The sequence below is a fragment of the Salvelinus namaycush genome, chromosome 39, assembly GCF_016432855.1.
Source record: "Salvelinus namaycush isolate Seneca chromosome 39, SaNama_1.0, whole genome shotgun sequence".
NCBI lineage: Eukaryota > Metazoa > Chordata > Actinopteri > Salmoniformes > Salmonidae > Salvelinus > Salvelinus namaycush.
In genome coordinates this window covers 4,024,338-4,096,426 of record NC_052345.1, presented here as the reverse complement: position 1 = coordinate 4,096,426, position 72,089 = coordinate 4,024,338, and the positions used below count along the sequence as shown (strand labels likewise).

Below are 72,089 nucleotides of genomic sequence, written 5' to 3'. Positions count from 1 at the left end.
AGACTATGGGCAACATTTTCCTTTCGCTAAACCTCACGCAAAGATTTAAAGAAATACTGCTTAATGATGAGTTTGGTATTGTCTTGTTCCCTTTCAGACATACAAAGTAAAGATTTTAGCCACAGCTCAGTCTCAAGCCATGAGCCATGTAGAAATAGGCCAAGATCCTATATTATACTATATTAAACTCTATATTAAACCCTATAGTATACTATATTAAACTTTATAGTAGACCCTATAGTATACTATATTAAACCCTATAGTATACCATATTAAACCCTATAGTATACTATATTAAACCCTATAGTATACCCTATAGTATACTATACTAAACCATATAGTATACTATATTAAACCCTATGGTAGACCCTATATTTAGTAATAAAAAGTAAAACATGTCTAAAAAGTGTCTTCTGCTGACAATGCAGTTTTTCAAGAATTTTCCTGATGTTTGCAGAGATCATATTTGTGGTAAATGCTGCGGATGTTGGCTTAAATCAACTTTAAAATTCAAGTGCAGTATGCGTGTCGACTATGTGCGTTCGATTGAATCCCAAGCAGAGTCATCTTGTGTTCAGCACTTCTTGTTGTGTTCAGGTCTCCTTTCATTCAGGTCATCTTGCTTCCGGGTGTGTTGACAGTGCTATAAACCACAGAGAGGTCTTCCTGTGAGAGAGGTCTGATGAGAAAGGAGATGCAACATGTCATCATCAATCCTCACTTCTGGGATCTCATTTAAAGTCATTGTTTAAAGTTTCAAGTTTTATTAGTCGTATGTACAGGATACACATGGTATACACCGTCCAACTAAATGCTTACTGGCAGGTTCCTTCTCAATAATGCAACAACAATAAGACATAATAACAGATAACAATACGAACATAAAGTAAATGTCTCAGAAAAATAGAACAAAGATTTTAGCATAGGTATAATACAGGAAGAAAAATAAACTAAAGTAAAAAAATTTTTTTTTTTAAAAACTATAAAAATAACAATAACGAGGCTATACGGGGGTACAGGTTAGTCGAGGTAATTGAGGTAATATGTACATGTACTGTAGGTAGGGGTAAAGTGCAAATAGTCCGGGTAACCATTTGTTTAATTGTTCAACAGTCTTATGGCTTGGGGGTAGAAGCTGTTAAGGAGCCTTTTGGTCTTAGACTTGGCGCTTCGGTACCGCTTGCCATGCAGTAGCAGAGACAACAGTCAATGACTTGGTTGGCTGGAGTCTTTGACAATGTTTTGGGGCCTTCCTCTGACAGCGCCTAGTATAGTCCTGGATGACAGGAAGCTTGGCCCCAGTGATGTACTGGGCTGTACGCACTACCCTCTTTAGCCCCTTACGGTCAGATGCCAAGCAGTTGCCATACCAGGCAGTAGTGCAACCGGTCAAGATGCGCTCAATGGTGCAGCTGTAGAACTTTTTGAGGATCTGGGGACCCATGCTAAATCTTGTTAGTCTCCTGAGGGGGAATAGGCATGGTCGTGCCCTCTTCACAACTGTCTTGGTGTGGTTGGACCATGATAGTTTGTTGGTGATGTGGACACCAAGGAACTTGAAGCTTTCGACACACTCAACTACAGCCCTGTCCATATGAATGGGGGCGTGTTCGGCCGTCCTTTTCCTGTAGTCCACAATCAGCTCCTTTGTCTCGCTCACGTTGAGGGAGAGGTTGTTGTCCTCGCACCACACTGCCAGGTCTCTGACCTCCTCCCCATAGGCTGTCTCAGCGTTGTCGGTGATCAGGCCTACCGCTGTTGTGTCATCGGCAAACTTAATGATGGTGTTGGAGTCATGCTTGGCCATGCATTCGTGGGTTAACAGGGAGTACACGAGGGGACTAATCACGCACCCTTGAGGGGCCCAGTATTGAGGATCAGTGTGGTAGATGTGTTGTTGCCTACCCTTACCTCCTGGGGGCAGCCCGTTAGGAAGTCCAGGATCCAGTTGCAGAGGGAGGTGTTTTGTCCCAGGGTCCTTAGCTTAGTGATGAGCTTTGTGGACACTATGGTGTTGAACTCTGAGCTGTATTCTCACATAGGAGTACCTTTTGTCCAGGTGGGAAAGGGCAGTGTGGAGTGCAATTGAGATTGTGTCATCTGTGGATCTGTTGGGGGGGTATGCAAATTGGAGTGGGTCTAGGGTTTTTGGGATGATGGTGTTCATGTGAGCCATGACCAGCCTTTAAAAGCACTTCATGGCTACAGAGCGATTGTCATTTAGACAGGTTACCTTGGCGTTCTTGGGCACAGGGACTATGGTGGTCTACTTGAAACATGTAGGTAAAACAGAGAGGTTGAAAATGTCAGTGAAGACACTTGCCAGTTGGTCCGCGCATGCTGTGAGTACACGTCCTGGCAATCCGTCTGGCCCCGTGGTCTTGTGAATGTTGACCTGTTTAAAGGTCTTGCTCACATCTGCTACAGAGAGCGTGATCACACAGTCGTCCAGAACAGCTGGTGCTCTCATGCAAGCTTCGGTGTTGCTTGCCTCGAAACGAGCATAAAAGGCATTTAGCCTGCCTGGGTAGTCCGTGTCTGTGTTTCCCTTTGTAGTCTAATAATTTGCAAGCCCTGCCACATCCAATGATCGTCAGAGCCGCTTTGCCTGTTTGATGGTTCGAAGGCATAAAGGGATTTCTTTTAAGCGTCTGGATTAGTTTCCCGCTCCTTGATAGTGGCAGCTCTAGCCTTTAGCTCAGTGCGGATGTTGCCTGTAATGCATGGATTCTGGTTGGGATATGTACATACAGTCACTGTGGGGATGACGTCATCAATGCACAGCCAGTGGCTGAGGTGGTATACTCCTCAATGCCATCGGATGAATCCGGGAACATATTCCAGTCTGTGCTATTTAAACAGTTCTGTAGCTTAGCATCCATGTTATCTGACCACCTCTGTATTGAGCGACTCACTGGTACTTCCTGCTTTAGTTTTTGCTTGTAAGCAAATCATCATCAAATCAAATGTATTTATATAGCCCTTCTTACATCAGCTGATGTCACAAAGTGCTGTACAGTAACCCAGCCTAAAACCCCAAACAGCAAGCAATGCAGGTGTGGATGCACGGTGGCTGGGAAAAACTCCCTAGAAAGGCCAGAACCTAGGAAGAAACCTAGAGAGGAACCAGGCTATGAGGGGTGGCCAGTCCTCTTCTGGCTGTGCTGGGTGGAGATTATAACATGGCTAAGATGTTCAAATGTTCATAGATGACCAGCAGGGTCAAATAATAATAATCACAGTGCAGGAACGAGGAGGATAGAATTAGGCTCAGATTTGCCAAATGGAGGGCGAGAGAGAGCTTTGTACGCATCTCTGTGTGGAGTAAAGGTGGTCAACAGTTTTTTTCCCCTTCTGGTTGCACATGTGACATGCTGGTAGAAATTAGGTAAAAACTGATTTAAGTTTTGCTGTATTAAAGTCCCCGGCCACTAGGCGCGCCGCTTCTGGATGAGGATGTTCTTTTTTGCTCATGGCCTTACGCAGCTCGCTGAGTGTGTTATTAGTGCCAGCATAGGTTTGTGGTGGTAAATAGACAGCTATGAAAAATATAGACGAAGATTCTTGGTAGATAGGGTGGTCTACAGCTTATACCCCACACTACAGTACCCTACATTACTCATCTCATATGTATATACTGTACTCTATACCATCTACTGCATCTTGCCTATGCCGTTCTGTACCATCACTCATTCATACATCTTTATGTACATATTCTTTATCCCTTTACACTTGTGTGTATAAGGTAGTAGTTGTGGAATTGTTAGGTTAGATTACTTGTTGGTTATTACTGCATTGTCGGAACTAGAAGCACAAGCATTTCGCTACACTCGCATTAACATCTGCTAACCATGTGTATGTGACAAATAAAATTTGATTTGATCATAAGGTACTCTACCTCAGGTGAGCAAAACCTTGAGACTTCTTTAATATTAGACATCCCGCACCAGCTGTTATTGACAAATAGACACAGACCACCACCCCTCGCCTTACCGGAGGTAATTCCTAACTGTCAAGTACAAGTACCATTTAATTATGAGATTATCTGATTTGTTGTAATGGCTGAACTTGCTCACCGGGTGGCAGCCCTGGGGCGATCGAATTTCACAACATCGTACAGGACATCCTCTTTCTGGGGTCGAGGCAGTTGGATGGTCGAGTACAGAGGCACTTCATGGTTATTGGAGCCAGAGAAGTAGATGCTGGCATAGTGAACATCATCCTGGTTGTCTGTGTCTGCTCTCTGTGCTGCAGTAGGGGTCATGGCCATGCCTGAGACGTTGTCATGAACAAGGCTTGAGTTTACCTGATGGGGAAAGAAGACAGACAGAATTCCATTTGTTCCATTGTGCTAGAGAAGCCTAATCAAGCGTAGTATCTGAAAGAAAACAAAAAAATACTATGCTTAACTCACCTGCCCATTGTCTGCTGTGTCCCTCTTGACAGAGGTGGATGTGGAGGCCTTCTTCCTGTTTTGCACATGAACGTGTGAATAATTGACAGAATGAATGAATCAACAACAACTAAGCTAGTAACATATCAGAATGATGAAGTGAAATGACAAGATGCTCACCTGAACCACATGAAGCCAGAGAGACAGAGGCTGAGAACCACAACGACCACTGTGATACCTGTTCCTGTATTCTTCACAGACGTTTCTTTCCCTAAACCAACATGGACAACATGAATACACGTGTATCATATAGCGTAGCCAGAAATATTTGAATGATTAAACCATATTTGACCTGCTATAATTATCAATTGAGATGTAGAATTCTGGGCTCCAACTTCATTCACTGCCTCACAGTAATATTCTCCTCTGTCCTCAGAGCTGATGTTAGTGATGCTGTAACTCTGTCCTGATGCTTTTGGTGAGGTTACGTTCTTCTTGTACCAGGTGTATTTGTCCACAGGTGGGTTGGCATCACTGCTGCAGGTCAGAGTCACTGAACTGCCCTCCACTATTTCACCAGAGGGACTGACTGACACTGAGGTGTTCTTTGGGGCATCTGGTGTTGACGAAGACAGAGGGGTAAGAGTACACAGTCAACATCATGCTGCCACTTCAACAATAGGTTCTGACGTAACCCCACCAAGACAGTCGTGAAGAGGGCACGACAACACTTTTTCCCCCTCAGGAGACTGAAAAGATTTGGCATGGGTCCCCAGATCCTCAAAAAGTTCTACAGCTGCACCATCGAGAGCATCCTGACCGGTGGCATCACCGCCTGGTATGGCAACTGCTCGGCATCCGACCATAAGGCGCTACAGAGGGTAGTGCGTAAGGCCCAATACATCACTGTGGCCAAGCTTCCTGCCATCCAGAAACGATATACTAGGCCGTGTCAGAGGAAGGCCCCAAAAATTGTCAAAGACTCCAGTCACCCAAGTCATAGACTGTTTTCTCTATTTCTGAAGGGTTAAAGTTGATTTTTGGGGTCTTCTAAAGACCCCCACCACTGATTATGTTGTTATTAATTTGCTTACGTGCCATTGTACTTATGCTCACTGTCTAGCTGAATATTGAGGCCTCTGTCTGTGTCTAGCTCTCTGCCAAAACCCACAACCTGGCGTCTGTGAGAAAAGGGACTGTGTGTGATCGCGACACAGAGAGACAGCGTCTGTTTTTCTCTGAAACAAGGGTGGATTTGCATACCACTGAGACAGGTTCTCAGAAACTTTGTGTTAAGAATAACTCGTTATTTTAGCTGCACATGCAGGTTTTGACATTGGCGATAAGGTGTGATCTCGGGTATATAAGATCCTGTCTTTCTTTTGTTCGGGGCAGAACTCAGGAGAGACATCAGTTGTATGTTTGATGTTTGACTTCTGTCTACAGCTGTATTTTGATTAAAATTGTTATGATTTATAAGTGCACATTTTGAGTATTCCTTATTTGTTAAGTAAATAACGGAGCCCAGAAAAGTGGAACCAACACTACAGCACGGCAAGCGGTACCGGAGAGCCAAGTCTAGGTCCAAAAGGCTCCTTAAAAGCTTCTTCCCCCAAGCTATAAGACTGCTGAACAATTAATCAAATGGTCACCTGGACTATTTACAGCTCCTCGCTGTTTATTACCTATGCATTGTCACTTTAGCCCTACCTACACGTACAATTTACCTTGACTAACCTGTACCCCCGCACATTGACTCGGTGTAACGGCAGCCTTCCTCCTCTTCGTCTGAAGAGGAGGTGTAGCAGGGATCAGACCAAGACGCAGCGTAGCTCGTGTTCAACATGACGAAACTGTGAACACTTACAACTAATAAAATAACAAACGTGGCAAACCGAAACAGCCCTATCTGGTGCAGAGAAAACACAGAGACAGGAAACAACCACCCACAAACCCCAACACAAAACAAGCCACCTATATATGATTCCCAATCAGAGACAACACAAAACATCTGCCTCTGATTGAGAACCATATTAGGCCAAACATAGAAACAGACAAACTAGACACACAACATAGAATGCCCACCCAGCTCACGTCCTGACCAACACTAAAACAAGCAAAACACACAAGAACTATGGTCAGAACGTGACAGTACCCCCCTCCTGAGGTGCGGACTCCGAACGCACCCCCTAAAACTCTAGGGGAGGGTCTGGGTGGGCATCTGTCCGCGGTGGCGGCTCCGGCGCTGGACGAGGACACCACTCCACCATTGTCTTTGTCCCCCTCCTTAGCGTCCTTTGAGTGGCGACCCTCGCCACCGACCTTGGCCTAGGAACCCTCACAAAAGGCCCCATCAGACTGAGGAGACAGCTCCGAACCGAGAGGTAGCTTAGGACAGAGAGGTAGCTCAAAACAGAGAGGTAGCTCCGGACGAATGGCAGCTCCGGACTGAATGGCGGCTCCGGACTGAATGGCGGCTCCGGACTGAAGGGCGGCTCCGGACTGAAGGGCGGCTCCGGACTGGAGGGCGGCTCATGACTGGAGGGCGGCTCATGACTGGAGGGCGGCTCTGGCGGCTCCTGACTGGCTGGCGGCTCTGGCGGCTCCTGACTGGCTGGCGGCTCTGGCGGCTCCTGACTGGCTGGCGGCTCTGGCGGCTCCTGACTGGCTGGCGGCTCTGGCGGCTCCTGACTGGCTGGCGGCTCTGGCGGCTCCTGACTGGCTGGCGGCTCTGGCGGCTCCTGACTGACGGACGGCTCTGGCGGCTCCTGACTGACGGACGGCTCTGGCGGCTCCTGACTGACGGACGGCTCTGGCGGCTCGGGACAGACGGGCGGCTCTGGCGGCTCGGGACAGACGGGCGGCTCTGGCGGCTCGGGACAGACGGGCGGCTCTGGCGGCTCGGGACAGACGGGCGGCTCTGGCGGCTCGGGACAGACGGGCGGCTCTGGCGGCTCGGGACAGACGGGCGGCTCTGGCGGCTCGGGACAGACGGGCGGCTCTGACGGCTCGGGACAGACGGGCGGCTCTGACGGCTCGGGACAGACGGGCGGCTCTGACGGCTCGGGACAGACGGGCGGCTCTGACGGCTCGGGACAGACGGGCGGCTCTGACGGCTCGGGACAGACGGGCGGCTCTGACGGCGCTGGGCAGGCGGGCAGCTCAGACGGCGCTGGGCAGGCGGGCATCTCAGACGGCGCTGGGCAGGCGGGCAGCTCAGACGGCGCTGGGCAGGCAGGCAGCTCAGACGGCGCTGGGCAGGCAGGCAGCTCAGACGGCGCTGGGCAGGCAGGCAGCTCAGACGGCGCTGAGCAGGTAGGCAGCTCAGATGGCACTGAGCAGGCAGGCAGCTCAGACCTGCTGAGGCGCACAGTAGGCCTGGTGCGTGGTGCCAGAACTGGTGGTACTGGACTGGAGACACGCACCACTAGGCGAGTGCGGGGAGCAGGAACAGTGCGTACAGGGCTCTGGATACGCACAGTAGGCTTGGTGCGTGGTGCCGGATCTGGAGGTACTGGGCTGGAGACACGCACCACAGGGAGAGTGCGTGGAGGAAGAACAGGGCTCTGGAGAAGCACTGGAAGCCTGGTGCGTGGTGTAGGCACTGGTGTTACTGGGCTGGGGCGGGGAGGTGGCGCCGGATAGACCGGACCGTGAAGGCGTACAGGAGCTCTTAAGCACCGAGCCTGGCCAACCTTACCTGGTTTAATGCTCCCCGTAGCCCGACCAGTGCGGGGAGGTGGAATAACCCGCACTGGGCTGTGTTGGCGAACCGGGGACACCATGCGTAAGGCTGGTGCCATGTATGCCGGCCCGAGGAGACGCACTGGAGACCAGACGTGTTGAGCCGGCTTCATGGCACCTGGCTCGATGCCCACTCTAGCCCGGCCGATACGTGGAGCTGGAATGTACCGCACCGGGCTAAGCACACGTACAGGAGACATCGTGCGCTTTTCCGCATAACACGGTGTCTGCCCGTACTCCCGCTCTCCACGGTAAGCACAGGAAGTGGGCGCAGGTTTCCTACCTGACTTCGCCACACTCCTCTTTAGCACCCCCCCCCCCAAGAAATTTTTGGGGTTTCTTCTCGGGCTTCCAGCCACACTTCCGTGCTGCCTCCTCATACCACCGCTCCTGGGCTTTAGCTGCCTCCATCTCTTCACGAGAGCGGCGATATTCTCCAATGTTAGCCCAGTGTCCTTTTCCCTCCAGAATTTCCTCCCATGTCCAGTAGTCCTGTGTAATGGGCCGCTGCTGCTGCTGCCCGTTGCTACGCTGCTTGGTCCGAGATTGGTGGGTGGTTCTGTAACGGCAGCCTTCCTCCTCTTCGTCTGAAGAGGAGGTGTAGCAGGGATCAGACCAAGACGCAGCGTAGCTCGTGTTCAACATGACTTTAATAAACAAGACGAAACTGTGAACACTTACAACTAACAAAATAACAAACGTGGCAAACCGAAACAGCCCTATCTGGTGCAGAGAAAACACAGAGACAGGAAACAACCACCCACAAACCCCAACACAAAACAAGCCACCTATATATGATTCCCAATCAGAGACAACACAAAACATCTGCCTCTGATTGAGAACCATATTAGGCCAAACATAGAAACAGACAAACTAGACACACAACATAGAATGCCCACCCAGCTCACGTCCTGACCAACACTAAAACAAGCAAAACACACAAGAACTATGGTCAGAATGTGACACTCGGTACCGGTACACCCTGTATTGAGCCTCGTTATTGTTATGTAATTTTATGTGTTACCTTTTATTTTTTACTTCGTTTATTTAGTAAATATTTTCTTAACTCTATTTCTTGAACTCCATTGTTGGGTAAGGTTGTATTTGGTGCATGTGACAAATTAAATTTGATTAGATTTGATGAGACTAGATCTCTGGTCCTCTTTCTTGCAAACACGTGACATTGAGCTATTAACCATCTGCGGCACCAAAAAGCGAGCAAATTCATTGTGCGGTTTGGGTGTATTTCAAGTTTAGGAGTTTAAAAGAACTCAACTCAATACAAGAGCACAAAGTACAAGTGAAGTTTAAAACTGTCATTTATTTACAAATACTTACTAATGACAGTGAGAGTCTCGTCAGCAGAGTGGAGATTCTCGTATCCTTTTGCAATACAGGAGTAGCTGCCTGCATCCTCTCTGCTGACTGGGTCTAGGAACAGGTAGTTATCTTGGGTGTTCACGAGTTGTCCGTTCCTGTACCAGATGTAGGTGGGGTTGGGGTTGTCAGTCAGAGTACAGGTGGTTCTACAGGTCAGTATCACCGCCTTTCCTTCTGTCACCATGGCAGAAGACGCCTTCACCTGCAGACCTGGGATTAAAAATACAGTATTACATTCCTTGACAACAATTCTAATCATATAAAGCAAAACATTCATATTATACAGACTGTCATTCCCACTAAGGTCAAAATACTTGAATGTAACTGATTAGGCATCACATAATGGTGTACCTGTGACAGACAGCCTGACACACATCTCTCTTTGAAGGAAATTATCCCAATCGAGTTGCGTCTGAGTCTTGAATGTGAACCAGTACTCAGTTGAGTCACTCTCTCTCAGGTCTGTGATTCTCAGGGTGCAGTCTTTCTCTTTAGTCCCAAGGTACTCAGCACGACCTGCAAACTCTGGCACCGAGCTCAGCATTTTAGGCGTCTCATTATATTTCTCTTGGATATACCAGTTTGGTTCTGAGACTACACGATTACTTGGATGTTGATATGTGCAGGGCAGTTCCACTGTTGACCCCTTCAAGGCACAGATACTCACGTTGAAACAGGTCTTACCCAGAACACCTAAAATACCAAAGTAACCCATCAGAGTTGCATCAATCAGTCAATTATCTTTAAATCAGTTCATTCAGGACTGAACAATAACACTTTAGTGATAGTAAGAATCGTGGTAAGATGCAAACTTTAAAAATATGAATAATCCTAATAATCTTTTGCAAAAAAATACTGTAGTTACAGACTCACACACTGCAGGAGAGTGCAGATCCTCGTGGCCTTTTACAGCACAGGAGTAACTGTGTGTAAAATAACTGATAACAGAGTATTGTTGAATGGTGGGTTCATCTAGACGTTGTCCATTCCTGTACCAGATGTAGGTGGGGTTGGGGTTGTCACTCAGAGGACAGGTGGTTCTACAGGTCAGTGTTACCCTCTGTCCCCACACTGCGTTGGTGGGAGACACCAGAACTTGGCTTTTTTGTCCACACTTTGTTGCCGTAGTTGCTGATTTGAGCGTCATTAGAATCCATAGAGAAGTGTCACTCAGTGAGGTGTGAAAGACTTATCCTTAATTGTTTTATGACATTTTTGAATTGTGTATGTAGGTCTATGGTAAAGCTAGCTTGCCTTGGTTAGTCTAGTGTACTGTAGGTAGATAAATACAGTGCCTTCAGAAAGTATTCATACCCCTTGACTTATTCCACATTTTGTTGTTTTACAGCCTAAATTGTACATGGATTAACTAGATATTTTTTTCTCACCCATCTACACACAATACCCCCATAATGAGTGAAAACATGTTTTTAGAAATATTTGCACATTTATTTTTAAATGACATAGAGAAATATCTCATCTACATAAGTATTCACACCCCTGAGTCATTACTTTGTTGCAGAACCTTTGCCAGTGATTACAGCTGTGAGTCTTTCTGGGTAAGTCTAAGAGCTTAGCACACCTGGATTGTACAATTTGATCATTATATATCTTTTTTAATCTTCAAGCTCTGCCAAATTGTTTGTTAATCATTACTAGACAACAAGTTTCTCTCAGATCAGCCTTGGGAGGTTGAGTAACAAACAGAGCTGTGTCCCTGTTGCCTAACACATTTAACCTCACCACAGTACTTAGTAGTAATGGCACCATTCCTAATAGTATAGGGTGAAAAGTTACAAATAACCCACTGTAAGCAGCCCCTCAGATTGTTTAATATCATTTTTATTTCACCTTTATTTAACCAGGTAGGTCAGTTGAGAACAAGTTCTCATTTACAACTGCGGCCTGGCCAAGATAAAGCCATGCGACAAAAACAATAACACCGTGTGATGTCTATCACTCTGGCTGGTAACTAGCTAACATCACTCTGGCTGGTAACTAGCTAACATCACTCTGGCTGGTAACTAGCTAACATCACTCAGGCTGGTAACTAGCTAACATCACTCTGGCTGGTAACTAGTGTAATAAATATCATTTATTATAACACAAGCATATTTGCTAATACATTGTTATAACTAACTTCTTTCCAAACAGGGTTACTCACAAACTCATAGCAGATACGGAAACCCACACACACCCAGAGACAGATGGCTGACACAGGCCTTTTTCATAAAGACTGATAAGAAAAGTGGTGCCTGGTACTGCATATCACGAGAAACTGAGACACACACATACCCAAGGACAGAGGGCTGACGTAAACCTTTCATAAACACAGATAAGACAGGAACATCTACGCACACACAAAAACTCCTTTTCAGTCTGAACATTTTACAGAGACACACAGAAATGTCAAAATAGGAACATCTACGCACACACCTAATCTCCTGTTTTAGCTGAACATTTCTGAAGACAAAGAACTCTACTCAGAGCCAATGGGACAGTGATACTGGCCTGAAGGAGACCTCGCCCAACTCATCAGAACCAACCAGAGGACCAGAACTTCCAGACTCAACCTACTTTCTGTACTGTATAAAATGTATATGCACTCTGTTATCTGGGCTTTTTTCAGAGAGTTCCATTTGAGCTTGATGAAAGGGTCCGTGCACGATATTTCAGATATTTTTACCTCTGAATAAATTGCTTTTAATTAAACCTAATCCACCCTGTCCAGAGTCTCTACTTCGTCTCAGTTCTCCAGTAAACTTGTTTTATCAACAAATTGGTAGCAGAGGATGGTTTTCTTCTCTGAATTCGGTCCATAAAAAGTTGATAGAGAAAAGAGACAAGTGAGAGACGGATCAGAAAGGAAGGGTGACCTGTCGAAGGAGCAGCCGGGAATCCAGCTCACCTCAGGAAAACTGATCTATAAGGCCTACAAAACAAAGGTAAGCAGAAACCGGTTAAATCAAAAATCTGCATATTGTATATTAGGAAAATCCAAATTAAAGATCAGAAGTACTGAGGTTGAGTATGGGTTACTGTCAAATTTATGATAAATGTCTATTGTAAATGTAAAAGTAAACATGTAAAGATATCTGAGATATAGAGAGTCACATAGTCGGGTAGAAGCCGTGAGACTCAGATTCATATAGACGGGTAGAAGCTGTGAGAATCTAAGTAAATGGGTGTTGTGATAAATCCACATAGTCGGGTAGAAGCCGTGAGAATCCAATGTATTGTGTTATAATTGTAACTGACTTGATAAAAAGATTCAGACAGTCGGGTTGAGTGAGAATACCGTGAGAATCCAAGTCTAGAAAAGGTTCCCCAGACTTAACAACATTTGATTGGTTAAAACACTTGGAAGTTACCTAGGGGGAATCAACAAAATAAAACAAAAATACAAGTTCAGATAGTCGGGCAAATGGTTGACTTGGCACTTAACTAGATGCACTGTGAAGAACTTAACCTGCGATCAATGTATTAGTGTTGTTATGTAATAAAACTAAATGTGGATTTGAAATGTTGTGTAAGATTGGCCTTTTCACGAGACTCACTAGTTGATAACTTTTGGGAGGACAGCTGAGTTTTCTTTTGGCCCGTGGTGCAGCCGCCGAGCTGAAAACTGACTTGTATTTTTCCTCTATTGTGATGTTGGTATTTCCATAATTCCTACAGTTGAATTGATAATTATTTTAGCAGCGCTTGAGTTCGTGTATATATTGTTCCCGAAGGGCGATTCTGATACCTTCTGGGAAAATATATAACAACTCGAAAAACTGAAATGCGCTGATAACTTTTGCAAAGTGATTCCTACAGTTGAATTGATAATTATTTTAGCAGCGCTTGAGTTCGTGTATATATTGTTCCCGAAGGGCGATTCTGATACCTTCTGGGAAAATATATAACAACTCGAAAAACTGAAATGCGCTGATAACTTTTGCAAAATAATTCCTACAATTGAATTGATAATCATTTTAGCAGCGCTTGAGTTCGTAGATATATTGTTCCCGAAGGGCGATTCTGATACCTTCTGGGAAAATATATAACAACTCGAAAAACTGAAAAACGCTGATAACTTTTGCAGAGTGATTCCTACAGTTGAATTGATAATCATTTTAGCAGCGCTTGAGTTCGTAGATATATTGTTCCCGAAGGGCGATTCTGATACCTTCTGGGAAAATATATAACAACTCGAAAAACTGAAAAACGCTGATAACTTTTGCAAAATAATTCATATAATTGAATTGATAATTATTTTAGCAGCGCTTGAGTTCGTAGATATATTGTTCCAGAAGGGCGATTCTGATACCTTCTGGGAAAATATATAACAACTCGATTAACAAAATCTGTTTAACAGTAATAACTGCTGTAAATAATTCTTTGTGTACGAGTGTGGGGCACCAGAGATAAGTCGGTGTCAGCACCGAGAATACATTGCTGGCCTCGGCCAGTGACGGGCTAAGTGCACTAAGATAGTCAAACCTGATCCTGAAATTTACCATGGCAGCCGCTAATGGCCCAAAACTAGAGTTCTATGAATACCTAGAACAAAAAATACAGGACAGGGCAGGGGGAAAGGAACAATATAAATGTACAGGTCCCAATCTCAAGACCTCGTGGGAGGGCCAATCAGACTTTGAAGGCTAAGATAGATGTGTGGTACACCAAGAGAGGGAGGTCATATGCCCGCTCTTGATGTACAACAAATCACAAGGTCCAATGGCAGGGTATAAAGTATTTACATGTGAAGGCACTTGTGTAAAGATATCTGCCATTTATTCTGATATATCTTAGAAACGGGGCTAGTTGCAACTAGGAGTATCCGTAAGATAAGTGAGAAGTAATGACACATCTTAGAAATGGGGCTAGTTGCTAGAACTAGGAGTATCCATAAGATTGAAGTGTCTGTTCAAGTTTGTATCAGTGTCCGGGACTAGAAGTTAGTGTAAGTTGAAGATGTAAGTTGTTGGCAACCTCGTACACGCCTCGGACACCCTTCTAGGTAGCATCGGAATTAAACTGAGCTTGATCATTCGGGAGCTCGTGCTGAATTGGCAAATCCGGGTCAGGTTAATAACTATTTTTTAACTGGTCGCCGCTCGGTACCTAAGTCCAAGCCTGAGCTTTAATGTGGTGAGGACTTAATCCTCTTGGCCATGTTTTAAATTCTTGTGACAGGTATAACTATGTAATTATGTTTTGTTTGTAGTAAACGTTTGGGTTAAGGGGATTTACATGTTCCCAGAGACAAGGTATCTTAAAGGGGCACACTCATATATGGAATATTCAGAGTTTTATTTTCTGAGTTTTACTTAGACAAGGAAATGTTTAATTTTTAAAGATAAGGGGTTCTTTAATAGGTCTAGACATGGTATGGAACACGAATGTAAGGGGGTGTTGTAACCTTTGACCTGCATCATGGCTGTCTCTTGAAGTCTGATCAGCTTCAGGGGATGGTCATGTAGATAAAGCATTTGTGGTCATTTGGTATACTGGTTTTGAGGTAAATTAATATGTAAGGACTCTAGAAATTGCCACCATAGACATGTTTTTCTAAAAATCCATGAGTTTAGATGAAGCCAAACAGTGAGACATTTAGTTAAAATTTGGAAACAAAACAGTTGTTACAGACAGATAAGGGAAAGGGCAGACAGACAGGCCCTCCCTACACTGCTGAGACCTTGAAGGTTTGAGAGCAGAGAGGGGAGTTTCGGAAGGGGCGCCAGGACATGGATATCAGAATGGGTAGATAACAGTTACTGAATGGAGACATGAAAGGGGCGCTCCTACATGATAATGTAGAACATAAGAATATTTTACTATTCTTACCTAAGTCATTATTTAGAATAGGTAAGGTTGTTACCTGGCTAGAGCCAGGTATCAAGAGGGGGATGGGTACATTGTGGTCTAGGATAGGATGGGGCCTATTGGATAATAAACTAATTATAAAAATAAAATAAAAATAAAAATAATAATAATTATAGCTAACAAATAGGTATAGAAGTTAAATATATAATCAGATAAAACAAATGAGAAACTGGTGGTTAACCAAACCTGTATGTCCAGGATTTTATGCGTTACAGATGAATTAAAGGAGAAGGTGATTCACTCGACCTGGGGGCATATCGCACTTGGAGGGTGAGACACACTGACACTGCCGAATGATCACAGAGTTAAGGAGAAGAACTGATGCTAATAAAGCTCAGGGGTCAACTCCTTAATGAAGAATTCCCTGACCCCGACCTTTCCTCACTGTGTACGTTCATAGAAGTGAAAGTGTTGCTTGGTCTCTAGCTGATGATGTGTTCTCTGGGAAAGGATGGGGTTTTACAGGACTGCTTGTGGTCCTGAGCTGTCTGTTTAGGATACGATGGGGATGTTACCATCACAGTGCTGCCAGAACCACCACCAGTTCCAACGGACCAGGGATTCAGCCGGCCTCCTCCACCACTTCAAGACCAAGTCCCACACCACCACCTAAGCTCTCCAATCTGGGACAGGTAATAAATGTAAAAGACATCTCAGATAGTGAACAATTGGGGACTGAAACTGGTTATGAGGAAAGGGAGAATATGTGGTTGGCCTGCAAAACAATAAATAGAAAGGACTGTGTCGTATGTGGACATGCCAGACCTATTCTGGCTGCTCACCCATTTGCCCTAAGTAATGGGGAAGGTTGGATGTGTATATTGGAAAGTTTAAGCCAAATTCAACCCTGTGTAAAACTCTGAGTCTTGTGTTCCCAGAAGTCCCTCCCCAGAAGACACCATGGGGGGTTAAGGCATATGGGGGATATTACAGCTGTAACACTGGTACAGGTAGGGGTATAGACTATGGGAGGCTCCCTACTGCTACCTGCATCACCAATGCCACTATTAACTGGAGGTGTTGCTGATGTATGGTGGATGTGTGGACCTGCCAGGCGATTGACCCCATTTTGAAAGTAGATTGTCAGGGCACATGTGCTTTGGCCAGTCTGATAACACCATTGCCTATTATTGAGGTTACAGCTGACCAACTTCTGAGAGCTGCACATGACACAGAGGCTCGGAACCAACCCAGGAGATGGCAGAGCCGTGACGCTCCTTGGTCCGAGGGTACAGATAACATCCACACCAACCTGTTGGGGGTCCCAATAGGGGTCCCCCCACGAATTCCAGGCATTAAACAGAAATGATGGTCTGTGGCATTTGATGCCCACCATTGGCCCAGCTATTGGTGATACTAAACAAAATGCCTGGATCAATTATCTTTAATATAATCAACAATGATTTGTCAACTACACCCACACTGCACTTAGGGGGATGGCTGAACAATTGGATGCCACCTCTCGAACTGCTAGACAGAATAGGCTAGCACTAGACATGATACTGGCCAACCAGGGAGGTGTATGTAAAATGATTGGAGAACAGTGTTGCACGTTTGTCCCTAACAATACTAGTCCGGATGGGAGCATTTCAAAAAGCTCTGAGTGGGTTGGCAAGGTTATCGGTGGGGATGGAGGGTCTTGCAGGTGTGGAGGAGAGTGGACTGTTCCCCTGGCTGGGTGGTTGGTTTGGTAAGTGCACTACAATGATGGATACTGGCACTACAATGATGGTTACTGGATTTCTGACTCTAGTTGTTGTTTTTCTTATGCTCATGTGCTGTGCTACCTGTATCATACCTTGTTTGAAGAAGTCTGTTACAGATGGGGCAAGGACCTCTGGTATGATGCCGTTGCTTGATGCTCCAGTTGGAGAGGCTGATACGGAATCAAGCTTTCGCAGGAGAGTGGGCCTGACAGAGGAGGACCCTTGGTTTGCTGTAGTAGAGGTTGTCGAATGAATAAAAAGTGATGTTTGTCCTCCCTGTTGTGAAGGTTTGAAGTTCCCGGGTGGCGACGAGCCCACCTGGTACAGGTTGTATAGAGGGATGGACCTGAGGGTTTAACATTTTCTCGTTTTTTGGTTAAAAAAATTAGGTAATTGGACTCAACAAGGTTTCGAGGCGGTCCATGGACAATTGGCAGCTACATCCCTGATGGCATTCCAAAATAGAATCGCGGTGGATATGTTGTTGGCTGAACGCGGAGGTGTTTGTGCCATGTTCGGGGAGCAATGTTGTACTTTCATTCCCAATAACACAGCAACTGATGGTAGTCTTACTGTTGCCTTAGAGGGTCTTCGTACACTTAATGAGAAGATGAAGCACCACTCCGGGGTTGACACCTCTATGTGGGACTCTTGGATGGATGCGTTTGGGAAATATAAGATGCTTGTTTCCTCCATACTGGTATCTATATCTGTCTTCACTGCGATACTGGTGCTTTGTGGATGCTGCTGCATTCCATGTATTCGAACGCTGACCACTAGGATCATAACTACTGCTATTGATCCCAACCAGGCAGAGAAGGGACAGATGTTTCCTATGCTTGCCCTGGAGGATGCTGAGCCAGGCTATTGGACTGATGACTAATTAAACGCCATTCATAGCTTTTGTCACGTCTCTTGTGAGACGTGAAGAGGGGGAATCAAAACTTTCTCTCTGAGAAAGTTTCCCTGGTTGTTTACTTTTGCTTTTCTTACTTTTACCTAGTTTATGTCACGTCTCTTGTGAGACGTGAAGAGAGGGAATCAAAACTTTCTCTCTGAGAAAGTTTCCCTGGTTGTTTACTTTTGCTTTTCTTACTTTTACCTAGTTTATGTCACGTCTCTTGTGAGACGTGAAGAGGGGGAATAAAACTTTCTCTCTGAGAAAGTTTCCCTGTTTGTTTACTTTTGCTTTTCTTACTTTTACCTAGTTTATGTCACGTCTCTTTGGAGACGTGAAGAGAGGGATTTGTAATAAATATCATTTATTATAACACAAGCATATTTGCTAATACATTGTTATAACTAACTTCTTTCCAAACAGGGTTACTCACAAACTCATAGCAGATACGGAAACCCACACACACCCAGAGACAGATGGCTGACACAGGCCTTTTTCATAAAGACTGATAAGAAAAGTGGTGCCTGGTACTGCATATCACGAGAAACTGAGACACACACATACCCAAGGACAGAGGGCTGACGTAAACCTTTCATAAACACAGATAAGACAGGAACATCTACGCACACACAAAAACTCCTTTTCAGTCTGAACATTTTACAGAGACACACAGAAATGTCAAAATAGGAACATCTACGCACACACCTAATCTCCTGTTTTAGCTGAACATTTCTGAAGACAAAGAACTCTACTCAGAGCCAATGGGACAGTGATACTGGCCTGAAGGAGACCTCGCCCAACTCATCAGAACCAACCAGAGGACCAGAACTTCCAGACTCAACCTACTTTCTGTACTGTATAAAATGTATATGCACTCTGTTATCTGGGCTTTTTTCAGAGAGTTCCATTTGAGCTTGATGAAAGGGTCCGTGCACGATATTTCAGATATTTTTACCTCTGAATAAATTGCTTTTAATTAAACCTAATCCACCCTGTCCAGAGTCTCTACTTCGTCTCAGTTCTCCAGTAAACTTGTTTTATCAACACTAGCTAACATCACTCTGGCTGGTAACTAGCTAACATCACTCTGGCTGGTAACTAGCTAACATCACTCTGGCTGGTAACTAGCTAACATCACTCTGGCTGGTAACTAGCTAACATCACTCTGGCTGGTAACTAGCTAACATCACTCTGGCTGGTAACTTTAGTGGTAGCTACCTCCATCGATTGAATTTACGTTAAACCCGAAGGCGGAAATGGCAGTCATTCTGGGGTATGGAACAATCCTCTTCCAGATATAGTACGTCCTCTTACTCCAATTTATGTTACCTTCTGAATTCGGCTCCTCTCTACTCGTTATCGTTCACTTCCTTCTGCAACACACCCGCCTACTCGCGCCACCTTTCCCCAGGTCCTTTCAGCCGGCCGTGACGTCACCGGGCTCATAGTGGTCACTGAACAAATCGAAGTATATCACTTCGAAGTATATTGTCAGGAGTAGCAGATCAGAGCACAGAGCCGCACGTGTGCACATTTGTTGATATTCTTTACTAGTTAGCGAGTTATTAGCCCAGTTATAGATAAGTATAGGTCAGCAATGTTACTGCTTGCTACAAGAGCACAAAACGTGTAGGCTACACTTCAAGAGGTCTTTAAAACCTATTTTATTTCAATTTTCACCTAAAATGACATACCAAATCTAACTGCCTGTAGCTCAGGACCTGAAGCAAGGATATGCATATTCTTGATACTTTTTGAAAGGAAACACTTTGAAGTTTGTGGGAATGTGAAATTAATGTAGGAGAATATAACACATTAGATCTGGTAAAAGATCATTCAAAGACAAAAACATGCATTTATGGGGGGGGGGGGGGGGGGGCTTGTATAATTTGGGCAGTCTTGTAAGGTGTAAGGTCCCTTAGGGGTCCCTTAGGTCCCTTAGGCTAGCTAGGACTGTATGGATTAGGGACAGAACAGGCAACTGTAACCTCACCTTGATAAACTTCACAATGTGGTCACTGGCGTGTCTGGCTGAGATTTTTCCTGGTCTCTTGCGGCCATGAGGTGATGGTGGCAGAAGGTGGACAAGGACCAGAATGGAGGACATGTCACTGTCCCATCCTGAAAGCACACATTTTCACTGAAAGTTACATCGTTCCATTTTGCTTTCAAAAACAATGCTCTCTTCCATTAGTATAATACTTTTATTCCAGCATACCATTTTCCACTTCTGTTGTGGATTCAGCATTTTGAACCAGGTCTTGCAGGTCGCCTGTCTGTGAGGCCACGGCTTTGGTCAATGACTTCCTGCTTGTAGAGAGTAAACCACTTCTCCTGGAACTTTGCAGAGGTTGCGTCACCAAACATCAAACTAAAACCTTGCTCAATCTGCAGACAAGATGGAATCGGTCAAGACAGAACAGTAAACATTATGGTGTAGCACTATCGTCATGTAATATATCACAGTCCTAATCAGACTGTTGTAGAACAGAAAACAATTGTCCTGACAGTTTCAAGGCAAGGCAGTCAAAGATCCACATACCATTCCTGCTACGTCTTGGAATCGCTGTAAATATTTCAGAGGACTTCACTGGGTCATGAACCATCTTTTGGCGATAGGCGAACATCTGCTACATCTTCTCCTTTACAATTGCTTCATCGGCTGTATGCTTCATCAGTGCAATGGCCTCACAACACAGGCTTTCTGTTGTTGAACAGTTTTCCTCTCTGAAGGGGTCTCTATCAGCTGTTGGACCACCTGTAACATGGTGAAACTTTTACAGATTACTGGGTTTGTCTGCTCTATACAAGTATACAATATTATGTCATAAGAGATAAAAAACAAGGCTCAGAAACTCATGCATGCAGTTATGTCACCAGATGAAAAGTAGGATTTATTTGACTCAGAAACAGAATTAATACTAAGAAATACTAAAAGAGTAAGAGACTAAGAAACACTTGCTTATACAGATGTTCACATACAATTATTCTCTGGTCATGTGTCATGAATGAGACTAACTACAATCAAAATCACTTACACATCAGCGACTGACGCATGGTCTTCTGTCGTCCCTCTGATGCTTCCCTTTGAACAAATTTCAGTCTCCATGCTAGATATCCACTCCCATCTTCTGCATTGTAATAGTGCTGCTAAAGCAAAGTATAAAAACATCACCCAACAGTAAAACAATTTAAATATTGACATTCTGGAAAACAATGTAAGGTGTAAGAGTCCCAGAGAGTTAAGGTTAGACTTCGTTTTTAATGTACTTCCATAACCAAACCTGCTCCTAGGATCGGCCAGGTATGGGAACAAGGTAATGATGCCCTTTGCGTAGTCCTCTTTAACACGCCTTGAAGGACTTGTCCTAGACACACACACTTTACTGTTGGAGATCCAAACAAAAGTATTGATGTGTAAATCTCAACTTCTGCTAAAAAATTGTGTTAGGTGGTAAGGTATGTAATAAGTATATGACATATACCCATGTTCACTTGTCATTTGTGCAACCAATATCTTGACCATATCGCGTCTTCTGCTATTTGTTAGGCTTTTTTGTCCGAGCATACTCATTCACGATCCTCTCTCCTCCAGGTATGTTCTTCAGAATTTCTTCAATCATCGAAGTTGGAGTAATTTAAAAAAGGAACACACTAACACTTTTAAAAGAGCAATGAAACATCTATTGATGTCATTTATCACTCATAGGACATCATGTTACACAATACATGTATGTTTTGTTCGATAAAGTGCATATTTATATCCAAAAATCTCAGTTTACATTGGCGCGTTACGTTCAGTAATGTTTTGCTTCCAAAACATCCGGTGATTTTGCAGAGAGCCACATCAATTTCCAGAAATACTCATAATAAAAATTGATAAAAGATACAAGTGTTATTCACAGATTTAAAGATAGACTTCTCCTTAATGCAACCGCTGTGTCAGATTTCAAAAAAACTTTACGAAAAAAGCACACCAGCTAAAAGAAATATCCGCCATGTTGGAGTCAACATTAGTCAGAAATAGCATTATAAATATTCACTTACCTTTGATGATCTTCATCAGAATGCACTCCCAGGAATCCCAGTTCCACAATAAATGTTTGATTTGTTTGATAAAGTTAATAATTTATGTCCAAATTCCTCCTTGTTGTTAGCGCGTTCAGCCCAGTAATCCATCTTCATGAGGCGCGAGCACTAGGTCCAGACAAAGTCCAAAAGTTCCGTTACAGTCCGTAGAAACATGTCAAACGATGTATAGAATCAATCTTTAGGATGTTTTTAACATAAATCATCAATAATGTTCCAACCGGAGAATTTCATTGTCTGTAGAAAAGCAATGGAACGAGAACTACCTCTCACATGAACGAGCGTCACGAGCTTGTGGCACTCTGCCAGACCAGACTCAAAGAGCCCTTATGAGCCCATCCTTTACAGTAGAAGCCTCAAACAAGTTTCTAAAGACGGTTGACATCTAGTGGAAGCCTTAGGAAGTGCAATTTGCCCCATAGACACTGTGTTTTCGATAGGCCAAGCTTTGAAAAACTACAAACCTCAGATTTCCCACTTCCTGGTTGGATTTTTCTCAGGTTTTTGCCTGCCATATGAGTTCTGTTATACTCACAGACATCATTCAAACAGTTTTAGAAACTTCAGAGTGTTTTCTATCCAACTCTACTAATAATATGCATATATTAGCAACTGGGACTGAGTTGCAGGCAGTTTACTCTGGGCACGCTTTTCATCCAAAAGTGAAAATGCTTAAAGTGACTGCTTGCAGCTTCCTTGTAGCATTTTAACTAAGCCTAACCCTAACCCTTTTCCTAACCTGCTAGATTAGTTATCCTAACCTGCCACGTTAATTATCCTAACCTGCCTAACTCAAATAAAATGCTTACTTACAAGCCCTTAACCAGTGTCATGACGTTGGCCTGGGGGTAGGTTTATGACAGTCATAAATACCTCTTTCCCCCTTTTTCCCTCTCCCTACTATAACTGATGTGACATAAGAAAACCCCTTGGTTAACATAGAGATTCTGGGAACATCAGAAGTTGGGGGGAAATGAACTATATTCTGGTAATCCGACCAACTGAACATATGCGGTGGTACTTAAGGTATATTATGTCAGTTCGGTTACCCTCTGACACAGTCTCATCAATGATAGAATGACATAAACTCTACTGTGGAAAGTCTAAACCTCAGAGGTATCGGATTCACATGGAATTGTTGTTTAATTCAAATGTTTGAATATGAAATTATTTGTGAAGAGATTAAATGTAATTTTAGCTTCCAAATGAGAGATTTGGGTTTTCATAAGTTTGGGCTTCTGCTCAACCAGGGGCCCGCCCCTGTGAAGAGACATGGGTTATAAACTTTTCAGACACACCCCTCTCTCTCCACTATATAAGCCATTGACAAAAATATAACTTCCTGTTCCGGGTACATTAGGATGACGATCCGATGTCAGAATGGTTCAGATAATAACTACAGAACTAAGCCAACATCAGCATGGACTTTGGTTGTGAATGGTATGAACTTTGAACTCGTATTCACTACAGAAGTGATACCTCCTAGCCGTTGAGTTAGCAACAGCTGCTACAAACGCAGGTTAGGAAGGACAGTCAGAGTATCCCGTCTACTACACAACGTTACTACCACATATCCAGTGAACACCAGAGACATTCTTCAAAGGACAGAGGACTCGGGTTGGCGATACGGTCTTCCATCTACCACCAACCTACTGAAGCGCAGCTCAGAGTAAATATTTATTGCATTTTCCTTTTCCAAATGGGCGGTAATTTAGAATGCATAAGATACTGTATTTACGATAGCACAGCTTCGCCCCTGTTCCAGTCTCCCGCTCTTTCACTAAAACTCAGCCCCTTCCCTTTGTGTAACAAGCTGTCATATCTATTCCGCCCGCTAGGGACGTTTTCCTTTATGACGGCAATTTGTAATCAAGTTATGATTTAATTCTGTATGTGTGATTCTGTGTGATTAGTTAGGTATTTAGTAAATAAATAATTAAACCCAATTTTGTATTGCTGATTCAACTTGTTAGCCAGGATTCTTGCAGATAACCAAGGATTTACAACTTTCAGATGAGACTGAATAAAATGACGATTAATGTGACTGCTATGGATGTAAAATATTACTAAATCTTTAAGAGTTTATTCGGAAGATAACAGCTCTATAAATATTGTTTCGTGGTGTCCCTCTCTAGTTAATTACATTTACATGATTAGTTCAATCAGGTAGTATTAATTACGGAGAAATATTTTATAGAATAGCATGTCATAGCAATTAATCTGGCATAGCCAAAGACACGACACCAGCAATGCAGTTCAAGAAAGAGTTAAGAAAATATTTACTAAATAGACTTAAGTTAAGGTTAGTTGAGGTAATTTGTAAAGTGACTATGCATAGATAATAAACAGTAAGTAGCAGCAGTGTAAAAACAGGAGGGGGGGGGTCAATGTAAATAGTCTGGGTGGCCATTTGATGAATTGTTCAGCAGTCTTATAGTGGAAGCTGTTATTAAGGAGCCTTTTGGTCCTAGACTTGGCGCTCCGGTAACGCTTGCCATGTGGTAGCAGAGAGAACAGTCTATGACTTGGGTGACTGGAATCTTTGACAATATTTTGAGCCTTCCTCTAACACCGCCTAGTATATAGGTCCTGGATGTCAGGACGCTTGGCCCCAGTGATGTACTGGGCCGTACACACTACTCTCTGTAGCGCCTTACCATAAGATGCTGAGCAGTTGCCATACCAGGCGGTGATGAAACTGGTCAGGATGCTCTTGATGGTGCAGCTATAGAACTTTTTGAGGATCTGGGGAACATTGACAAATCTTTTCAGTGTCGTGAGGGGGAAAAGGTTTTGTCGTGCCCTCTTCACAACTGTCTTGGTGTGTTTTTACCATGATAGTTTGTTGGTGATGTGGACACCAAGGAACTTGAAATTCTCAAACCCCTCCACTTCAGCACTGTCGATGTCAATAGGGCCTGTTCGGCCCTTCTTTTCCTATAGTCCCCGATCAGCTCCTTCGTCTTTCTCACATTGAGGGAGAGGTTGTTGACCTCCTGAGGGAGAGGTCTCTGACCTCCTCCCTATAGGCCGTCTCATCATTGTCGGTGATCAGGCCTACCACTGTTGTATCGTCAGCAAACTTAATGATGATGTTGGAGTCGTGCTTGGCCACGCAGTTGTGGGTGAACGGAGAGTACAGGAGGGGACTAAGCACGCGCCCCTGAGGGGCCCCAGTGTTGAGGATAAGCGTGGCAGATGTGTTGTTGCCTACCATTACCACATGGGGGCGGCCCGTCAGGATGTCCAGGATCCAGTTGCAGAGAGAGGTGCCCAGTCCCAGGGTCCTTAGCTTAGTGATGAGCTTTGTGGGCACTATGATGTTGAACGCTGAGCTATAGTCAATGAACAGCATTCTCACATAGGTGTTCATTTTGTCCAGGTGGGAAAGGGCGGTGTGGAATCCGATTAGGATTGCATCATTTGGGGATCTGTTGGGGCGGTATGCGAATTGGAGTGGGTCTAGGGTTTCCGGCATGATGGTGTTGATGTGAGCCATGACTAGCCTTTCAAAGCACTTCATGGCTACCGACGTGAATACTACAGGGCGGTAATGATTTAGGCAGGTTATCTTTCTTGGGCACAGGGACTATGATTGTCTGTTTGAGACATGTAGGTATTACAGACTCGGTCAGGGAGAGATTGAAAATGTCACTGAAGACACTTGCCAGTTTGTCCGCGCAAGCTTTGAGTACACGTCTTGCTAGTCCGTCTGGCCCAGCAGCTTTGTGAATGTTGACCTGTTTAAAGGACTTGCTCCCATCGGCTACGGAGAGCGTGATCACACAGTCATCCGGAACAACTGGTGAGAGTGCATGCTTCAGTGTTGCTTGCCTCAAAGCGAGCATTAAAAGCATGTTGCTCGTCTGGTAGGCTTGCGTCACTGGGCAGTTCGCAGCTGGGTTTCTCTTTGTTGTCTGTAATAGTTTGCAAGCCCTGCCACATCTGACGAGCGTCGGAGCCGGTGTAGTACGATTCGATCTTAGTCCTGTATTGACGCTTTGCCTGTTTGATGGTTCATCGGAGGGCATAGCGGGATTTCTTATAAGCTTCTGAGTCTCGCTCCTTGAAAGCGGCAGCTCTACCCTTTTGCTCGGTGCAGATGTTGCCTGTAATCCATGGCTTCTGGTTGCGGTATTTACATACAGTCACTGTTGGGACGACGTCATCGATGCACTTATTGATGAAGCCAGTGACTGATGTGGTGTATTCCTCAATGCCATTGGAAGAAACCCAGATCATATTTCAGTCTGTGCTAGCAAAATAGTCCTGTAGCTTAGCATCTGTTTCATCTGACTACTTTTTTATTGACCGAGTCACTGGTGCTTCCTGCTTTAATTTTTGCTTGTAAGCAGGAATCAGCAGGATATAATTATGGTCAGATTTGCCAAGTGGAGGGCAAGGGAGAGTTTTGTATGCGTCTCTGTGTGTGGAGTAAAGGTGGTCTAGAGTTATTTTCCTCTGGTTGCACATTTAACATGCTGGTAGAAATGAGGTAAAACGGATTTAAGTGTCCCTGCATTAAAGTCCCCGGCCACTAGGAGCGCTGCCTCTGGATGAGCGGTTTCCTGTTTAACTATGGACGTATACAACTCAATGAGTGCGGTTTTAGTGCCAGCATTGGTTTGTGGTGGTAAATAGACAGCTACGAAGAATAGAACGGTCTACAGTTTATTATGAGCAAAGCTTTGATACTTCCTTAGATATCGTGCACCAGCTGTTGTTTACAAATATACATAGACCGCCACCCCTTGTCTTAGCAGAGGCCACTGCCATTTTTCAAACGAGGTGAGTAATCGCTGTCCTGATTTCTAGAAGCTCTTTTCGGTCATAAGAGATGGTGGCAGAAATATTATATACAAAATAAGTTACAAATAACGGCGAAAAAAACACACACAATTGGTTAGGAGACTGTAAAACGGCACACATTCTCTTCGACGGAATTTTAAACGATGTGTAGCACTGTAAGACACGTGTTTCTCTGTCTATTATTTTAAACCTGTTTTATTCTCAAGACCATGACTATAACATTGAACGTTGGGACAAAGGGCAACAACATATCCTTGTCTGTTCTACATAATACAACTAAACATTAAAAAAAGACATATTTAAAAAATTATGAATATGCAATCAGCAATGTAAAACAAATGAAGAAAACATGAAACCACATTCCAGATGTATGTTTTACAATGACATTTACATGCAAGCATTCTTTCCACATAACAAATCACCAATAAAAAGTAGAATGGTGAGGTATAAGATATTATCAAGTGTATTTCCAGAGTGAAGAGAGAGAAGTTTGGTAGGAGACCTTACTGGCCGTGAGAAAACAGAAGAGTGTGAGGTCTGTGTTTGACATGACCTATAAGTACTGATGGGCAGAGCTGGCTTCCTGCCCCCATGATGCCTCTTCCTAACAACCAACACATCATTCACTTCACAATAAAATCTGTTAACTTTTTTCTGGAGCACACTTAATATACAATAAGAAAAGTGTGAAGATATCCCTATTAAAATCCTTTAAAATAAATACAACATCATTTGACCACACTAATAGTCCTATGTCTTCTGTACTTCCATGTCCCATCAGCTACACTAAAACCTGGTGAAGGGTTTTAAAATAAATATGTGAACATCTTTTACGACCAAACTAATTCTACAAGAGGCCTATGATCCTTATAAAAAAAGATTATTATTACTATAGGTATAAAACATAATTAATGTGATAAGCAGACATTGTTGAGCAGATAATGGATTTAATTTATTGATCTATTGAATACATGAATACACACCTTGTATTGTTGAAACATTATTCTACATTATTTAATGGATAACAGGAGTTAATGAAATAAGATACAGCTCTGAACACCCCCACCCCACCACACACACACAGCACTCCCACTCCAAGACACTGGATACATATGGATCCAGAGCTGCATATTATGCTACACAGGTTACCATGGTAATCAGACTTAGTAAACTGATAGAGAATGGTAGATGGATGACTCTTTACAAGATGTTTTCAATTAAAACTTTATTTAGGGATCTGGAACCGGTGCCAGAGAGGAGGGAGATAAAAGATGACACGTTTGTGCTTTCTGGTGTTTTTTCAGAGACCCTGAATGAGCAAACCTCTTTCCACATAGACAGGAGTAAGGTTTCTCTCCAGTGTGTGTGAGCTGGTGTGTAGTCAGAGTAAAATCTCTCGCGAAACTCTTCCCACACTGAGAAGCTATAAGGCTTCTCTCCTGTGTGTATGAGTTGGTGTGTAGTCAGGGAGGAATCTCGAGCAAAACTCTTCCCACACTGATCACAGCTATAAGGCTTCTCTCCTGTGTGTATGCGTTGGTGTTTAGTCAGGTGTCCTGATTGATTGAAGCTCTTCCCACACTGATCACAGCTATAAGGCTTCTCTCCTGTGTGTATGCGTTTGTGTGTGCTCAGGTGTCCTGAATAACTGAAGCTCTTCCCACACTGATCACAGCTATAAGGCTTCTCTCCTATGTGTATGAGTTGGTGTGCAATCAGGGAGGAATCTCGAGCAAAGCTCTTCCCACACTGATCACAGCTAATAGGCTTCTCTCGTGTGTGTATGCGTTGGTGTCTAGTCAGGGCTCCTGATTGACTGAAGGTCTTCCCACATAAAAGCAGGTGTAAGTCCTCTCCCCTGTATGAATTCGCTGAGATGTTAAGGTTTTAGATGCAGCGAAACTCTTCCCACACTGAGAGCAGTGGTACGGTTTCTCTCTATTGTGAATCCGCTGGTGAAATATCAATTCCCTCTGTTTAGCAGAACTCTTCCCACAGTCAGAACAGCAGTGGTGAGGTTTCTTCCCTATACATCTCTGATGGTGTTTCTTGATCTGGAGAGACTCTTCTCTGTCTTGTCAGCATCATGATGTTGTCGAGGCTCCGCAGATGATAAGCCCCTCCCACTGAGAGAGCAAAGGTTAGGGCTGTCCCCTGTGAAACAAAGATATTGAATAGCATGGACATCTGAAATCAGGCTACCTGATGGGTCTTTGATAAATTCTGAAAATGGCCAATTAAAATAAGCGTACTACCACAGTCACATGTCATTTTTGAGAAGCATATATGATTCCGAATTCGGACATGCAAAGTTTGTATGTGAAAACTATTTCTAAGATGCTTACTTTCAGTTTTCCTGAACTCACTGCACTCGAGCAAAAGGAGGAAGCTTGCGCTGCTCGTGCTAGAACATATGCAGATTAAATATGCCTCTATGAATCTGAAGGCCTTTATGTATTCTAATAAATTGAAAAATTGCTCAGAAAACCAGGTGTTTTTTTCACAGCGTTATGTCGATTGTCACCTTAATCCAATTAAGATAAGCAGAGTAAGGTGTTTACATGACTAAAGCCATACTTGGCCTACTGCCATAGTCTAATGTCAAATTATGAGTGTGCATGTGTTGGATTCTAGCTTGAAATATACCTATTTATGTTACCATAAAAGAACTTATTGATTACTTTGCATGTTTAAGGAATATATATGTTGGGGTCAATGGAGGGTGGATAGGAACTAAGTGTATGGAAAGTTACTGAGTGAGACAAGGGGGGGTGCAGAAAGTTTACACTGTCAAAACATGTTATTGTTAAATATCATGACTCCTAAGGAGGGAAGCAAAGGGCAACAGTTTGGTTTCAGTCACTAATAAGGACAGCTGTGGATTAGGGAGCAGTGAGGAATTCAGCCCGATGTCAGGTCAGAGAAAGTGAGAAGAAACAGTCCTATTTGACACATATACTTCCACGCCCACAAGGGTTCTAGCATCGGGCAAGGCCATGACAACACCAATGAGAGGAACCAATATAGTTCCTGCCTAGCAACAGACTTGTATTGGCTGTCTAGATGTGCAAGGCGTTGACTCCACCTAGTAGGAGGGTATAAATATATTTGCTTGTGTAATCATGTCTTTGGCTTTCCAGCTGTATGACCCAGTGGGTGAATAATCTTGGTTTGAGTTTTTACTCTGTTTGTTCAGAACTTAACACATGTAAACACACTCATTGTAGGAGCACTAGTTATTTTGCTGCTTTGACAAAGTCCTTTCTGAAGATTATTATCAATGTGATTAGTAATTCATATACATCTGTCCCTCAGTTTAAGGTCAACCCTTGTTTTAATATGGTGAAACTATTCCTTACATTTTTTTTAAAGAAATTGAACATCTAATAGTCAAATCAGAGTAAAAGCAGGTGAGCTGGTTCTACTCTTTTTGTCAATTTACTGCTGTCTGTGGTGCAAAACTGAGCAAGTCAACCCTCTCCCCATACATAGACATGCTAGAAATGTTTTAACAATAAAAAAAAATGTGTGAAGATTGCATTCAATTGCCACTCCCTGTTGCACAAAACAACCTTCCATTCCCCCTGTCACAAGTGGTTTTATGGCTGATTTAAAGGACTATTTTACCCATGTAATCTGGTGGTTTTGTTGTTTTCTGTAGTCCCCTGTTACGGTCAACACTTTATTTGGCACATAGGCACTTAGTGTAGTCATATTTTCATTGAGATAGGAAAACATGTTTTTTTATTGATGTGGTGTACTCCTCAATGCCATTGGAAGAATCCTGGAACATATTCCCGTCTGTGCTAGAAAACAGTCCTGTAGTTTAGCATCTGCTTCATCTGACCACTTTGTATGGACCAAGTCAATTGGTGCTTCCTGCTTTAATTTTTGCTTGTAAACTGGAATCAGGAGGATAGAATTATGGTCAGATTTGCCAAATGGGGGGCGAGGGAGAGCTTTGAACGTGTCTCTGTGTGTGGAGTAAAGGTGGGATATAATTTTTTCCCCTCTGATTGCACATTTAACATGCTGATAGAAATTAGGTCAAACTGAAGTTTCCTTGCATTAAAGTCCCTGGCCAATTGGAGCGCCGCCTCTGGATAACGTTTTCCTGTTTGCTTATGGCGATATACAAGTCATTGAGTGCGGTTTTAGTGCCAGCATCGGTCTGTGGTGGTATGTAGACAGGTATGAAAAATACAGATGAAAACTCTCTTTGTAGATAGTGTGGTCTACAGCCTATGATGAGATACTCTACCTCAAGCGAGCAAATCCTTCCTTAGATATCGTGCACCAGCTGTTGTTTACATGTATGCATAGTGTCTTACCAGAGGCTGCAGTTCTATCCTGTCGATAGAGTGTATAACCCGCCAGCTGTATGTTCTTAATTTTGCCGTTAAGCCAAGACTCTGTGAACGGAGCAAAGTACAGAGAGATCCTTGATGAAAACTTGTTCCAGAGGGCTCAGGACCTCAGACTGTGGCGAAGGTTCACCTTCCAACAGGACAACGACCCTAAGCACACAGCCAAGACAATGGAGGAGTGGCTTCAGGACAAGTCTCTGAATGTTCTTGATTGGCCCAGCCAAAGCCTGGACTTAAACCCAATCAAACATCTCTGGAGAGATCTGAAAATAGCTGTGCATCGACGCTCCCATCCAACCTGACAGAGCTTGAGAGGATCTGCAGAGAATAATGGGAAAAACTCCCCAAATACAGATGTGCCAAGCTTGTAGTGTCATACCCAAGAAGACTCGAGGCTTTAATCGCTGCAAACGGTGCTTCAACAAAGTACTGTAAAGGGTCTGAATACTAAAAACATAATTTTGCTTTGTCATTATGGGGTATTGTGTGTAGATTGATGAGGGACAGGCTGTAACATAACAAAATATTTTTTTTTAAGTCAAGGGGTCTGAATACTCTCTGAATGCACTACATATTATGTGTCACGCCCTAATCTGTTTCACCTGTTCCTGGTATTGTCTCCACCCCCTCCAGGTGTCGCTTATTTCCCCCAGTGTATTTATCCCTGTGTTTCCTGTCTCTCTGTATCAGTTCGTCTTGTATGTTTCCAAGTCAACCAGCGGTTTTCCCTTTCTCCTGCTTTTTGCATTCTCCTTTTTCTAGTCCTCCCGGGTTTGACCCTTACCTGTTTCTGGACTTTGTACCCGCCTGCCTGAACAATCTGCCTGCCTTGACCACGAGCCTGTCTGCCACTCTGTACCTCCTGGACTCCTGATCTGGTTTTGACCTTTTTCCTGTCCACGACCATTCTCTTGCCTACCCCTTTGGATTAATAAGCATTGTAAGACTCCAACCATCTGCCTCCTGTGTCTGCATTTGGGTCTCGCCTTGTGCCTTGATAATATGTATGAATCATTTTGATATTTTTTTTAATTTCCTCTTTGTCCAGCCACAGACCTGGGCCCAGGGGCTTCAGCCCTGTTACGCCCTGCATTAATCCGCCCCTGATGGTGTTGGACAATTATGCCAGGACCACAGCTCATGAAAAAAGTTATTTTCACAATAATTTAAGGGTTTCTTTGCAGTCTCTGTCATTTTATGTTGTTCATTATTCCTAATAATTACTCTTTAGCTCTTGGAGTCCAATGAAAAGCTACACTTATTTTGAGTTTTATTTACTACTACAGCTTGCTGAATGTTAAATAAAGACACCAAAAGAACTGTGGCATATTCATTATGCAGATTTTTTTGCCAAACGTTTCTTAATCGGAAGCAAACGAAACAGGCAGGAACCTACCTGAATTTGTCCAAAAGTAACTCTCATTTTGCTTTGTTTGCTGCCATTTTGTTATAAATGGTTTCTGTAATAAATAAGCCCCTGGCTGTGGAGAGAGAGAGAGCTAGAGAATGTGATCAAAATCCACAATATGATTAGCTTGCTAATGTACCTTTCTGGACCTTGTTTTTGTTTTATTTTTTTTAATTTAACCTTTATTTAACTAGGCAATTCTTAATTACAATGACGGCCTACCCTGGCCAAACCTGGAAGAAGCTGGGCCAATTGTGTGCTGCCCTATGGGACTCCCCAATCACTTTCAGATGTGATGCAGTAAAGCAGTTATTTCAGCATGAATTCCAAACAGGACATTTAAGCTCTTATTGTCTTGCTCTTTACTGTAATCAGAGGGCTAATATCAATACTATGCATGCCAGTCTCTCTAGGCTAAAAGTAAAGGAGAGACTGAGTACAGTTACATGCACACAATAATGCGATTATTGTGGATATAACAAAATGGCCGCTACTGACCAATGAGCATTAATTTGGGCGTGGTGTGGCAGATAAATGCATATATATCAGACATGTGTAACGATCGTCGTATAGAGGAGGAGGAGAAGACCAAGGTGCAGCGTGGTAAGTACTCATAATTACTTTTAATGAATACGAATACTATAACAAAACAACAAAAACGATAAACGAACAGTTCTGCAAGGTGACATACACTAAACAGAAAACAACCACCCACAAACACAGGTGGGAACAGGCTACCTAAGTATGATTCTCAATCAGAGACAACGATAGACAGCTGCCTCTGATTGAGAACCATACCAGGCCAAACACACAGATATACAAAACAAGGACAACATAGAACACCAGACATAGAATGCCCACCCAAACTCACGCCCTGACCAAACTAAAATAAAGACATAAACAAGGAACTAAGGTCAGAACGTGACAACATGGATATTGATACACGTTCCGAACACTGTCAATACTCAACATATCTAAGCACATTCAGATCGACCACACGGTGGCGCTACAACAAGCATATATTTATATCTCCTGATCGGTTTGACTCAGAGTAATGGAATTTGGCACACGTTCTCAGGGGTGTGAGTATAGCTAACCTGTAGCGTATGGTTAATTTTTCCCACATGGGGCCACCCGCCAGAGGACCCGGCCTCCCTTGAGCACTCCAACCACAATGGATACATGGATACATGGCTGGCACACAATGTGAGGAACACGGAAGAGAGGGTGTGCCATGTCCATATCAGTCAGGAGCTGTGTCCAGTGACGGGATGCTCCACGCAGCAGGCTGGACCGGCACATGGACTCACACACAGAGCATAGAGGAGACAGGTTTTAGATGCGGTTAGAAGACTGCTGACGATGGAGAGGCTGGTGACGTTGAGGGCTTCCATCCCTGTCATCCCACTGGCAACCGGTTTGGATATTTTGAAGGTTGCAATGCAAGAAGAGAAGGAGGACATTTTAGATTCACTTCCTTTGGCAGAGGAAGAGGAGGATGTGGGCTTCAAAGATGATTCCTGCAACTGCCAAGTGCCGGTCCTGAGGCTGTGAAAGCTGCGCAAGGGAGGGATGAGGCCCTGACCAATTTGTTAGAGGACCTGCTGAAGTTGACCTGTGAGATGGCTTTTATACAGCTTTTTGATATTTGTACCTGTCACTAGGGCCTGTATCGTGGTTATTATAGGCTAATATCATCATTAGGCCTGTACTGGTCTATAGGGCCTGTATCTTGGTTATTATAGGCTAGTATCATCATTAGACCTGTACTGGTCTATATGGCCCGTATAGTGGTTATTATAGGCTAGTATCATCATTATACCTGTACTGGTCTATAGGGCCTGTATCTTGGTTATTATAGGCTAGTATCATCATTAGACCTGTACTGGTCTATAGGGCCTGTATCTTGGTTATTATAGGCTAGTATCATCATTAGACCTGTACTGGTCTATAGGGCCTGTATCATGGTTATTATAGGCTAGTATCATCATTAGACCTGTACTGGTCTATAGGGCCTGTATTGTAGTTATTATAGGCTAGTGTCATCATTAGACCTGTACTGGTCTATAGGGCCTGTATCTTGGTTATTATAGGCTAGTATCATCATTAGACCTGTACTGGTCTATATGGCCTGTATCTTGGTTATTATAGGCTAGTATCATCATTAGACCTGTACTGGTCTATAGGGCCTGTATCATGGTTATTATAGGCTAGTGTCATCATTAGACCTGTACTGGTCTATAGGGCCTGTATCTTGGTTATTATAGGCTAGTGTCATCATTAGACCTGTACTGGTCTATAGGGCCTGTATCATGGTTATTATAGGCTAGTGTCATCATTAGACCTGTACTGGTCTATAGGGCCTGTATCTTGGTTATTATAGGCTAGTGTCATCATTAGACCTGTACTGGTCTATAGGGCCTGTATCTTGGTTATTATAGGCTAGTATCATCATTAGACCTGTACTGGTCTATAGGGCCTGTATCATGGTTATTATAGGCTAGTATCATCATTAGACCTGTACTGGTCTATAGGGCCTGTATCTTGGTTATTATAGGCTAGTATCATCATTAGACCTGTACTGGTCTATAGGGCCTGTATCTTGGTTATTATAGGCTAGTATCATCATTAGACCTGTACTGGTTATAGGGTCTGTATCTTGGTTATTATAGGCTAGTATCATCATTAGACCTGTACTGGTTATAGGGTCTGTATCTTGGTTATTGTAGGCTAGTATCATCATTAGACCTGTACTGGTCTATAGGGCCTGTATCATCATTAGACCTGTACTGGTTATAGGGTCTGTATCTTGGTTATTGTAGGCTAGTATCATCATTAGACCTGTACTGGTCTATAGGGCCTGTATCATAGTTGTTATAGGTTATTATCATCATTAGACCTGTACTGGTGTATAGGGCCTGTATCATGGTTATTATAGGAGAGTTTACCAGGAGTGGTTAGGCTAACTATATCGTGGTTATTATAGGCCAGCGTACTGGGAATGGATAGACCAACTATATTGTGGTCATTATAGGCTAGCATACCGGAGAGGCAGCTATAGCTCTGAGGTAGATGCAGACGTCTTGCTCGTTCAACTTCTGCATCAAGGGGAACGTCTCGCTCGTCCAACTTCCGCATCTAGTTCAACGTACACTCAAGGGTTCCCACTGGCGGGGGCGTCCAGGTGCGCTATGCGGTCAGTCTTGCAAGGACGTCTCCGTGAGGGTCATGGCTAGCATTCTTAACTAACCATCATAATTGGTTTGGTTAGCTAGCTAACTTGGCTAGCTAGTGTCATCAGCAATAACTATATATATGCCAGCCAGATAAGCATCTGAATTCAAATTATTTTGAGTGAAATGGCGATGATTGGTGGACAATGGTATGATCATATTATCCTCATTGTAACATGATTATGACCCAAAATAAATGTGGAATGGCATGTATAGACTTCGGCTGGGCTAGCTAATTGCCTATGTTAGCCTGTGGATTGTATGCTGGGCATAGCAATGCAGTCTGGGAGTAGTATAACTGCCCAGCTAGGACCAGGGTAAACTCGGGTTGAGTGAAGGCATGAACGGCTGAGAGTCAGCGTTGGGTGTCGTTCTTGATGGTGTATCAATTGAAATAAGTTGCACAAAAACAGTCTGCGTGAAGCCAGAAGTTAAATTCAATTGCATTTAAACGTACTGTGCCAGTGGGCAGGAAGGTTGGTTATTATGAAGGTGGCATTTTGAAAAAAAAATAAACGTGAGACTTTTATTTTTGACATGAGGTAAGCAGCAGAAAGGAAGTGGGTCTTCAACAGAACCACGTTTGGAAAGTCTGTTTCAAATAAAAATTCTGTGGTCAATAGCCAATAGTGGAAATAGATTAGTACTCCTTTAAAAGTGAGTTCCCAGAAAAACAATCTTGAATCCTCCCTCTATTGTCTCTGTTTTCTTCAGGTGCCAAGATCAATGCAGAGGAGATGGCGCTGCCGGGGCCGATATCGAGCTGGGCTGCTCTACGCCTTGAGCTGGACACCTGCTGGTGAGAAGGTGAGAAAAACCTATCCTAACAGGTTCCATCCTACGTTCGTGTGAAATATATCTTTATTTTTGCCCTGTCATAAATGTTCCAGCCAAGGGCAATGTAAATATACATGTCCTTTTGCTAAGACAGTCTTCTCACAATTGGTAAAAGTTGTATTACCATGTATGTACATATATTTTTTCAGTCACACTTTGGCAAGACAGGAGATCCATGAAGTGAACATGGACAGCATATCTAAGCCTGAGTCAAGTAAAGGTAAGGAGGGCTCACCTAGGGAGCTCCTACACTAGCTAGCTAGCAAGCCATATGAATGATGCACTGAAATGAGCTGCTCTTGAGGGGATCACTGTAGTGATGTAGTAAATTACTGTCACCAAGTGTGGAGGTGTAACCAGACCCCTAGAGTATTACAGGAGCAGTGTTGGGAAGTAGGGTCATGGAGATGTTGTCCGTTCTTGTACCAGATGTAGGTGGGGTTGGGGTTGTCAGTCAGAAGACAGGTGGTGCTAAGTCAGTGTTCTGTTCTCTTCTTTTCCTCTGTGGAGGAAGACACCTTCACCTGCAGCTCTGAATGATTCTAATGTATTATTAGAATTAGATATGATATATTACCTGTGACAGTCAGAGTTGTTCCAGGGAAGCTGTACCCCCATTCTGCATTCTGTGTTTTTTAAATCTGAACTTGTACTCAGCTGAATCTCTCTCAGGTTTGTGATTCTCAGGATGCAGTCTTTCTCTTAAGTCCCAAGGTACTCAGCACGACCTGCATACTCTGGCACCGAGCTCAGGATTTTAGGCACCTCATTACATTTCTCTTGGATATACCAGTTTGGTTCTGAGACTACATGATTACTTGGATGTTGATATGTGCAGGGCAGTTCCACTGTTAAGCCCTTTATAGCACAGATACTCTGATGGGTGTAAGTTACATTGAAACAGTTCTGACCCAGAAAACCTAAAACAGCCGGAGGCGCATTCATTTATTCAATTAGTTTCTTTTATTATTACACTGAACAACAATAGAAACACAACATGCAACAATTTGTTAGATTTTACTGAGTTACAGGTAATATAAAGAAAAGTCAATTGAAATAAATGAATTAGGCCCTAATCTATGGAATTCACATGACTGGGAATACAGATATGCATCTGTTGGTCACGGATCCCTTAAAAAAAGGTAGTTAGTATCTGGTGTGACCACCATTTGCCTCATGCAGTGCAACACATCTCCTTCACATAATACAATAGATTTAATGTGTTTTTGTATTGAATACATGTATCGTGGAAATTACTACCAGGGACTCAGTCAAACTTTAATTAATAATTATTTAATATCAGCACGCTGGAGAGATTCCAACAAACATAATGCACCAGACTACACATCGGTCAGGAGCTCTTTCGGGGCAGTCCCGTTAGTTCTCTTATATACTGCTTACCAGACAAGTTATATTTGCATGATTTACATTATTCATAATTAATTCATCATTAACATTTGGTTCCTGCATGTGACTGGCACCATCTCCTATCTTAACTTATATAACATATTCTGGTCGTTCTGCCAAAAGGTCTGAGGGTTCATGACCGTCTCCCCCCCTCACATCTCTACCCAGCACCAACAGGAACCAATGATTGTATAAGACAAGATGTACAATTTCTCTCTTCAGATAACATTTCCCCCACACATGAATACACACCTGGTATTGTTGAAATAGTATTCTACATAAAAGTTATTTAATGGATAATAGGAATTAATGAATTAAGATACAGCTCTGAACACCCCCACTCCAACACACATACACAGCACTCCTACTCCAAGACGCTTTATACATATGGATGCAGAGCTGCATATTATCTACACATGTTAACGTGGTAATCAGACTTAAACTGTTAGAGAATGGGAGATGGATGACTCTTCGCAAGATGTTTTCTATTGAACTTTATTTAGGGATCTGGAACCGGTGCCGGAGAGGAGGGAGATGAAAGAAAACATGTTTGAGCTTTCTGGTGTTTTTTCAGTGACCCTGAATGAGCAAAGCTCTTTCCACATAGACAGGAGTAAGGTTTCTTTCCTGTGTGTATGAGCTGGTGTGTAGTCAGGCTGGAATCTTGAGAAAAACTCTTCTCACACTGATCACAGCTATAAGGTTTCTCTCCTGTGTGTGTGCGGTGGTGTTTAGTCAGGTGTTCTGACGTCCTGAAACTCTTCCCACACTGATCACAGCAATAAGGTTTCTCTCCAGTGTGTGTGAGATGGTGTTTGGTCAGGGTGAAATCTCGAGCAAAACTCTTCCCACACTGATCACAGCTATAAGGTTTCTCTCCTGTGTGTATGCGCTGGTGTGTAGTCAGGTGTCCTAAATTCCTGAAGCTCTTCCCACACTGATCACAGCTATAAGGCTTCTCGCCAGTGTGTATTCGCTGGTGTGTAGTCAGGTATCCTGAACGATTAAAGCTCTTCCCACACTGATCACAGCTATAAGGCTTCTCGCCAGTATGTATGCGCTGGTGTGTAATCAGGGCCCCTGAATGATTGAAGCTCTTCCCACACTGATCACAGTTATAAGGCTTCTCTCCTGTGTGTATGCGCTGGTGTGCAGTCAGGTTTCCTGACCGATTGAAGCTCTTCCCACACTGATAACAGCTATAAGGCCTCTCTCCTGTGTGTATGCGCTGGTGTGCAGTTAAGTCGCCTGATTGATTGAAGCTCTTCCCACACTGATCACAGCTATAAGGCTTCTCTCCTGTGTGTAAGCGTTGGTGTATAGTCAGGTGTCCTGATTGATTGAAGCTCTTCCCACACTGATCACAGCTATAAGGCTTCTCTCCTGTGTGTGTGCGTTGGTGTTCACTCAGGGTTCCTGAATGATTAAAGCTCTTCCCACACCGATCACAGCTATAAGGCTTCTCTCCAGTGTGTATGCGCTGGTGTGTAGTCAGGTGTCCTGAATGATTGAAGCTCTTCCCACACTGATCACAGCCATAAGGCCTCTCTCCTGTGTGTATACGCTGGTGTGTAATTAGGGATCCTGAAAGAATGAAGCTCTTCCCACACTGATCACAGCTATAAGGCTTCTCTCCTGTGTGTATGCGCTGGTGTGTAATTAGGGATCCTGAATGATTGAAGCTCTTCCCACACTGATCACAGCTATAAGGCTTCTCTCCTGTGTGTATACGCTGGTGTGTAGTTAGGTGTCCTGAACGATTGAAGCTCTTCCCACACTGAACACAGCTATAAGGCTTCTCTCCTGTGTGTATGCGCTGGTGTGTAGTCAGTTGTCCTGAACGATTGAAGCTCTTCCCACACTGATCACAGCTATAAGGCTTCTCTCCTGTGTGTATGTTCTGGTGTGCAGTCAGATCTCCTGACATCCTGAAGCTCTTCCCACACTGATCACAGCTATAAGGCTTCTCTCCTGTGTGTATGCGTTGGTGTGTAGTCATGGCTCCTGATTGATTGAAGCCCTTCCCACACCAATCACAGCTATAAGGCTTCTCTCCTGTGTGTATGCGTTTGTGTGTAGTCAGGTGTCCTGATTGATTGAAGCTCTTCCCACACTGATCACAGCTATAAGGCTTCTCTCCAGTGTGAATCCGCTGGTGAATTATCAATTCTGTCTGTTTAGCAAAACTCTTCCCACAGTCAAAGCAGCGGTGGCGAGGTTTCTTCCCTATAAGTTTCTGCTGGTGTTTGAGACTTTCTGATCTGGAGAGACTCTTCTGGAGGGACGTCTTGTCAGCATCATGTTGTTGAGGCTCCCCAGATGATAAGCCCCTCCCACTGAGAGAGCAATGGTTAGGTCTGTCCCCTGTGAAACAAAGATATTGAATAGCATGGACATATGAAATCAGGCTACCTGATGGGACTTTGATAAATGCAGAAAATTGCCTATCAAAATAAACGTGCGACCATGTTATTTATGATTAGCATATTTGATTCTGAAATTCAGACATATTAAGTTTGCATGTGAAAACTATTTCTAAGATTCATACTTTGTTTTTCCCTAACTCACTGCTGTCATGACTTTCCCTCCTGGGTGATGATCAAAGAGAGCCCCCTCCCCCCTCTCCCACCAGAGAGGAAGGGGGGAGGGGTTCTAGGGCTTTAACGAATGGTCGTAAACTTTCTCTCTCATGCGCGGCAGTATCGAGAAGTCAAAAATCCTTTGTGTGTAGAGAGAGAATTTGCCGCCAAAACGGCAACATCCAAAAGTGGATAATGAAACAATATTTCTCACATAAAGAATGTGGGAAATGGTTGGTGGGGATTCAAACAATAATCATGTCAAAACAGTTGTTTTGTGTATAACTAAATACAGTTGAAGTCGGAAGTTTACATACACCTTAGCCAAATACATTTAAACTCAGTTTCACAATTCTTGACATTTAATCCTAGTAAAAATTCCCTGTCTTAGGTCAGTTAGGATCACCACTTTATTTTAAGATTGTGAAATGTCAGAATAATAGTAGAGAATTATTTATTTCAGCTTTTATTTCTTTAATCACTTTCCCAGTGGGTCAGAAGTTTACATACACTCAATTCGTATTTGGTAGCATTGCCTTTAAATTGTTTAACTTGGGTCAAACGTTTTGGGTAGCCTTCCACAAGCTTCCCACAATAAGTTGGGTGAATGTTGGCCCATTCCTCCTGACAGAGCTGGTGTAACTGAGTCAGGTTTGTAGGCCTCCTTGCTCACACATGCTTTTTCCCCATTCTGCCCACAAATGTTCAATAGGATTGAGGTCAGGGCTTTGTGATGGCCACTCCAATGCCTTGACTTTGTTGTCCTTAAGCCATTTTGCCAAAACTTTGGAAGTATGCTTTGGGTCATTGTCCATTTGGAAGACCCATTTGTGACCAACTTAACTTCTTGACTGATGTATTGAGATGTTGCTTCAATATATCAACATAATGTTCCTTTCTCATGATGCCATCTATTTTGTGAAGTGCACCAGTCCCTCCTGCAGCAAAGCACCCACACAACATGATGCTGCCACCCCCGTGCTTCACGGTGTTCTTCGGCTTGCAAGCCTCCCCCTTTTTCCTCCAAATATAACGACGGTCATTATGGCCAAAGTTCTATTTTTGTTTCATTAGACCAGAGGACATTTCTCCAAAAAGTACGATCTTTGTCCCAATGTGCATTTGCAAACCGTAGTCTGAATTTTTTATGCGGTTGTGGAACAGTGGCTTCTTCCTTGTTGAGCGGCCTTTCAAGTTATGTCGTTATAGGACTCGTTTTACTGTGGATATAGATACTTTTGTACCTGTTTCCTCCAGCATCTTCACAAGGTCCTTTGATTTGCACTTTTCGCTCTAAAGTACGTTAATCTCTAGGAGACAGAATGTGTCTCCTTCCACAGCGGTATGACGGCTGCATGGTCCCATGGTGTTTATACTTGCGTACTATTGTTTGTACAGATGAACGTGGTACCTTCAGGCGTTTGGAAATTGCTCCCAAGGATGAACCAGACTTGTGGGTCTACAATTTTCTTTGAGGTCTTGACGGATTCCTTTTTTTCCCACGATGATGTCAAGCAAAGAGGCACTGAGTTTGAAAGTAGGCCTTGAAATACATCCACAGGTACACCTCCAATTGACTCAAATTATGTAAATTTGCCTATCAGAAGCTTCTCAAGCCATGACACCCTTTTCTGGAATTTTCCAAGCTGTTTAAAGTTAGTCAACTTAGTGTATGTAAACAATTGTTGGAAAAATTACTTGTGTCATGCACAAAGTCGATGTCCTAACAGACTTGCCAAAACTATAGTTTGTTAACGTCGGAACATTCAGTTGCAGCTGTTTAAGTACTTTAGTCCAGTAAACTCGACCGAGGACCACCGCGTGTGTACCTTTTGAAGGATCCAGTCTAACAAAGACGAGAGGGGAAGAACATTTCCCTCCCACCACCGTGTGGTACTCTGATGTATCCACTCTAACAAACACTTCCAGAACAAAGAAGCGTACAACTACAACTAAGGATACTGTGACCTCTGGTGGACAACCAGAGACTTCAATCGAACTACTCCCCATATAGACGGACCATGTGATTTCAACAGAGAGACGACTAAGACATACAAGTGTAAATATATACATTGCAATTATTTTCGAATGAGCAGTCGTTCATGTGCAAAGTATTCATTCTCATGAGCATAGCTTCCACATGTATGTACCAGCCCACACTCTTGGTCTCTCCCGCTCTCTTTATCTTGCCCCTTCCTTTCATTGTGTGACAAGCCATCATATCGGGTTAGTCAACTAGGGACTTTTCATTGCATGATGTTAGTAGTCAATTCAACCTATACTGTGTGTGTTTATGTATTTATATGTGGGTAGTTAGTAAATAAATAAGCCAAGTTGTGTATCACTGAATTCAGAATGAGACTGATGAGGTAAGAATTAATAATTGACTGTGATTGATGTAAGAGAAATGTATATCTATAGAGTTTAGTCTGGAGATAGTAACTCGTTAAATAACTTTTCCCGTGGTGCCCCAAGTTACTACTGAGTTAATTGTTACATGATTAATTTAATCACATAATGATTAAACATAGTGAATTGTTTTGATAAAATAGCAGTCAACATTAATAGTGATGTCACGACACTGCACTCGCGCAAAAGAATGATGCTTGCGCTGCTCGTGCTAGCACATGCACAGATTAAATATAACACTCAGAAAACAAAGTGTTTTTAAAGGCGTATGCCTACCTTGATTATGACCTTAAGCCAATTAAGATAAACAGAGTAAGATGTTTACATGACTAATGCCACAACTAGTTTAATGTCAAATGATGAGTATGCATTTAAACACACTCATTGTAGGAGCGCTAGTTATTTTGTTGCTTTGACAAAGTCCATTTTGAAGATTATTATCAATGTGATTAGTGACACTATTTTTAAAGTCAACCCTGTTACATGAACTGAACTCTCATTTTAATATGGTGAAACTATTTGTTTAAAAAAATGTTTTCAAAAGAAGCATTGAATATCTAATCGTCAAATCAGAGAAAAAGCAGGTGAGCTGGCTCTACACTTTTTTATCAATTTACTGCTGTTTGTGGTGCAAAACTGAGCAAGTCAACCCTTTTACCCATACATAGACATGCTAGAAATGTTTTAACAATTAAAAAATAATTGTGAAGATTGCATTCAATTGCCACTCCCTGTTGCACAAAACAAGCTTCCATTCACCATGTCACACGCGTTTTTTTGGTTCCTTTAAAGGACTATTTTACCCATGTAATCTGGTGGTTTTGTTGTTTTCAGTAGTTCCCTGTTACGGTCAACCCTGTTACATGCGGGCCAAACCAACCCTGTTACATACTGACCAAACCAGACGCGTGTGTGTATCTGCGCGCGCCATCACGTGCACGTTGATTTTGTTTACCCACACCAGAAGCGATCAGGACACGCAGGTTGAAATATGAAAATAAACTTAACCAATTATATTAATTTGGGGACAGGTCAAAAAGCATTCAACATGTATGGCAATTTAGCTAGCTAGCTTGCTGTTGCTAGCTAATTTGTCCTGGTATATAAACATTGGGTTGTTATTTACCTGAAATGCAACTGACCGAATTCGTTCTCATCATCTCTCTGTAACAGTATAACTTTAGTCCGTCCCCTCGCCCCAACCCGGGCGCGAACCAGGGACCCTCTGCACACATCAACAACAGTCACCCACGAAGCATCGTTACCCATCGCTCCACAAAAGCCGCAGCCCTTGCAGAGCAAGGGGAACCACTACTTCAGGGTCTCAAGGCGAGTGACGTCACCGTTTGAAAGGCTATTAGCGCGCACCACCGCTAACTAGCTAGCCATTTCACATCGGTTACATCTCCTCCTTCCTTGAGGCTTCTTTTTCTTCTTTGGACTTTATATGGCGGTTGGCAACCAACTTTACAGCATTACTACAACCTACCGGAGTGTGGACCTAAATTCATCACGCTCCTAAAAAACCAATGAGGAGATGGGAAAGGCCGGACTTGCAGCCCGTTGAGTGTCACAAATGGAACCAATTTCTATTTGACGATCGCTGACTCCCGCGAGCAGTGTGGGTGCAAAGATTGAATAACATTTATGTGCACGCGACGCGAGCAGTGTGGTCAGCATGTTACTTTATTTGGCACATAGGCACTTGGTATAGTAATATTTTAATTCAATGTTTTGAGATGGGGGGAAAAAAACATTAAGTTGTACATGACAGAATGTTAAAATTAGGTGAAAAATATTTTTGGACCAAGGTACACTTAAAAACCGGTGGAATGACCCAGATATTTTCATATATAATTATTAAATGAATGACTAAAGTTCATAAAGATGGCAGAATTCTGATATGACGTCACTGTTTTAGCACTATCCACTGAGTTCTGAAACTACGGTGTGCAACATTGTTCAATGTTCCATTAAATCAACACAATCTACTTTTTTGGTTTTTCAAATTGCCGACATCTTGGAGCTAAAATTGGGATCATGTTTACTGTGCTAATGACCATACCAACAGTAAAGGAGAGCAAAGTAGAATACAGTGAATTTAACAAAACAAGGAATTTGTGTTAAGTAATGCGGGCCGCCATCTTTATGCACCTCTGCTATTGTTACAGAAGCAGTAGTCTAATCTACACACCGTGGTTCTTACTTAATGAAATCAAATCTCCATCTTCCTTATCTTCTCCTCTCTCAGTTCCACTCTGCCCCGGTGTTTTCCTGCAGTCGACCAGACCCAGCAGTAAAGCGGTACCGGGAGACGTTTGACCTGATGACTCCGGGAGGGTAGAGGGGAACGGACTAGCTTTGTCCTGTTGGCAACAAGAATTATTAAACATAGGTAATCATTAAACTAAATATTTGATTAATTTAGTCTAAACCTCTGATTGATGGGTGCATCCCTAGAATAACTCCTTTTTCCTCAAATGTTCAATCGTTCACTACTTCCCACTAATCTAATAGCGTTGGGTTGGTGGAGGCATGGGCTAGTCAGAGTTTCCACCATATTTATCATACCAGTCATTTCCTTTCGAAACAAAGAGGAAGAGGCGTTTTGTGGCTTATTTGATTGAATATACATTTCATAATTATTAGGTTGTTACGAGTGTACTGATAAAAGAAGGACACATGCCATGCCAGCAACTGAGAAAAAATCAATTAAGTCCACAGGAATGTGGTGAATCAAAGATCATGAAAACTAGGCCTAGATATTTTATATAGCACATCTGGCCTATACTGTTAAAAGGACATCAGACCTACCGTATCCATTGTGGAAACTATTGTTTCTTCAGCGTTTCTTCACCAGACAACTTGTCTTAGACAAGTAGTGTGTTGGCTACAGTAGTACAGTAACTTTATTTTAAGTGTTCCGGGAGTCGAAATTTCTTTCCGTGGGAAGGGCAGTCTGAGTCCTTAACGAAACACAAAACATGGAAACAATTTATCTTGCTTCGGATCTGAAACCAGTAGTAAACAAAAATGTCAATGACTGTTAAACTTAAAACACAAATATGACATTCCTGCGCCACAATAATATTGTCGCCGAGTTAACTTTAGTGTTTGATTCATATAACCCGTTTCGTCATAAAACAGCGTAGCTAGGTAGCGAAATGTTAGCTAGACTCGGGAGCTCGTGTGGGGACATATGTGCTTCAGGAGCCTGTGGGTTTGATATGATTCCACCATGGGCAACAACAACTGGCTACTAGTTCGTTTTCTGACATATGTTCAACTCAGAAATAGTTTGTCCAGTGACCACCGCATTTGAAAGAACTACGGGCTGGCTAGTTAGTATTCTGTCTCACACTGGCCGTGCAGTAGCAAAATACACAGCCATCTTGATTTAAGAGTTCCTGGTAGAGATATTTAAAGAAAAAATAATATAGGAACCCCATTCGTTAATGAATGGAGGAACGTATATCGCCTCACCCAGAAGACTGTCGAACAATCTCGTTCACGTTGTCATGCTGGGTCACGCGGTTGCTAAACGAATCGTCACTCAATCCCTTCTCATAGTCATGGTATGAGTCGAGAAACCTGCATATTTTCCTCCACGGTAGATAATGTCACGATTCCAAATATATGCGATATTACAGAGAACAAGTAAAGTATCTCACATACCGGAAAATATTTGTAACAACGAAATTGTTCCGCTTTTTCTTCTTCAGTGGACTTCATTGGTGGGTGTCATCCAATATTTTGCATTACCGCCCCCAACTGGACTATGGTATAAATCCATTAGTGGTTAGAGCGTTGGACTAGTAACTGAAAGATTGCAAGTTCAAATCCCCGAGCTGACAAGGTACAAATCTGTCGTTCTGCGCCTGAACAGGCAGTTAACCCACTGTTCCTAGGCCGTCATTGAAAATAAGAATTTGTTCTTAACTGACTTGCCGAGTTAAATAAAGGTAAAATAAAAAAAACCTAAGCAGCGGTCTCTGCTCAGGTTGGCAGCTGCGCAAGTGTGCTTCGAGGTTTACCGGATCCCTTTTTCTGCAGTTTTCTTGAAGATCACTCCGCGACACACACGAGGCAGCGCCGTCGATCAGGCAGCAGATGATGCGCTGTCAGCCACTGACTTGTCTTTTTTATTTTATTTTATTTTTTAGAATAATCAGTATGCACATAAGTGTACAAACAGACAATGATAACATATGCTAGGGGGTACAACAAATGACAGATTATACAAAGACCTTAAAAGATGCACACATATTGATTGTTTTAACAGCTTTCTTATTAGAAGAATGTATAATGGTCTTAATGTATTGCTCGAATTCCTGATAGAAAACACAGAAGCGTGTTTTTTTTATTAGTGAATTTACATTTATGAATATGAAAAATTTTCATTAGCATAATTAGATTTACACGGTAAAATAGTTGAGTCCACCATATACATATGAGTTCATATGGACAGATTTCCTAATATTTTTTATTTATTTATTTCACCTTTTTTTAACCAGGTAGGCAAGTTGAGAACAAGTTCTCATTTACAATTGCGACCTGGCCAAGATAAAGCAAAGCAGTTCGACACATACAACAACACAGAGTTACACATGGAGTAAAACAAACATACAGTCAATAATACAGTAGAAAAATAAGTCTATATACAATGTGAGCAAATGAGGTAAGATAAGGGAGGTAAAGGCAAAAAAAGGCCATGGTGGCGAAGTAAATACAATCTAGCAAGTAAAACACTGGAATAGTAGATTTGCAGTGGAAGAATGTGCAAATTAGAAATAGAAATAATGGGGTGCAAAGGAGCAAAATAAATAAATACAGTAGGGGGAGAGGTAGTTGTTTGGGCTAAATTATAGATGGGCTATGTACAGGTGCAGTAATCTGTGAGCTGCTCTGACAGCTGGTGCTTAAAGCTAGTGAGGGAGATAAGTGTTTCCAGTTTCAGAGATTTTTGTAGTTAGTTCCAGTCATTAGCAGCAGAGAACTGGAAGGAGAGGTGGCCAAAGTAGGAATTGACTTTGGGGGTGACCAGAGAGATATACCTGCTGGAGCGCGTGCTACAGGTGGGTGCTGCTATGGTGACCAGAGAGCTGTGAATAGGGGGGACTTTACCTAGCAGGGTCTTGTAGATGTCCTGGAGCCAGTGGGTTTGGCGACGAGTATAAAGCGAGGGCCAGCCAACGACAGTGTACAGGTCACAGTGGTGGGTAGTATATGGAGCTTTGGTGACGAAACGGATGGCACTGTGTTAGACTGCATCCAATTTATTGAGTAGGGTATTGGAGGCTATTTGGTAAATGACATCGCTGAAGTCGAGAATCGGTATGATAGTCAGTTTTACGAGGGTATGTTTGGCAGCATGAGTGAAGGATGCTTTGTTGCAAAATAGGAAGCTAATTCTAGATTTAACTTTGGATTGGAGATGTTTGATGTGAGTCTGGAAGGAGAGTTTACAGTCTAACCAGACACCTAGGTATTTGTAGTTGTCCACATATTCTAAGTCAGAACCATCCAGAGTAGTGATGCTGGACGGGCGGGCAGGTGCAGGTAGCGATCGGTTGAAGAGCATGCATTTAGTTTTACTTGTATTTAAGAGCAGTTGGAGGCCACGGAAGGAGAGTTGTATGGCATTGAAGCTCGTCTGGAGGGTTGTTAACACAGTGTCCAAAGAAGGGCCAGAAGTATACAGAATGGTGTCGTCTGCGTAGAGGTGGATCAGAGACTCACCAGCAGCAAGAGCGACATCATTGATGTATACAGAGAAGAGAGTCGGCCCAAGAATTGAACCCTGTGGCACCCCATAGAGACTGCCAGAGGCCCGGATAACAGGCCCTCCGATTTGACACACTGAACTCTATCAGAGAAGTAGTTGGTGAACCAGGCGAGGCAATCATTTGAGAAACCAAGGCTATTGAGTCTGCCGATGAGGATGTAGTGATTGACAGAGTCGAAAGCCTTGGCCAGGTCAATGAATACGCTTCACAGTATTGTTTCTTATCGATGGAGGTTAAGATATCGTTTAGGACCTTGAGCGTGGCTGAGGTGCGGTGGGATTCGAAATGGTCTGTAATCTGTTTGTTGACTTGGCTTTCGAAGACCTTAGAAAGGCAGGGTAGGATAGATATAGGTCTGTAGCAGTTTGGGTCAAGAGTGTCCCCCCTTTGAAGAGGGGGATGACCGCAGCTGCTTTCCAATCTTTGGGAATCTCAGACGACACGAAAGAGAGTTTGAACAGGCTAGAAAAAGGGGTTGCAAGAATTTCGGCAGATAATTTTAGAAAGAAAGGGTCCAGATTATCCAGCCCGGCTGATTTGTAGGGTCCAGATTTTGCAGCTCTTTCAGAACATCAGCTGACTGGATTTGGGAGAAGGAGAAATAAGGAAGGCTTGGGCGAGTTGCTGTTGGGGGTGCAGTGCTGTTGACCGGGGTAGGGGTAGCCAGGTGGAAAGCATGGCCAGCCGTAGAAAAATGCTTATTGAAATTCTCAATTATAGTGGATTTATCGGTGGTGACAGAGTTTCCTATCCTCAGTGCAGTGGGCAGCTGGGAGGAGGTGCTCTTTTTCTCCAAGAACTTTACAGTGTCCCAGAACTTTTTTGAGTTAGTGTTGCAGGAAGTAAATTTCTGCTTGAACAAGCTAGCCTTGGCTTTTCTAACTGCCTGTGTATATTGGTTTCTAACTTCCCTGAAAAGTTGCATATCACGGGGGCTGTTCGATGCTAATGCAGAACGCCACAGGATGGTTTTGTTTTGGTTAAGGGCAGTCAGGAGGTCTGGAGAAAACCAAGGGCTATTTCTGTTCCTGGTTCTAAATTTCTTGAATGGGGCATGCTTATTTAAGATGGCGAGGAAGGCATTTAAAAAAAATAACCAGGCATCCTCTACTGACGGGATGAGGTCAATATCCTTACAGGATACCCGGGCCAGGTCGATTAGAAAGGCCTGCTCGCTGAAGTGTTTCAGGGAGCGTTTGACAGTGATGAGTGGAGGTTGTTTGACCGCTGACCCATTACGGATGCAGGCAATGAGGCAGTGATCGCTGAGATCTTGGTTGAAAACAGCAGAGGTGTATTTAGAGGGCAAGTTGGTTAGGATGATATCTATGAGGGTGCACGTGTTTACGGCTTTGGGGTGGTACCTGGTAGGTTCATTGATCATTTGTGTGAGATTGAGGGCATCAAGCTTAGATTGTAGGATGGCTGGGGTGTTAAGCATGTCCCAGTATAGGTCACCTAGCAGCACAAGCTCTGAAGATAGATGGGGGGCAATCAGTTCACATATGGTGCCCAGAGCTCAACTGGGGCAGAGGGTGGTCTATAGCAGGTGGCAACGGTGAGAGACTTGTTTTTAGAGAGGCGGATTTTTAAAAGTAGAAGTTCAAATTGTTTGGGTACAGACCTGGATAGTAGGACAGAACTGCAGTAGATTGCAACACCGCCCCCTTTGGCCGTTCTATTTTGTCTGAAAATGTTGTCATTAGGTGTCACGAACATCGTCAGGGAAATGACCGGACCAAGGTGCAGCGTGTTGAGTATACATTTTCTTTTAATGTAATAAATGTCACCAACAAAACAAGAAACAACAAAAACGAACGTGAAGCTGACTAGGGCTATACAGACCACTAACACAGACAACTACCCATAACTAAGGTGGCAAAACAGGCTGCCTAAGTATGATTCCCAATCAGAGACAACGATAGACAGCTGTCCCTGATTGAGAACCATATCCGGCCAAAACATAGAAACAGAAAACATAGAAATAAAGCAACTAGAATGCCCACCCTAGTCACACCCTGTCCTAACCAAAATAGAGAATAAGAGCTTTTCTATGGCCAGGGCGTGACATTAGGAAACTTTACCCTCCAAATATCTATAATATCAAACCTTTCCATAAACTCCCTCAAACTTGTATTCAAATTAGTGGACTGTCCCGGAGGCCATCTATCAATTAAATTATTCAGAGAAATATTAAAATCCCCACCTACAATAAGTAAAGCATTCGGGAACTTGGTTAGCCAATGGAGAATACGCTTTACTAAATATTCAAGTAAGTGATCATTTTCAAGTTTTGAATTGTAACCATAAATGTTGGTAATAATAATGATGATGTTGTTACAATTGATAACAAGACAAAGAAAGTGACCAGAAGGGTCACAGTCGGAGTGCAAAATACTTCCATTGAAATGATTCTTTAGAGTAATAACTCCAGCAGAGCGTTCAGAACCATGAGAGAGCCATACATCATTACCCCACTGAGATCTCCAGAAGTTGACGTCGGTAGCAACTGAATGAGACTTGAAAAAAAACATAAATCTGTTTTAAGCTGTTTGGCAAATAAAAATAATGCTTTGCGCTTTACATTATTTCTTAACCGCCTAGCATTGAGTGACACAATAGACAACGACAAAGTGGAATATAGAACAAAGTACTATGAGCTAAACAACAATCGCAAATCGAAAAAGAATATAAAAACCATATATAGATATATGGTGAGTGAGAATAGTTTAGCAGTACAAAGCTAACTGCCAGAACAAAAAACAACAAAGAGCTTGCTCACTGCCTATACTGCAGGTAAACATATCAGAAGTGAGAGAACAAATAAAATAACAAATATCCATTTCTCCAGCAGTCCTATGAAGTTAGAACGAAGGTTAAATCACCTTAGAGCCGGGAGAGGGATCTGCTCACATCAGAGGTAGCTATCTATGTAGCCTATGTTGACCACCAGGCACAGTCTATGACGGTCCTCAAAGAGGAAGGTTGATTTCGGATCCGTTGATGAAAGGCGCTTTCCCTTCTTTTCGTGCTTTTTCCACAGCTGGCCACAGTTTCTCTCTCCTTTCTCTGTCTGCTTTCGAGAGGTCTTCAGCAAAACGTAGATTGTTGTCGCGTAGGAAAGTAGATTTCTTGGCTGCTTTCCAAATGGCATCCCTGTAGATCCGTGATGTGAACTGGAGAATGACACCTCTAGGCTTGGAGTCACCCTGCCTTCTCGTGCCAAGGCGATGTACAGTGTCGACAACATCTGCTAGCTTAGCCTTCTCCACAAGTAGGATAGCTTGGCAGACTTTGATGGTCTCTTGCCGCATGTTCTCCCCATCTGCTTCGGGAACTCCATACAGTCTCAGATTCCACCGTCTGGAGTAGCTGTCGAGTTCCGCGATTCTTCTTTGGCACAAGTCCGTCTTTCCCTCCTCCTTTTCGAAACACGCTTTTCGATGTGGGCGACCTTCTTCTTAACATCCTTGATTTCCATGCATGCAAAGTCAACAGTTTTTTTTAAGCCCTCGATTTTCATTGAGTTGTCGCCAACCATTTTCTCTAAGGCATCGCACCTTGCATTGATGAGCCTGGAAAGAGTGGCGATAACATCATTATTGGCAGTGGCATCTGGGCCCAGATCAAACATGCCTTTCTTGGAAGCTGGAGGTTTGCTTGGGGTTATAGGCAAAGAAGGAAAATCCTCGTCTGACACGGCAAGTATCATAGAGTCTGTCAGACCAGTATAGTTGTGGCAGTTGTCAATCAAACCATTTGCCTCCTGTGTAACGACATTGGATGATGCCTGAGCATTGCTAGCTGAGGAGTTAGCCATAAGATTTCTCTTTCTGTCAGCGCGCTGTGACATTTTGGAAAATATAATCTTAAATCATCAATAACCTGGTGTTTTTAGCAAGCAAAGTATTAGTTTGGTAGTTCAAAATAATACACTTTTCACTATCTTTCAAAAGTTGGTATGCACAGCTTGGTAGGAAGAGTGCGTTCAAGCTGCCATCTTGGAGCCTCCCCCAGCTACTGACTTGTCATTCCCACTCGCCGTCACTAACCGTTGTCATCAAATGGACTCATGCTAGCCACAAGTTCTGACTGAGCTCAATCGTCATGAAACGCATATACAGCGATGAGTTTCTCTCTCTTTCATACAAACTTATAACGAGGAGCGCCCACAATGTGTTTTGTGTGTGGAAGTGCTTAGCAATGGGACTCGCATAACGAACAAATTAATACAACGACACGTCCTGACCAAACATCCACAGCATGATGGTAAACCCAGGGAGTTCTTTCAGAACAGGGCAGAATGCTTCAGGAACTCTCATAGTAGTATATGTGAGTTTCTCTTTCAAACAATCCCCTGGCCTTGTACACTGCTAATAGCTAACATTCGCCAAAGCAAGCTAGCTACAGATAGTGCAACCCCTAGTAACAGAACAGATGAAGATGAAAAATGATCAGGCCTACTTTACATCTTACTGTAGAAATTATTGTTGAAAACTAGTCTAGGTTGGAACTGTTGCTCTTAAAATACAATAATAATTGTTATTCTTAACTGGAATGAACTGATTGACGCAAGATGCTTTTTGAGGCAAACACACTCACAGTTCTGTGTTGCTCATCTACAGTAGGAAGCGGTCTCCTGCCTGACTGAGAAAGCAGTAGATGTTCTGGTCCAGTTTGGCACCACATACCTATGTGAGTCAGGGTTCTCAACTCTGACACACTTAAAAACATGTACAGAAACAGTTTCAAGGCTGAGCATAACCTCAGTGTTGCACTGTCAAAAACAGAGCCCAATCAGTTTATTCCAGTTCAGAATAAAAATTGTTTATTGTATTTTAACAGCAACAGTTCCAACCTAGACAGATATGTGTTTTTAATGGAGGAAAATAAATATGAATACATATTTATATGGATATTTAATTTAATTGTTATTTGTTTTTGTCTATATTGCATTTGTATTAGGCATAAGGGCAATGAAATGTACCAATATTTATATATAGTTGCATATTTTCCTGAGTTTGGGTCCCAGGAAAACACAGAATTTCTCAATTGGGTCCCAGGCTGAAAGGTTTAATAACCCCTGCTTTAGGGACAGGCAGAAATGTATGCAATTACTGTATTTCCCTTTCCCTCATGCTCTTTCAGTTTCAGTCAGGGGGAGGGTTTAGTGGTTTTTATTTAGTCCAGGGGAAGGTCATATCATTTATAATGGATTAAATGTCAGTATTTCTCACCATTTTGGAATGTACGTATGTACGCCTGCTGGAGGTCATTTTGCAGGGCTCTGGCAGTGCACCTCCTTGCACAAAGGCGGAAGTAGCGGTCCTGCTGCTGGGTTGTTGCCCTCCTACGGCCTCCTCCACGTCTCCTGATGTACTGGCCTGTCTCCTGGTAGCGCCTCCATGCTCTGGACACTACGCTGACAGACACAGCAAACCTTTTTGCCACAGCTCGCATTGATGTGCCATCCTGGAAGTACTGCACTATCTGAGCCACTTGTGTGGGTTGTAGACTCCGTCTCATGCTACCACTAGAGTGAAAGCACCGCCACCATTCAAAAGTGACCAAAACATCAGCCAGGAAGCATAGGAACTGAGAAGTGGTGTGTGGTCACCACCTGCAGAACCATTCCTTTTTTGGGGGTGTCTTACTAATTGCCTATAATTTCCACCTTTTGTCTATTCCATTTGCACAACAGCATGTGAAATGTATTGTCAATCAGTGTTGCTTCCTAAGTGGACAGTTTGATTTCACAGAAGTGTGATTGACTTGGAGTTACATTGTGATGTTTAAGTGTTCCCTTTATTTTTTTGAGCAGTGTATATACAGTGGGGAGAACAAGTATTTGATACACTGCCGATTTTGCAAGTTTTCCTACTTACAAAGCATGTAGAGGTCTGTAATTTTTATCATAGGTACACTTCAACTGTGAGAGACGGAATCTAAAACAAAAATCCAGAAAATCACATTGTATGATTTTTAAGTAAATAATTTGCATTTTATTGCATGACATAAGTATTTGATACATCAGAAAAGCAGAACTTAATATTTGGTACAGAAACCTTTGTGTGCAATTACAGAGATCATACGTTTCCTGTAGTTCTTGACCAGGTTTGCACACACTGCAGCAGGGATTTTGGCCCACTCCTCCATACAGACCTTCTCCAGATCCTTCAGGTTTCGGGGCTGTCGCTGGGCAATACGGACTTTCAGCTCCCTCCAAAGATTTTCTATTGGGTTCAGGTCTGGAGACTGGCTAGGCCACTCCAGGACCTTGAGATGCTTCTTACGGAGCCACTCCTTAGTTGCCCTGGCTGTGTGTTTCGGGTCGTTGTCATGCTGGAAGAACCAGCCACGACCCATCTTCAATGCTCTTACTGAGGGAAGGAGGTTGTTGGCCAAGATCTCGCGATACATGGCCCCATCCATCCTCCCCTCAATACGGTGCAGTCGTCCTGTCCCCTTTGCAGAAAAGCATCCCCAAAGAATGATGTTTCCACCTCCATGCTTCACGGTTGGGATGGTGTTCTTGGGGTTGTACTCATCCTTCTTCTTCCTCCAAACACGGCGAGTGGAGTTTAGACCAAAAAGCTCTATTTTTGTCTCATCAGACCACATGACCTTCTCCCATTCCTCCTCTGGATCATCCAGATGGTCATTGGCAAACTTCAGACGGACCTGGACATGCGCTGGCTTGAGCAGGGGGACCTTGCGTGCGCTGCAGGATTTTAATCCATGACGGCATGGTGTGTTACTAATGGTTTTCTTTGAGACTGTGGTCCCAGCTCTCTTCAGGTCATTGACCAGGTCCTGCCGTGTAGTTCTGGGCTGATCCCTCACCTTCCTCATGATCATTGATGCCCTACGAGGTGAGATCTTGCATGGAGTCCCAGACCGAGGGTGATTGACCGTCATCTTGAACTTCTTCCATTTTCTAATAATTGCGCCAACAGTTGTTGCCTTCTCACCAAGCTGCTTGCCTATTGTCCTGTAGCCCATCCCAGCCTTGTGCAGGTCTACAATTGTATCCCTGATGTCCTTACACAGCTCTCTGGTCTTGGCCATTGTGGAGAGGTTGGAGTCTGTTTGATTGAGTGTGTGGACAGGTGTCTTTTATACAGGTAACGAGTTCAAACAGGTGCAGTTAATACAGGTAATGAGTGAAGAACAGGAGGGCTTCTTAAAGAAAAACTAACAGGTCTGTGAGAGCCGGAATTCTTACTGGTTGGTAGGTGATCAAATACTTATGTCATGCAATAAAATGCAAATTAATTACTTAAAAATCATACAATGTGATTTTCTGGATTTTTGTTTTAGATTCCGTCTCTCACAGTTGAAGTGTACCTATGATAAAAATTACAGACCTCTACATGCTTTGTAAGTAGGAAAACCTGCAAAATCGGCAGTGTATCAAATACTTGTTCTCCCCACTGTATATATACACTGCTCAAAAAAATAAAGGGAACACTAAAATAACACATCCTAGATATGAATGAATGAAATATTCTTATTAAATACTTTTTTCTTTACATAGTTGAATGTGCTGACAACAAAATCACACAAAAATTATCAATTGAAATCAAATTTATCAACCCATGGAGGTCTGGATTTGGAGTCACACTCAAAATTAAAGTGGAAAAACACACTACAGGCTGATCCAACTTTGATGTAATGTCCTTAAAACAAGTCAATATGAGGGTCAGTAGTGTGTGTGTGGCCTCCACATGCCTGTATGACCTCCCTACAACGCCTGGGCATGCTCCTGATGAGGTGGCGGATGGTCTCCTGAGGGATCTCCTCCCAGACCTGGACTAAAGCATCCGCCAACTCCTGGACAGTCTGTGGTGCAACGTGGCGTTGGTGGATGGAGCGAGACATGATGTCCCAGATGTGCTCAATTGGATTCAGGTCTGGGGAACGGGCGGGCCAGTCCATAGCATCAATGCCTTCCTCTTGCAGGAACTGCTGAAACACTCCAGCCACATGAGGTCTAGCATTGTCTTGCATTAGGAGGAACCCAGGGCCAACCGCACCAGTATATGGTCTCACAAGGGGTCTGAGGATCTCATCTCGGTACCTAATGGCAGTCAGGCTACCTCTGGCGAGCACATGGAGGGCTGTGCGGCCCCACAAAGAAATGCCACCCCACACCATGACTGACCCACCGCCAAACCGGTCATGCTGGAGGATGTTGCAGGCAGCAGAACGTTCTCCACGGCGTCTCCAGACTCTGTCACGTCTGTCACATGTGCTCATGTGCTCAGTGTGAACCTGCTTTCATCTGTGAAGAGCACAGGGCGCCAGTGGCGAATTTGCCAATCTTGGTGTTCTCTGGCAAATGCCAAACGTCCTGCACGGTGTTGGGCTGTAAGCACAACCCCCACCTGTGGACGTCGGGCCCTCATACCACCCTCATGGAGTCTGTTTCTGACCGTTTGAGCAGACACATGCACATTTGTGGCCTGCTGGAGGTCATTTTGCAGGGCTCTTGCAGTGCACCTCCTTGCACAAAGGCGGAGGTAGCGGTCCAGCTGCTGGGTTGTTGCCCTCCTACGGCCTCCTCCACGTCTCCTGATGTACTGGCCTGTCTCCTGGTAGCGCCTCCATGCTCTGGACACTACGCTGACAGACACAGCAAACCTTTTTGCCACAGCTCGCATTGATGTGCCATCCTGGATGAACTGCACTACCTGAGCCACTTGTGTGGGTTGTAGACTCCGTCTCATGCTACCACTAGAGTGAAAGCACCGCCACCATTCAAAAATGACCAAAACATCAGCCAGGAAGCATAGGAACTGAGAAGTGGTCTGTGGTCACCACCTGCAGAACCATTCCTTTTTTGGGGGTGTCTTACTAATTGCCTATAATTTCCACCTTTTGTCTATTCCATTTGCACAACAGCATGTGAAATGTATTGTCAATCAGTGTTGCTTCCTAAGTGGACAGTTTGATTTCACAGAAGTGTGATTGACTTGGAGTTACATTGTGATGTTTAAGTGTTCCCTTTATTTTTTTGAGCAGTGTATATATATATACAGTACCAGTCAAAAGTTTACATACCTACTCATTCAAGGATTTTTCTTTGTTTTTACATTGTAGAAGAGTAGTGAAGACATCAAAACTATGAAATGACACATGGAATCATATAGTAACCAACAAAGTGTTAAACAAATCAAAACATTTTAAATAGGAGAGATCTTTATTTTTTTTGCCGTTTAAACCGAACAGAGGAATGTGGAGGATCAAAGATGATAACTAGGGCTAGACATTTTGTACAACACAGCAGGCCTATACTGTTAAAACCAGACATACCCGATTCATTGTGGAAGCTATTGTTTCTTTTTATGGCATGAAATGTTTCAAGCTACAGTACAGTTTGACTACTTTGTTGTAGTGTTCGGATAATGACTTGGGAGTTGCCGAGAGAAAATTTGATTCTCAAGCCTGCAACTGATGCGCCCCTATACCAGAGCAATCCAACATCTATTTAAATATCAAAACGTAAGTAAGTTAAAAGAAATAAACATCTCATGTAGCCTAATATTACTTCAGAAAGTTCCCGGATAACATTTTACGTTATCTATAAAAGTCGAGTAAATTCAAGAAAACGTTCAACAACACCCACCTTCGATTAAGAATCCGGTTGTCTGCTATCGTCTACTTTTACCTGGCAGCCACATGGAACACATGCGCAAAGAGGGAGTATCTCAACAGGCCTATCTCTCGTGAGGGAGTGTCTGGGAATGACTTGTTCTGGTCTTTCGCTGCTGCTATAATGGCAGCTGCTGTACACTACTAGCACAGATAGGACATAGAACTGTTTATGCAAGTCTTTGTAATGGGTGCATCGAACCTAATTCACAAGTAATTCTCCTGTCAAAATAAACATTAGTCCAGTGGTGGAAAAAGTGCCCAATGTGTCATACTTCAGTAAAAGTAAAGATACCATCATAGAATATGACTCAAGTCAAAGTTACACAGTAAAATTCCACTTGAGTGAAAGTATTTGGTTTAAAATATACTTAAGTATCAAAACTAAATGTAATTGTTCAAATATAAGTACAAATAATTCAAATGTCCTCATACAAAGCAAACCAGACAGCACAATTTTATGTTTTTTTCTATTTGCAGATTGCCAGGGGCACACTCCAACACTCAGACATCATTTACTGATAACCAGGGGCACACTCCAACACTCAGACATCATTTACAGATCGCCAGGGGCACACTCCAACACTCAGACATCATTTACAAACAAATGTGTTTAGTGAGTCTGCCAGATCAGAGGAAGTAGGGATGACCAGGGATGTTCTCTGTTTAGTTAGTCTGCCAGATCAGAGGCAGTAGGGATGACCGGGGATGTTCTCTTGATAAGTGTGTGAATTGAACCATTTTCTGTACTGCTAAGCATTCAAAATGTAACGAGTACTTCTAGGTGTCAGGGAAAATGTATGGAGTAAAAAGTTTATAATTTTCTTTAGGAATGTAGTGAAGTAAAAGTAAAAGTTGTAAATATATAAATACTAAAGTACAGACACACAAAAAAACCTACTTAAGTAGTACTTTAAAGTGTTCAACTGTTCAGAGGAATTAGGCATTCATGGTTTAATTGCTGCAACAAAAAAAACACTCCTAAAGGACTTGCTTGGGCCAAGAAACACGAGCAATGGACATTAGACGGGTGGAAATCTGTCCTTTGGTCTGATGAGTCCACATTTGAGATTTTTGGTTCTAACCTCCGTGTCTTTGTGAGACACAGAGTTGGTGAACGGATGATCTCCCCATGTGTGGTTCCCACCATGAAGCATGGAGGAGGCGTGGGGGTGCTTTCCTGGTGACACCGTCGGTTTTTTATTTAGAATTCAAGGTACACTTAACCAGCATGGCTACCACAGCATTCTACAGCAATACGCCAGCCCAGCTGGTTTGCGCTTAGTGGGACTATCATTTCTTTTTCAAGAAGACAATGACCTAAAACACACCTCCAGGCTGTATCAGGACTATTTGACCAATAACAAGAGTGATGGAGTGCTGCATCAAAATGAAGTGATGGCACCGGAGGGGATGGCTGCCGTCTTACCGGCTCTTAACCAACCATGCTATTTTGCTTGTTTTTTCGCGTTGTTCCTCACTTGTTTTGTACATAATGTTGCTGCTACCGTCTCTTATGACCGAAAAGAGCTTCTGGACATCAGAACTGCGATTACTCACCTCAGATTAGACAAAGAGTTTTTCTTCAATGAGTTGGACGGGAGGGATATACTACCCGACCATTCCCAGATTCCTGTCATTCGCTGGAGAAGGAAACTGAGATTTTGCGGAGAAAGATCAGGGTGCCTTGTGAGGATCAGGCGACAAGTGGCTAATCTGCCTTTGCCTTCCGTCCTGCTAGCTAACGTTCAATCGCTGGAAAATAAATGGGACAAACTGAAAGCACGTATATCCTACCAATGGGACATTAAAAACTTTAATAGCTTATGTTTCACCGAGTCGTGGCTGAACAACGACATTAAGAACATACAGCTAGAATATTGCCTCAGATATTTATCGCTCTTACAAGAACTTGTGAATTCAATTAGGCTTTAATACAAAGTAGCAAATGCCGTGCTGGTCCACGAAACTGCCGATTTCCCTGAGCACTGGCTCTGCTTTTATACACATATGAGTACATCCCTTATGTTACGAATCCCTTTTGGCCCGGCAGTCTAGGGGGATGATATCGAAAACCGTAACATAACTCATGCAAATTATAGCAGTGAAAAAGTAACAGTGAGAACAAAAACCACAGACAACTAAATTACCGTCAAAAACTCAGGGTTTATTTGCAAACACACAGTAAACAGGGGGCAGGAAAAGGGGCTGAGCTGGACCTAAGGAAAGAAACAAATATCCAAAAACACCCCTAAACTAGCCTACTTCAACAACAGCTAACTAACTAACCAAAAACACAGAGGGTGGTCCGCCCAGTTCTATTTAGACAAAGTTTACCCAGGGGTAGTGTATGCCCATGGGCAACTTGTCTTAGTACCCCCTTCCCCACCATGAACAAACAGTCAAACACCAAAACAAAACTCACAGCATAACGGACAAAGTGACATGTAGCTGCTAAAACCAAACAAGAGATCAACAGACAGATGGCATTGACAGAGAGATTGCTCTCCAGAGAAAATAACTGACAGGGTTTTTAAACCAAGGGAAAGGGGTTGTGATTGGGTAAGGGAAAAGGAGCAGGTGTCTTCTGATTAGCGACTGATTGGTGACTGATTGGGGAATGATGATTGTCACCTGTGAGGGGAGAAGGAGAGAAAATAAATACACATACAGGATACCTGTATCCATAACACCATATGTAAATTAAGTTACTCCCCTTAGTCCTTCTGCCACCATTATCTTTTAGTCTGAGTTCTTTGCTTGTTCACGCCCAATAATGCCCATATCTGCTTCCGGATAGATTATAATGGTGGCAGGACCCCTTCATACAAAAATAATACATACATTGCATGCTCATGTTTCACCTGTTGGTCATTCTGCTACCATTCTCCTTCCTGTGTCCTTCTGACAATAGTATGTCCAGCTGTCATAAATGTACTTATGGCCTTGGTTAATGTACTCTTTGGCATGTTACCCTTTTCAGAAATAGCAAATCATCTTGTCATCTTCTCTTCCTATGGCCAATGTAATTTTTGTCCTTGCTACTTCAGCATAGCAACTACACCTATTTATATTACATTAGCTCCCACAAAGGCACCTCAGCAAACAAGAAGCCACTGCTCCAAAACCGCCATAAAAAAAGCCAGACTGCGGTTTGCAACTGCACATTGGGACAAAGATTGTACAATTTGGAGAAATGTCCTCTGGTCTGATGAAACAAAAATGGAACTGTTTGGCCATAATGACCATCATTATCTTTGGAGGAAAAAGGTGGAGGCTTGCAAGCCCGAAGAACACCATCCCAACCGGGAAGCACGGGGGTGGCAACATCATGTTTTGGGGGTGCTTTGCTGCAGAAGGGACTGGTGCACTTCACAAAATAGATGGCATCATGAGGAAAGGAAATGATGTGGATATATTGAAGAAACATCTCAAGACATCAGTCAGGAAGTTAAAGTTTGGTCGCAAATGGGTCTTCCAAATGGACAATGACCCCAAGCATACTTCTGAAGTTGTGGCAAAATGGCTTAAGGACAAAAAAGTCAAGGTATTGGAGAGGCCATCACAAAGCCCCGACCTCAATCCTATAGAAAATGTGTGGGCAGAACTGAAAAAGTGTATGCAAGCAAGGAGGCCTACAAACCTGACTCAGTTACACCAGCTGTCAGGAGGAATGAGCCAAAATTCACCCAACTTATTGTGGGAAGCTTGTGGAAGGCTACCCGAAACATTTGACCAAAGTTAAACAATTTAAAGGCAATGCTACCAAATACTAATTGAGTGTATGTAAACTTCTGACCCACTGGGTATGTGATGAAAGAAATAAAAGCTGAAATAAATAATTCTCTACTATTATTCTGACATTTCACAATCTTAAAATAAAGTGGTGATCCTAAATGAACTAAAAAAGGGAATTATTACTAGGATTAAATGTCAGGAATTGTGAAAAACTGAGTTTAAATGTATTTGGCTAAGGTGTATGTAAACTTCTGACTTCAACTGTATGCATCTGTTGGTCACAGATACCTTTAAAAAACGGTAGTCAGTGTCTGGTGTGACCACCATTTGCCTCATGCCGTGCGACATAAGATAAAGGATTTAATGTATTTTTGTATTGAATACATGTGTCGTGGAAAATACTACCAAGGACTCAGTCAAACTTAAATGAATCATTCTTTACTTTTAGCAAGCTGGAGAGGTTGCAACAAACTTAATGCACCATAGTACACATCGGTCGGGAGCTCTTTCGGGGCAGTCCCGTATGTTCTCTTATATACTGCTTACACAGACAAGTTATATTTGCATGATTTACATTATTCATCATTAACGTTTGGTTCCTGCATGTAACTTATAGAACATATTCTGGGCATTCTGCCAAAAGGTCTGAGGGGATCATGACTGTCTCCCCCTCACATCTCTACCCAGCACCTACAGGAACCAATGATGTATGAGACAAGATGTACAATTCAAGGTTCTCTCTTCAGACAACATTTCCCCCACACATGAATATACCCCTACTATTGGTGAAACATTTTATTGTACATTATTTAATGGATAATATGAGTTAATGAAATAAGATACAGCTCTGAACACCTCCTCCCCACCACACACAGCACTCCCACTCCAAGACGATTGATACATATGGATCCAGAGCTGCATATTATGCTACACAGGTTACCATGGTAATCAGACTTAAACTGTTAGAGAATGGGAGACGTAACTGTTAGTGGAATTTTGTAACTATGTGTCCGTTAACCAATTCAATTAAAACACTCTGTCCGTTTCTAATGATTTGTAAGGTTCTTATTTGCATAAAATAGACAAAGACCAGTCCCCAAATTAATCAATAGCGTTTATTCTCGAGAGCTCTGAACATAATCACATGTACATTAGTTTATATATCACACATTGAGTCATCACGTCCTAAATGTCCCTTCTACTCTCTGACAATGACAAAGCTGCTTTTTAATTCCATTCCAACACATACATATTGCTTATCATGTGCTGCCACATGTTACACAATCTACTGCAAGCCCTACGGTTTCTCCCTCCATGGGTGGGGAGACTTTCTTCCTGTTATCAGTTTCACAGTGGTCACAAGTTGTCTGTCACAATTTGTCTGCTAACACTTCCTCTTTGCCTATGTAGAAACATTCTTTATCAGACAGGGTAGAATTATGTTAGTTACAATCCTGCATTAAATGTATACATTATTTAGTCATTATTCATAAAAATCCTATAACAATAACTCTTTGCAATATGTTTTCTATTGAAATGTTATTTAGGAATCTGGAACCGGTGCCGGAGAGAAACGAGATGAAAGAAAACATGTTTGAGCTTTCTGGTGTGTTATCAGTGACCCTGAATGAGCAAAGCTCTTTCCACATAGACAGGAATAAGGTTTCTCTCCTGTGTGTATGCGTTGGTGTGTAGTCAGGGTTCCTGATCGACTGAAGCTCTTCCCACACTGATCACAGCTATAAGGCTTCTCTCCTGTGTGTATTCGTTGGTGTACAGTCAGGGATCCTGAACGATTGAAGCTCTTCCCACACTGATCACAGCTATAAGGCTTCTCTCCTGTGTGTATGCGCTGGTGTGTAATCATGGATCCCGAGTAACTGAAACTCTTCCCACACTGATCACAGCTATAAGGCTTCTCTCCTGTGTGTATGCGTTGGTGTACAGTCAGGGATCCTGATTCACTGAAACTCTTCCCACACTGATCACAGCTATAAGGCTTCTCTCCTGTGTGTATTCGTTGGTGTACAGTCAGGGATCCTGAACGATTGAAGCTCTTCCCACACTGATCACAGCTATAAGGCTTCTCTCCTGTGTGTATGCGCTGGTGTGTAATCATGGATCCCGAGTACCTGAAACTCTTCCCACACTGATCACAGCTATAAGGCTTCTCTCCTGTGTGTATGAGTTGGTGTATAGTCAGGGATCCTGAGTAACTGAAACTCTTCCCACACTGATCACAGCTATAAGGCTTCTCTCCTGTGTGTATGCGTTGGTGTGTAGTCAGGGATCCCGAGTAACTGAAACTCTTCCCACACTGATCACAGCTATAAGGCTTCTCTCCTGTGTGTATGCGTTGGTGTTTAGTCAGGTATCCTGACTGATTGAAGTTCTTCCCACACTGATCACAGCTATAAGGCTTCTCTCCTGTGTGTATGCGTTGATGTTTGCTCAGGGTTCCTGATCGACTGAAGCTCTTCCCACACTGATCACAGCTATAAGGCTTCTCTCCTGTGTGTATGCGTTGGTGTCTAGTCAGGTCTCCTGAGTTATTGAAGCTCTTCCCACACTGATCACAGCTATAAAGTTTCTCTCCTGTGTGTATGCGTTGGTGTCTAGTCAGGGCTCCTGAGTTATTGAAGCTCTTCCCACACTGATCACAGCTATAAGGCTTCTCTCCTGTGTGTATGCGTTGGTGTATAATCATGGATCCCAAGAAACTGAAACTCTTCCCACACTGATCACAGCTATAAGGCTTCTCTCCTGTGTGTATGCGCTGGTGTGTAATCATGGATCCAAAGAAACTGAAACTCTTCCCACACTGATCACAGCTATAAGGCTTCTCTCCTGTGTGTATGCGCTGGTGTACAGTCAGACGGTAACCTTTAGTTAAACTCTTCCCACACTGATCACAGCTATAAGGCTTCTCTCCTGTGTGTATGCGTTGGTGTGCAATCAGGGATCCTGAGTGATTGAAGCTCTTCCCACACTGATCACAGCTATAAGGCTTCTCTCCTGTGTGTATGCGTTGGTGTCTAGTCAGGTGTCCTGACTGATTGAAAGTCTTCCCACATTGATCACAGCTATAAGGCTTCTCTCCTGTGTGTTTGTGTTTAGTCTGGGCTCCTGACTGATTTAAGTATTTCCCACAATCAAAGCAGGTATAAGGTCCCTCCCCTGAATGAATTCTCAGATGAGATTTTAAGGTTTTAGATGCATGCTCTAGAGTGTGAATTTGCTCATGAATTGTCAAGTCTTGTTTAGCAAAACTCTTCCCACAGTCAGAGCAGCAGTGGTGAGGTTTCTTCCCTATACGTCTCTGCTGGTGTTTCTTGAGGTGTTCTGGTCTGGAGAGACTCTTCTCTTTCATGTCAGCATCATGATGTTGTTGAGGCTCCCCAGATGATAAGCACCTCCCACTAAGAGAGCAACGATTAGGGATGTCCCCTGTGAAACAAAGACATTGAATAGTTAGGTTTTGCAAATATGGGTCCATAAACAGATGGGTCCTTCCATGAAATTAAGGCCTTTTGCTTCCCTTTCATATTTTTCCAGTAGAAATTGAGCACCAGTATTACATTTTAAATCTGTTATTAAATAATATTAATGAACACTTGCTAAAGTGACAAAATTCTGAATTGTGACAAGTCCCTCCGTCAACCCTGTGTAACTTCTAGAAAGATTTTTACCCAACTAATTCAATAATTTATCCAAGTTTTACCATCATTGAGTACAGTTACAAGCGCAGAATAATACGTTAATTGTGAAATCAATTAGCATAAGAGTTTGATTTAAACATTGACATGCTTTGAAAGAACAATTTCCCTAATAAACCTGTTTACATGAACACCTACCTGACGGGACTTTGAAAAACGCTGAAAATTGGCAATCAAAATAAACGTTCTACCACCTCGACTATGTTTTTTTTAAAGCAGTATAACGGTTGTATGTGAAACTATTTCTAAGCTGCATACTTTCAGTTTTTCCTGAACTCACTGGACTCGGTCAAAAGAAGTTAGCTGGCGCTGCTTGTGTTAGAACATGCAGAATAAATACACCTCTATAACTCTGATTAAAGTGTTTAATGTCCTAATCATTGTAAAGATTGATAATGAAAACAAGGTGTTTTTAAAGGCGTATGCTTCCTTCTGTTATGACCTTACACCAATTAAGATCAGCAGAGTAAGGTGTTTACATGACTAATGCCATACTCAGCCTACTGCCATAATCAGTTTAATAGGAAATGATTAGTGTGCATGTAAAGCACTAGTTATTTGGTTACTTTGACAGTCATTTCTGAACATTATTTATTTCATGTAATTAGTGATTCATTTACATCTGTCCCTCATTAAGGTCAATCCATGTTTAATATGGTGAAACTGTTCCTTACATTTTTTGGGCAAAAGAAACATTGAACGTCAACTCAGAGTAAAAGCAGGTTTCCTAGTGCTAGTCTTATCGATTCTCTGGTGTTTTTTGTAGAAAACTGAGCAAGTGAACCATTTTACCCAGAAATTGATATGGTAGAATAATGTTTTTGTGGAGCTAGCATTCAATTTTCACTCCCCGTGGAACAAAACTAGCTTCCATTACCCCTGTCATGAGACAATTGGTGGCTGATTTAAAGGACTATTTCACCATTGTAAACTAGTGGTTTTGTTGTTTTCAGTAGTCCCCTGTTACTTTATTTAGCACTTACTACAGTATGTACTTTCATATAACCTCTTGAGATGGGAAAACATGTTTTTATTACATCGAACATGTGCTCTTCATAACAGAAAGTTAAAATTAGGTGAAATCAAACGTTTTTGGGGGGGACCAAGTTACACTTCTCAAAATTGGGTGGAACTACCAAATATTTTCATCAATATAATTAACCAATTAATTGTTAAAGAAGCAGAGTAATCCACACACCATGGTTTTTACTTAATGAAATCATATCTCCATGTTCCTCTTCTCCTCTCTCAGTTCCACTCTGCCCCGGTGTTTTCCTGCAGTCGACCAGAACCAGCAGTAAAGTACGGAGAGGCGGTCGACTTGGGGACTCCTGGAGGGTGGAGGGGGACGGGCTAGCTTTGTCCTGTTGGCCACAATAAGTTAACAGTTGATCATTAAACCAAATATTGTATTAAGTCAGTCTAAACCTCTGATTTAGGTGCATCCCTCGAACATCTCCTTCCACCTGAAATGTTCAATCGTTCACTACAACCCACAAATCTAAGAGCATTGGATTGGTGGGCATGTGCTAGTTTCCACCATATTTCTTATACCAGTCATTTAATATCAAACAACACGGAAGAGGAGAAGCAAGAGGGTCAAATGGGGGGGTCACTAGTTACCACAAACAAAGCCATAAACCACACCCATTTCTACAACTTATCTTTTTAAATGTGATTTTAACCCTAACCTTAAAAACACTAACGTTATGCCTAACCCTAAATAAATAAAAGTACGTTATAGATGTTCGACATTGTTGCAACTAGTGAAAACACGCATATCTGCCCTCTCATTGGCTATAATGGTCCCATTCTTCCCTTCCTCGGCCCTAAACCCTCAGCCCTTGAATTGCGTTTTACATCCGAGTGTACCTTAAAAATGTCCCTTAACCAAGCGAGGGAGAGTGATGATCGGAGGCAACGTCCTTGGTGGAAATCTTGAAGATTAACTTAAAAACAACCAACCTAAAGCTATCAATGTACCTAGTAAGCCAACGTATCTAGCTAGTGTCGTGGAATTATTGGTCCAATAATGTGGGAAGCTTGTGGAAGGCTACCCGAAACGTTTGACAAAAGTTAAACAATTTAAAGGCAATGATTCCAAATACTAGAGTGTTGGGAATGTGGGAATGTGATGAAAGAAATAAAAGCTGAAATAAACAATTTTCTACTATTATTTTGACATTTCACATTCTTAAAATAAAGTGATCATAATTGACCTAAGACAGGGAATTTTTACTTGGATTAAATGTCAGGAATTGTGAAAAACTGAGTTTATATGTATTTGGCTAAGGTGTATGTAAACTTGACTTCAACTGTACCTTCCTAATACAGGTACATGTCTAGTGGTTCCTATCAATGATTAACTAATGAGCATGTCCAATAGCCTTCACAAGACCAGGCTAATGTAACTATCAATGATTAACTAATGTGCATGTGTAACAGTTTAACTTTACGTCCGTCCCCTCGCCCCGACCCGGGCGCGAACCAGGGACCCTCTGCACACATCAACAACAGTCACCCAAGTCTCAGAGCAAGTGACGTCACCGATTGAAAGGCTATTAGCGCGTACCACCGCTAACTAGCTAGCCATTTCACATCCGTTACACATGTCCAATAGCCTTCACAAGACCAGGCATGACCCCGAATGGTTAAGCCTGTATTGACTCAGCTTGCACATACACATTGGTTCTGCTTACACATATACTAATGGTTAACCCTATATCGATTCTGCTGACTACTTCTAAGAAAACAGTATAGGTACTGGAAAATCCCCAACACTAGCACTCATGTCAGGTAGCTAGCTACAGTTACCCATAGCTGGCTAGCTAGTTTTATAGTTTGGTCATTTATTCCAATACATTTCAGAATTGCACTCCTCACTACAAAACTAAGCCAATTTGCCAACACTAATATATATATTTATTTAAATTGCAAACTAGCTTCATATTTTTACTGAGATACCGAAAATGCTGGTTGTTGATTAAATTTGACACTTAGCGGCCACCAGAGTTTGACATGTGACTACAGTTTGCAATGACTTGTGGGTCAAATCAACCCCGCAAGTGACCAAAGTTGTTCACTCGCTCCTTCAAGCTAAATCGAGGGCCAACGTTAGGGAATTAGACCTCCCTAAAATGGCAATCAAACTGCATCCGGTTTCGACGGGGATACCCCCGAGGGAAAAACATCGTGTTTGGACTGTAGCCATTTCTTTTCTTTGTTAGAACGGCCACTTGAATATCTGGTTAAATAATGGCTAATATGTAAGAAATTAGTGAAGGAATGTGAACACTTAGGGAGGAAGGATAGAATTAGGTTAAAGTCACAGATTCCTAAACATGATTGTATGAACTGCTTAATTTTGCTGGACCCCAGGAAGAGTAGCTGCTGCGTTGGCAGCTAATGGGGATCCATAATAAATACTGTAATGAAACAAGCTGGGAGCAGGTCTCGAACCCTCGACCTTCTAGCCCGAAGTCCAGCGCGCTATCGAATGCCGCAAAAGCATGCTCGAGCGGCAGAGTCGATATCCGCGCTTATAAACCCAGGGTCGTTACAATACAACTGATATAGTTGTAGGCTACTTTTTTTAATTTAACTAGTTAAGTCCGATATAGAAAAAAAATCTTATTTAGAATCACGGCATATGAACAGTGGATTAACTGACTTGTTCAGGGACAGAACGACAGATGTTTACCTTGTCAGCTCGGGGATTCGGTTACTGGCCCAACGCTCTAACCACTAGGCTACCTGCCGCCCCAAACAGAACACAGCAATGTGGAGGTTCAAAGATGATGAAAACTAAGCCTAGACATTTTATACAACACAGCGGGCATATAATGTTAAAACCAGACTTACCCGATCCATTGTGGAAGCTACTGTTTCTTTGTATGATATGAACTGTTCGCCGCTTGCTGTCCGCATCAACAATTTGTTGTTTTCTTGTTCTTCTTTAAGGTTTAATGGCAGACTACACCTATTGCCGCCACCTACTGTACGGCGGGTGAACAACAAATACAAATATCCATCCAAATTATTTACATCGTAGGTAAAGAATTCATGCAGTACATCTCTCCATAATTGTGTCAAATCTTCATGAATTTGTTCCATTATAAATCAGATTCTTTACATGAATACCATTAAAAAAAGATGCAACACTGTTTCTGGGTGGTGATTAGAATTGGTTCAATTTTAATGTATCTATTTTTTTAACTTCATGTAGTGGTTGGCAGGGTAATATGAATGAATAATTTTATTAAAAACTTCCTTAATTGTGTTAGTAAGTACGTATGTGTGAGACAACAGATATTATCAATAAAACGATTTCAATAAGGCATGACATTAGGTATATAGATAGATACAAAATCCTGTTGATACAAGGCAAGGCATGTTGTTGAATGGACCAAAACAAAAACAAATCTTTACTACTATTGAGTCAACAGCGGTAATCGAAGGTAGGTTCTGAGGGTCTTAACATGTTCCTGAATATTAAAGCAACACCTGAGGGAATGGAGACTAAAACAATTGTAAATTCTTTAGGCGTTGTAGGGATCTTGTAAAGTGATAAGAATGAGTCATAATAAGACCCTCTGCATTTACAAGTTGTCTCACCAATAGGATATTATTTCTGAACCAATATTCTAAAAACAAAGATTTATTGTTACACAATATGTGCTGATTATTCCAGATATAATATACGTGTGGAGAGAAATTATGCTTCTAAATGAAGGACCATGACTAGAAAACCTGCCAATGAAAAGAAGAGTTTCACTGGAACTTTGTCAATAGCAAACCAACATGAAGTTAAGGCCACCAAAAGTAGAAAAGACATGATGAGGAATGCAGTTCCACATAGAAGTGGGTCTTCTTAGTAAGTGTTTTATCAAACTGATCTGAACACTATTATTTAAGGTAGGAATGTCCAGAAAATTCAGCCCACCATACTCATAAGTGTTCAATGCAACAGTTTCCTAATGTGACGGTGACGGTTTCTCCACAGAAAGTTGAAAAGCATCTGGTCTGTAGAAAGGGTTTTACATGGAACCCTAAAAAGTTCTACCTGGAACCAAAGAGGTTCTACCTGAAACTCAAAAGGGTTCTCCTATGGGGACAGCAGAAGAACCCTTTAAGGTTCTAGATAGCACCTTTATTTCTAAGAGTGTAGTGCTGCTACGCCCACTCTTCTACAACACTTCAACCGTCCAAATAAATTATGTCATGGAGCATCACCATGGCGATGATGATTTGTGAGACGTCATTGGGTCGACAATCCCCAATAGTGACTTAATGACATTTGGAGTTCCTGACATCATTTGTTTGGCTTCTAACTGTTAGAGAGGATGGCTGCATCTGAAATGTCACCTGACAGTATATAAGGAATAGGATGCCATTTCAGACACAGACTATGTGTAGGTCTATTATATTCTGGTGGATGGATGGTGTAATAGACTGCTCCAATTGGCGTAGCGGTCTAAGGCACTGCATCTCAGTGCACGAGTCATTGCTGTAGTCCCTGGTTTGAATCCTTGCTGCATCACATCCGGCCGTGATTGGGAGTCTCATTGGGCGGCACACAATTGGCCCAGCGCCGTTCAGATTTGGCCGGGGTAGGCCGCCATTGTAAATAAGAATTTGTTCTTAACTGACTTGCCTAGTTAAATAAAGGTAAAAATATATATCTTTTTTTTAAATGAACATGGTAATCTGCCTAGATACAATTATCACTTACTTGATTGGTTATGTTACCCTTTCTATGAGCTTATAATATAAACACAAACTTGAAAGGTACTGTTCACTTGAATGTTAATCATGTCAGCACGGTGTAACAGCCATTTACAGCATTTTTTGTTCATTTTTCTTCCTCTTCCCCAGTCCACTTAAACTTTTCTTATTATTTCCCATGAGCTTCACCCGAGTACCCCCTAGTGGCTGGAAAACAACTGTATTAAGCCTCTTACAGTTAATCCTGTGACCTCTGAACTTTGATACGTTGATAGAACGTGCTGCCTCAAACATGCCCCTACTACCATGTTTTGGATTAGTAAAATTTCCCAAATGAGCTC

At 42.7% G+C, this 72,089-nt stretch overlaps 1 protein-coding gene across 7 annotated transcripts; it reads right to left on the bottom strand.

The window, feature by feature from the left end:
• Positions 1-37,872: 37,872 nt before the first annotated feature.
• On the bottom strand, positions 37,873-69,978 carry LOC120032416 (zinc finger protein 883-like). 7 transcript variants are annotated; one of them, XM_038978514.1, is made up of 5 exons: positions 69,886-69,978; positions 67,223-67,388; positions 65,324-65,755; positions 63,956-64,987; positions 37,873-40,368 (listed from the first exon to the last, which is right to left on the bottom strand). In XM_038978514.1, exons 1-5 carry the CDS (start codon positions 69,949-69,951, stop codon positions 38,642-38,644), a joined length of 3,423 nt encoding a protein of 1,140 aa, XP_038834442.1. In that variant the 5' UTR covers positions 69,952-69,978; the 3' UTR covers positions 37,873-38,641. The 7 variants fall into 7 exon arrangements, with proteins under 7 accessions (XP_038834442.1, XP_038834437.1, XP_038834435.1 ...); XM_038978509.1 differs by lacking the exons at positions 63,956-64,987; positions 65,324-65,755; positions 67,223-67,388; positions 69,886-69,978 and adding exons at positions 45,325-45,496; positions 45,945-46,096; positions 46,806-47,170 and having other exon boundaries at positions 37,873-40,506; XM_038978507.1 differs by lacking the exons at positions 63,956-64,987; positions 65,324-65,755; positions 67,223-67,388; positions 69,886-69,978 and adding exons at positions 45,325-45,496; positions 45,945-46,141; positions 46,806-47,169 and having other exon boundaries at positions 37,873-40,506.
• Positions 69,979-72,089: the final 2,111 nt, after the last annotated feature.

Coding starts and splice junctions, on each gene's coding strand:
- LOC120032416 (XM_038978514.1), bottom strand. CDS start 69,951: ATGCGGACAGCAAGCGGCGAACAGTTCATATCATACAAAGAAACAGTA. Junction 67,389..69,885: donor TAGCTTCCACAATGGATCGG/GTAAGTCTGGTT, acceptor TGTGGCCAACAG/GACAAAGCTAGCCCGTCCCC. Junction 65,756..67,222: donor TTCATTAAGTAAAAACCATG/GTGTGTGGATTA, acceptor TTTGTTTCACAG/GGGACATCCCTAATCGTTGC.